This window comes from Somniosus microcephalus, chromosome 16 (genome assembly GCF_052327205.1).
Source record: "Somniosus microcephalus isolate GS21.2 chromosome 16, FLI_Smic_1.0, whole genome shotgun sequence".
NCBI lineage: Eukaryota > Metazoa > Chordata > Chondrichthyes > Squaliformes > Somniosidae > Somniosus > Somniosus microcephalus.
Genome location: NC_141002.1, coordinates 11715159 through 11787247, shown reverse-complemented (window position 1 = coordinate 11787247; position 72089 = coordinate 11715159).

The following is a 72089-nucleotide window of genomic DNA, read 5'->3' as shown; positions in this document are numbered from 1 at the left end:
GCACACAAAACGTCTGATGTCAGAGGAGTTAACGGTCAGCCAACTCCTGCATATGCTGAAGGACAGGACTCTGAAATGGGAAAAACTTGAACACGAACTTCAATATTCAAACGAAAGGGGTTCGGAGCTCTCAAAGGTTATTGGAAGAGCTGAGGTGGCAACACAGACTGAGATGACTGCAACAGAGCAGCCCTTGGATGCCAAAAGTACGCTGACTCACGTCAACGTAGAACAACAGACCGCTGAAACAGCTGCTCCGGTAGAGGGATTGAATAGTCCGATCAATCAATCTCCAAAAGAAGTTGAAGTAGTAAAATCTCAAATGAGGTCATTAGTAAACGACTTGCTGAAAGCCCAGAAAAAGCTGGATGAAGAGGTACGCATGAAGAAGTCTCTTCAGGAAAGATGCCTGGACTTGGAACAAAAGCTGGCTAACGCCCAGCTGGGTATGGAGGAAATAGAAGACCCTCTCGCTGGCCTAGATCAGGACGACACCGAATATTACTATGTCCTGTCCTGCCCAACTTGTAACTTCGACTCCCACCATACAGAAATCATGGAGGAGCACCGAAAGTCTACGGAACATCGGGAGAAGGTGGCTCTACTACGGAAAAAGGAGGAAGAGAAGGAGGAACTGCGCATGCAGCTGGCAGCTGACAGTGGAGCCCAGAGAGTCTCCAAGAAGCAGAAAAGGAAAAGTCGAAACAGAAGATGACCCATCTGAACCATTATTACCTCTACCAGATCACACACGTGGTCCCTCCGAACGGAGCCAATTCAGTTCGGAAGTTCAAACTGTTAAATCCATGGAAGGACTATTGAATGAGTCACTCCAGCAACGTGAACCGACTACACCACAGAGATTGAATCTGTGAACTGTTTTCCGCAGAGACTGAATCTGTGATCTGTTTTGACATGAAGTTATCTATGTATCTATGTTATTCTGTTATGTAAACCTGAAGTTATATATGTATATATGTTATTACATTATGTTAAATGGGGAGATGACTATAAAGCTAAGAAGGGAGGAGTGTTGTGTATGTAACCTGTTCCACCTTAAGAGAGCTTAAGCCTGTTCCACCTTAAGAGATGTACTACTTTCTCAGGCTGCTGTAGACGTAATACCGGGGGTGAACACACCGGTATATAAGCACTGTGCAGTAATCTTGTATTCAGTGTAGTCCCTACCTCCAACCAGTAAAGACCTGTTTTATTGTTACTGATTAAGTCTGAGTATTAATTACTTGAACAACTCACAGACTTAACAACTTCTAGTTGTCTCCAGCAGATTAAAATATCACACTGTGGAAGAGCTGACCTTGGTACACAAGCTCTGTGCTCTTTGTTAATCTCCCGTACCTATTTCCACTGCAATATAAAATGAACATAAACTACAGCAGATTCAACAAAAGTGTGGCCCTCTTTCAAAGATCAGGTCCTTGGCTAAGAAGAGGAGCTGCTAATGATCATCAGCTGTCAGTGGTTGCCATTAATTACCAGCAAAACCACAAATGTGAGAGACTGTAATCCTCAGGAGGGAGGCCAAGGGACTGTGAGATCCCTGAAAAATGTAGGATATTGGGAGGCTTGCTCTTTTCAAAACCATGAATTGATAGTTTCAACTTCTTTTACACGAGATCAGAGATAACACTGATTACTGCTGTCACCGCAGAGATACAGGTGACTATCCATGCCAATCTAGAAAACTAGCAAAAGCTGACCAACAGCTTCAATAAGTTGGCAACCCAAGCCTGATACAAACCCATGTAACTCCCTGTTTTAGTGTAACTTAAACTGCAGTTGTACACATCATTCCTTAGAATGAAAAAGAATAATTAAATGAAAGCCTGGGAGAGATAAACCCAAATGAAGACGCACAATTGGTGGGGTTTCTCAGGAGATCTACAAAATATTGAATTTTTACATTAAAAATTCTGCATTCTGGTTATTCTTAAGCACTCATTTCACAATTAATACATTTTTACTTATTTTCTATAATAAGGATAAACAATGACATTTGGATTTTCAACCAATCACTTACTCAAAAGTAACCTCACAGTCACTATCCCACATTCAGCCTCCCACCGACCTAGTTCCTTACAGCCCTCGAGGCCAGTTCAGAAATGCTGCAACCCATCAAACTCCCCACCCTTTCAGAGACATTAAACTATCCTCCAACTTCCCAATGCATAATGGTACCCTTCCCCAACCCATCTTGCTTCAATCTGGCACTCTCACCCCCTCTTTACCTGGGTAAGCTGGTATTCTTCTACTCCCTGAATTCAAACTGGCACTCTCTCCTCTCTCCAGAGTTCAGGCTCACTCCTCACTCCTCTCTCCAGAGTTCAGGCTCACTCCTCTCTCCTCTCTCCAGAGTTCAGGCTCACTCCTCACTCCTCTCTCCAGAGTTCAGGCTCACTCCTCACTCCTCTCTCCAGAGTTCAGGCTCACTCCTCACTCCTCTCTCCAGAGTTCAGGCTCACTCCTCACTCCTCTCTCCAGAGTTCAGGCTCACTCCTCCTCTCTCCAGAGTTCAGGCTCACTCCTCTCTCCTCTCTCCAGAGTTCAGTCTCACTCCTCTCTCCTCTCTCCAGAGTTCAGGCTCACTCCTCTCTCCTCTCTCCAGAGTTCAGGCTCACTCCTCTCTCCTCTCTCCAGAGTTCAGGCTCACTCCTCTCTCCTCTCTCCAGAGTTCAGGCTCACTCCTCTCTCCTCTCTCCAGAGTTCAGGCTCACTCCTCTCTCCTCTCTCCAGAGTTCAATTGTAAGAAGTCACACAACACCAGGTTATAGTCCAACAGCTTTATTTGAAATCACAAGCTTTCGGAGCGCTGCTCCTTCATCAGGTGAAGTGGAGAGATGCATAAAGACACAGCTTATATCGTCAGAGAATAATGCCAGATGATTACAGGTAATCTTTCTAACTGCCATTTATCACACCTCGGCAGAGAGATAATCACAATGATCAAAGGTGTGAATGGTGTCCAAACAGGTTAGTCAGGAAAACATTACATCAAAGAACAATGAGGTGGGGTCACAAGGGGTCAAATGTTGCAGATGCTGGGGTCTGTATGAAAAACAAAAAACAGACAAAAAAACATTTTTTTTTGCTGGAAGTCACAGCAGGTCTGGCCGCATCTCTGTAGAGAGAACAAGCCAACGACGACTCGAGTCTGGGTGACCCTACGTCAGGTGGGGTTACATGTAGTGTGACATAAACCCAAGATCGCGGTTGAGGCCGTCCTCATGAGTGCGGAACTTGGCTATCAGTTTCTGCTCGCCGATTTTGCGTTGTCGTGTGTCTCGAAGGCCGCCTTGGAGAATGCTTACCCGAAGATCGGAGGCTGAATGTCCTTGACTGCTGAAGTGTTCCCCGACTGGGAGGGAACTCTCTGCCTGGCGATTGTTACGCGGTGTCCGTTCATCCGTTGTCGCAGTGTCTGAATGGTCTCGCCGATGTACCATGCTCCGGGGCATCCTTTCCTGCAATGTATGAGGTAGACAACATTGGCCGAGTCACATGAGTATGTACCATGTACCTGGTGGGTGGTGTCCTCACGTGTGATGATGGTATCTGTGTTGATGATCTGGCATGTCTTGCAGAGGTTGCCGTGGCAGGGTTGTGTGGTGTCGTGGTCGCTGTTCTCCTGAAAGCTGGGAAATTTGCTGCGAACGATGGTCTGTTTGAGGTTAGGCGGCTGTTGGAAGGCGAGTAGTGGAGGCGTGGGGATGGCCTTAGCGAGGTGTTCGTCGTCATTGATGACATGTTGAAGGCTGCGAAGAACATGGCGTAGTTTCTCCGCTCCAGGGAAGTACTGGACGACGAAGGGTACTCTATTGGTTGTCTCCCGTGTTTGTCTTCTGAGGAGGTCTATGCGATTTTTTGCTGTGGCCCGTCGGAACTGTCGATCGATGAGTCGAGCATCATATCCCGTTCTTACGAGGGCGTCTTTCAGCATCTGTAGGTGTCCATCGCGTTGCTCCTCGTCTGAGCAGATCCTGTGTATTCGCAGGGCTTGTCCATAGGGGATGGCTTCTTTAACATGATTAGGGTGGAAGCTGGAGAAGTGCAGCAGTGCTCCGAAAGCTTGTGATTTCAAATAAAACAGCTGGAATATAACCTGGTGTTGTGTGACTTCTTACATTTGTCCACCCCAGTCCAACTCCAGCATCTCCACTCCAGAGTTCAGGCTCACGCTCTCTCCTCTCTCCAGAGTTCAGGCTCACTCCTCTCTACACACTCCAGAGTTCAGGCTCACTCCTCTCTACACACTCCAGAGTTCAGGCTCACTCCTCTCTACACACTCCAGAGTTCAGGCTCACTCCTCTCTCCAGAGTTCAGGCTCACTCCTCTCTCCATTCTCCAGAGTTCAGGCTCACTCCTCTCTCCTCTCTCCAGAGTTCAGGCTCACTCCTCACTCCTCACTCCAGATTTCAGGCTCACTCCTCTCTCCTCTCTCCAGAGTTCAGGCTCACTCCTCTCTCCTCTCCCCAGAGTTCAGGCTCACTCCTCTCTCCTCTCTCCAGAGTTCAGGCTCACTCCTCTCTGCTCTCTCCAGAGTTCAGGCTCACTCCTCACTCGTCTCTCCAGAGTTCAGGCTCACTCCTCTCTTCAGAGTTCAGGCTCACTCCTCTCTTCAGAGTTCAGGCTCACTCCCCTCTCCTCTCTCCAGATTTCAGGCTCACTCCTCTCTCCTCTTTCCAGAGTTCAGGCTCACTCCTCTATCCTCTTTCCAGAGTTCAGGCTCACTCCTCTCTCCAGAGTTCAGGCTCACTCCTAGAACATAAGAACATAAGAAATAGGAGCAGGAGTAGGCCAATCGACCCCTCGAGCCTGCTCCGCCATTCAATAATATCATGGCTGGCCTGATCCTAACCGCCAATCCACTACCACAGAACCATCTCCTGAATCTAACAGAATTAGACACACGAAATAGGAGCAGGATCAGGCTACACGGCCCCTGGGCCCGCTCCGCTACCCACAGGGCCATGACCGATCCGAACCTAGACTCATGTCCAAATTCCTGCCCGCTCCCCGTAACCCTTAATTCTCTTTACTTCTAGGAAACTGTCTATTTCTGTTTTAAATTTATGTAATGATGTAGCTTCTGCAGCTTTTTGGGGCAGCATATTCCATGGACCTACCACCCTCTGAGTGAAGTAGTTCCTCCTCATCTCAGTTTTGAAAGAGCAGCCCCTTATTCTAAGACTATGCCCCCTAGTTCTAGTTTCACCCATCATCGGGAACATCTTCCCCGCATCCACCCGATCCAACCCCTTCACAATCTTATATGTTTCAATAAGATCGCCTCTCATTCTTCTGAACTCCAATGAGTAGAGTCCCAATCTACTCAACCTCTCCTCATATGTCCATCCCCTCATCCCCGGGATTAACCGAGTGAACCTTCTTTGTACTGACTCGAGAGCAAGTATGTCCTTTCTTAAGTATGGACACCAAAACTGTACGCAGTATTCCAGGGGCGGCCTCACCAATACCTTGTACAACTGAAGCAATACCTCCCTATTTTTATATTCTATCCCCCTAGCAATGAAAGCCAACATTCCATTGGCCTTCTTAATCACTTGCTGCACCTGCATACCAACCTTTTGAGTTTCGTGCACCAGTACCCCCAGATCCCTTTGTACTTCAGTACTTTCCAGTTTCTTGCCATTAAGATAATAACTTGCTCTACGACTTTTCCTGCCAAAGTGCATAACCTCACACTTTCCAGTATTGTATTCCATCTGCCAAATCTCTGCCCACTTACTTAGCCTGTCGATGTCCCCTTGCAGGTTTTTTATGTCCTCCTCACTCACTACTTTCCCTCCCATCTTAGTATCATCTGCAAACTTTGATATGTTACACTCGGTCCCCTCCTCCAAATCGTTAATATAGATTGTAAAGAGTTGGGGACCCAGCACTGACCCCTGCGGAACACCACTAGTTACTGATTGCCAGTCTGAGAATGAACCATTTATCCCAACTCTCTGCCTTCTGTTAGATAGCCAATCCTCTATCCATGCCAGAATATTACCCCCAATCCCGTGATTTTTTATCTTAAGCAATAATCTTTTGTGTGGCACCTTGTCAAATGCCTTTTGGAAGTCTAAATACACTACGTCCACTGGTTCCCCTTTATCCACCCTATATGTTACTTCCTCAAAGAACTCCAGCAAATTTGTCAAACATGACTTCCCCTTCATAAAACCATGCTGACTTTGCCCTATTAAATTATGATTATCCAAATGTCCTGTTACTGTCTCCTTAATAATGGACTCCAAAATTTTGCCTACCACAGATGTTAGGCTAACCGGTCTATAGTTTCCAGCCTTCTGTCTACTGCCCTTTTTAAATAAGGGTGTTACATTAGCAGTTTTCCAGTCTGCCGGGACCTTTGCCGAGTCCAGGGAGTTTTGGAAAATTATTACCAATGCATCCACAATCCCTACTGCCACTTCCCTCAAGACCCTAGGATGTAAGCCATCAGGTCCAGGTGATTTATCCGCCTTGAGTCCCATTATTTTACCGAGTACCACTTCCTTAGTGATTTTGATCGTGTTTAGCTCCTCCTCCCCCTTTAGCCCCCTGTTTGTCCAGTGTTGGGATATTCTTAGTGTCTTCTACTGTAAAGACTGATGTAAAATATTCATTCAGTGTTTTTGCCATCTCCATATTTCCCACCATTAATTTCCCGGTCTCATCCTCTAAGGGAACAACATTTACTTTAGCCACCCTTTTTCTTTTTATATAACTATAAAAACTCTTACTATCTGTTTTTATATTTTTTGCTAATTAACTTTCATAATCTATCTTCCCTTTCTTAATCAATCTTTTTGTTATTTTTTGCTGTCTTTTAAAGTTTTCCCAATCCTCTATCCTCCCACTAGATTTGGCTACCTTATATGCCCTTGTTTTTAGTCGAATACTATCCTTAATTTCTTTACTTAGCCACGGATGGCTGTCTTTTCTTTTACACCCTTTTCTTCTCAGTGGAATATATATTTTTTGGAAGTTGTAAAATAACTCCTTGAATGTACACCACTGATCATGTATCGTCTTACCCTTTAATCTATTTTCCCAATCCTCACTCCAGAGTTCAGGCTCACTCCTCTCTCCAGAGTTCAGGCTCACTCCTCACTCCTCTCTCCAGAGTTCAGGCTCACTCCTCTCTCCTCTCTCCAGAATTCAGGCTCACTCCTCTCTCCTCTCTCCAGAGTTCACGCTCACTCCTCTCTCCTCTCTCCAGAGTTCTGGCTCACTCCTCTCTCCAGAGTTCAGGCTCACTCCTCTCTCCAGAGTTCAGGCTCTCTCCTCAATCTTCTCTCCTGAGTTCAGGCTCACTCCTCTCTCCAGAGTTCAGGTTCACTCCTCTCTCCTCTCTCCAGGGTTCAGGCTCACTCCTCTCTCCTCTCTCCAGAGTTCAGTCTCACTCCTCTCTCCTCTCTCCAGAGTTCAGGCTCACTCCTCTCTCCAGAGTTTAGGTTCACTCCTCTCTCCAGAGTTCAGGTTCACTCCTCTCTCCAGAGTTCAGGCTCACTCCTCTCTCCAGAGTCCAGGCTCACTCCTCTCTCCTCTCTCCAGAGTTGAGGCTCACTCCTCTCTCCTCTCTCCAGAGTTCAGGCTGACACTCACTCCTCTCTCCAGAGTTCAGGCTCACTCCTCTCTCCTCTCTCCAGAGTTCAGGCTGACACTCACTCCTCTCTCCAGAGTTCAGGCTCACTCCTCTCTCCTCACTCCAGATTTCAGGCTCACTCCACTCTCCTATCTCCAGAGTTCAGGCTCAAGCTCTCTCCTCTCTCCAGATTTCACGTTCACTCCTCACTCCTCTCTGCAGAGTTCAGGCTCACTCCTCTCTCCTCTCTCCAGTGTTCAGACTCACTCCTCTCTCCTCTCTCCAGAGTTCAGCCTCACTCCTCTCTCCTCTCTCCAGAGTTCAGGCAAATGCTCACTCCTCTCTCCAGAGTTCAGGCTCACTCCTCTCTCCTCACTCCAGAGTTAATGCTCACTCCTCTCTCCTATCTCCAGAGTTCAGGCTCACGTTCTCTCCTCTCTCCAGAATTCAGGCTCCCTCCTCACTCCTTGGAATGATATCAGCAAATAGTGATGTTATTTGCCTGTTCGATTATGATGCCTACCAGCATGATTGCATGTATTGATTGCTTGTGCCTGACCAGCAGAGGTCATGTGACCGAGACAAGCAAGGCAGTCTAGTTTAGTTTCAGTTTCATTCTAGATGCATCACCAGCATAATGGTGTCTCCTGAATGCTGTATAAAGAGTTGAACAGACTTTAGATTAAAACTCATTCTCTTTCATAAATGTCTCATCATTGAACCCACAAAGAAATCAATACACTCCTCTCTCCAGAGTTTGGGGTTGTATTTATCAGCAATCGGAGCTGATGAGAAAAGTAATGAAAATAAATCGTCACTGTTCTTACATGTCGTGGGTGATGAAGCGCTGGAGGTGTATAATAACTTCACATTCGCTGCTAATGGAGACAAAATGAAGCTAGATAAAATAATGGAACAGTTTGAGGCCTACTGCATACCTAAACGTAACGTGACGTTTGAGAGGCACAGATTTTTCACATGTGCACAGAAAATGGGTGATACTATTGATCAGTATGTGACTGAACTGAGAAGCAGAAGCAAATCGTGTGAATTTGGGGGACTGACAGACTCGCTGATAAAAGAAAGACTGGTGTGTGGTATTCCAGATAATGGCCTAAGGGAAAGACTGCTAAGAGAGCAAGATCTAGACCTGGGAAAAGCCATATCACTGTGTAGGGCTACAGAGACTGTGAAGTTGCAGGCAAAGGAGCTGTTCAGTGACAAAAGCTGCAACGTGGATGCAGTGAGAAAGAATGGATACAAACCGTTTAACAAAGAGCGGCAATGTGAAAAAAGAGGCGTGGCCAGCGAACGAAAATGAAAGGGACAATCGAAAGACATGTAGTCGATGCAGTACACAGCATCCACCAAAAGAGTGTCCAGCATATGGTAAAAAATGCAATAGTTGCAACAAAAACAACCATTATGCCCGTTGCTGTAAGAACCAAATGCAACAAAGCAAGGTCCATGCAGTAGATGAAAGCGACATAGAGGAGTTCTATGTAGATGTTGTGTCTGAAAACAAAAAAGAAGAAAGAGACCGGATGTTGACACTAAAAGTGAATGACATATACATTCCATTTAAATTGGATACTGGAGCACAAGTTAATGTGATATCAGAGACTGATTTTAAGAAAATTAGACCCAGACCAAAGATACATGGAATAAAAGTGAAAGTGACAGGATACTCAGGTACTGATATACCAGTGAAAGGAAGATGCATTGTCAAAGTAACACACAAGGACAGAGAGCACACGCTAGTTTTAATCGTGGTGCCAAAGGATGTGCAAACCATACTAGGTTTAAAAGCCTGTGAGAGACTGAACCTGGTAAAGAGAGTCCTCGTTGTGGAAAGCGAAGGAGAGACAGTCTATGATGAACTCATGAAAGAGTACAACGACCTATTTAAGGGTCTAGGCTGCATTCCAGGAGAACACACGATCAGAGTAGATAAAAGTATGACACCGGTCATACATCCATGCAGAAAAGTTCCGTTTGCTCTTCAAAAGCAACTGAAGGCAGAGTTGGACAGGATGGAAAGCCTGAACGTGATTCAGAAGATAGATGAGCCAACTGAGTGGGTGAGTTCCCTCGTCGTAGTGGACAAAAAGAATGGAAAGCTCAGAATTTGCCTGGATCCAAAAGATCTAAACAGAGCAATAAAGAGAGAGCACTTCAAGCTGCCTACAAGTGAGGAAATCATGGCACAGTTTGCAAATGCAAAATATTTCAGCAAGTTAGATGCATCATCAGGATTTTGGCAGATGAAGCTGGACGAAGCAAGTTCAAGACTGTGCACGTTCAGCAGTCCATTTGGCAGATACAGATTCCTAAGGTTACCATTTGGCATTGCCTCAGCTCCTGAAGTGTATCACAAGACTATCCATATGATCTATGAGCACCTGGAGGGAGTTGATACATCAATGGATGACATCATAGTATGGGGAACCACTAGAACTGAGCATGACGAGAGACTGAAAAAAGTGCTGGAAGCAACAAGGAAAACAAACCTGAAGCTGAATAGAGAGAAATGCCAGCTCGGGGTGACAGAACTGACATTCGTGGGAGATATCCTTAGCAGTGAGGGCATCAGACCAGATCCCAGAAAGGTGTCCGCCATTGAGAATATGCCAAAGCCACAATGCAAAAAGGACGTGCAGAGGTTTAATGGAATGATCAACTACATGGGGAAATTCATATCCAACCTCTCAGAAAAGATGGCGCCACTGAGAAGACTAACTGAAAAGAACATAGAATGGGAATGGAATCATGAGCATGAGAAGTCATGGAGCGCTCTAAAGAAACTGCTCACAGAGGAACCAGTTCTGAGGTTTTATGACCCAGCGAGACTCATCAAGATATCATCAGATGCATCACAGAGTGGGCTCGGTGCCGTTCTTCTGCAACAATATGACTACTGGCAACCTATTGCATATGCATCACGCTCAATGACAGACGCGGAGACGCGATATGCTCAAATAGAAAAGGAGCTGCTCAGCATCACATACGCCTGTGAAAGATTTCACCAGTTTGTGGCAGGACAAGCAATCAATGTAGAGACTGACCATAAGCCCTTGATTGCATTGTTCCAAAAGCCACTAAATAGCTGTCCGCTTAGAATACAAAGAATGATGATCAGGCTGCAACGCTATACACTGAATGTTGCGTACACACCGGGTAAGCTGATGTATACAGCAGACACATTGTCCAGAGCTGTAGACCCAAGTGAGCCTGCAAACACCACAATGGATGACAAAGTGAACGCCTACGTGGACATGATCACAAGTGCACTGCCCATAGCAGATGCAAAAATGGAGCTCATAAAGACTGAGACAAACAAAGATGAAACAATGAGATGACTGAGAAAAAGCATCTTGGATGGATGGCCCAACATGAAGCAAGACTGCTCACCTGATATAGCAGAGTACTGGAACTGCAGGGCGGAACTATCAGTGGTCGAAGACATCATCTACAAAGGAAGTAAAATAGTTATCCCAAAGAGTCTGAGAAGAGAGATGCTAAAAAAGATCCATGGAGGACATCTGGGAATCGAAAAGTGTAAGAAAAGAGCACGAGAGGTGATGTACTGGCCACGAATCAACCAAGATGTGACAAATGAGGTGTCAAACTGCACAATATGCCTGAAATATCGAGCAAGCAATCCGGTAGAACCACTAAAGCCACACCCAGCACCAGACAGACCTTACCAGAAGGTAGGCGCTGACCTATTCGTATGTCAAGGGAAGGACTATCTTGTAGTCACAGACTATTACTCCCTGTATCCAGAGGTTTGTAGACTGCACACCACCACTGCAGATGCTGTGATAACATGTATGAAAGCCATATTCTCCAGACATGGCGTGGCAAGCGAGGTTTTCACAGACAACGGACCTTAGTTTTACAATGCAAGTTTCCGACACTTTGCCAAAGAGTGGGACTTTGTCCACACAACGTCAAGTCCTCACTTTCCACAGTCCAATGGATTAGTGGAAAAATCGGTCCAGACAGTGAAAAGACTGATGTACAAGGCAAAAGACAGTGGAACTGACTTCTACCAGAGCATGCTTGTATGCCGCACAACGCCGCTCGAGTGTGGTATGTCACCAGCCCAACTCCTGATGGGACATCGGCTAAGGTCAAACCTACCCATCCTGGAGAACCTCCTAAAAACAAAAGAGGGGGAGAAGGTGAGGAAGTTCAAAGAGCAACAGAAAGAAAAGCAAAAGTACTACTATGACAGAGGAACACAAAACCTACCTGAACTCCACACTGGTGACCAAGTAAGGTTCAAAGACAAAACAAACACATGGATTCAGAAGGGAACTGTCCTGAGTGAAGTTCAACCAAGATCATACACCATTCAGACAGATGAGGGTGCTGTTCTGAGAAGAAATTGTCGAGATCTTCTTATGGGACCAGCCCCAGCAGGTCAAGAGACTGATACTGTTGAACAACCTGATCACACAGCTGAGAAACCATCATCTGAGGCAACAACTCAGATTCAAGGACAATCAATCAGAAAATCCTCAAGACACGTGAAGCCTCCTGAGAGACTCATTGAGCAAATTTAAGGACTATTGTTATAGAAGGAAGTAATGTTATCTTATTCTTTCTTCAAGTTCTAGTGTAGTTACATATTTCATGTGAACACACAAAGCAAGGTTAAAAAACCTTGATCATGACAATGATAATGTAAGTTCATTAAGTGTTACAGTTAAAATGCAGATTAATACAAGGAAAACATGTTGTTAGTTAAAAGTAAAATACTTTTGCTTTAAGAAAAGGAGATGTAATGATATCAGCAAATAGTGATGTTATTTGCCTGTTCGATTATGATGCCTACCAGCATGATTGCATGTATTGATTGCTTGTGCCTGACCAGCAGAGGTCATGTGACCGAGATAAGCAAGGCAGTCTAGTTTAGTTTCAGTTTCGTTCTAGATGCATCACTAGCATAATGGTGTCTCCTGAATGCTGTATAAAGAGTTGAACAGACTTTAGATTAAAACTCATTGGCCTAGAAATTGGGTTTTGGCGCAGCGACGGCTTTAGCGCCGGAAGTTAGTGCCGGAGCTAAGTCGCGCTGGGCGGGCCAAAAATTCACTACTTCTGCGCCCAAACGGCTGCCGGCGCTGCTGAAAGCTGTTAGCGCCTGAAAACTGGCGCTATGCGCTGAATTTCGGCGCTATTCCGGCGCTGCGGTGCCCGCTGCGGTGCGGCAGGTTCGGGAAGTGCAGGCCTCCTCCTTCCCTTAAGGAGGAGCTGCCTGCACCCGGCCGCGGCCGGCGATAATCTTTTTTAAAATGAGCCCGGCACCTCGGACAAGTGCCGGGCTTGCTTCTGTTCCGGGGGGGGGGGGGAAGTCCGGGGAGGGAGCTGCGGCCAGGCGGGCGGCGGGAAAGCGGCCGGCCGCCACGGGGCCGTTAATGCGCTGGCGCAACGTTCTGTAAGGCACCTCTGCCAGAACGTTGCTTGCGGCTGCCACGGGCGAGGCGGCCGCAACTCAATTTCCGAGTTCGGGCGGGTTACCATGGCAACCGGGACGCTGCGCACACCGATGATGTCATCGGTGCCGGCGCAGCGCTACCGGCCTAACGCCGATTTAGGGCCCCTGTCAATTTCAAAACTGGCCATAACTTCGCCGCTAGGCCCTCTGGCGCCTCAAAAGCGGCGCTAAGGCCAGTGAATTTCTAGGCCATTCTCTTTCACAAATGTCTCATCATTGAACCCACAAAGAAATCAATACACTCCTCTCTCCAGAGTTCAGGCTCACTCCTCTCTCCTCTCTCCAGTGATCAGGCTCACTCCTCACTCCTCGCTCCAGAGTTCAGGCTCACTCCTCTCCCTAGAGTTCAGGCTCACTCCTCTATCCAGAGTTCAGGTTCACTCCTCTCTCCTCTTTCCAGTGTTCAGGCTCACTCATCTCTCCAGAGTTCAGGCTCACTCCTCTCTACTCTTCCCAGATTTCAGGCTCACTCCTCTATCCTCTTTCCAGAGTTCAGGCTCACTCCTCACTCCTCACTCCAAAGTTCAGGAACACGCTGTCTCCTCTCTCCAGAGTTCAGGCTCACTCCTCACTCCTCTCTCCTCTCTCCAGAGTTCAGGCTCACTCCTCACTCCTCTCTCCAGAGTTCAGGCTCACTCCTCTCTCCTCTCTCCAGAGTTCAGGCTCACTCCTCTCTCCTCTCTCCAGAGTTCAGGCTCACTCCTCACTCCTCTCTCCAGCGTTCAGGCTCACTCCTCTCTCCTCTCTCCAGAGTTCAGGCTCACTCCTCACTCCTCACTCCTCTCTGCAGAGTTCAGGCTCACTCCACTTTCCAGAGTGCCGCCTCACTCCTCACTCCTCTCTCCAGAGTTCAGGCTCACTCCTCACTCCTCTCTCCAGAGTTCAGGCTCACTCCTCTCTCCTCTCTCCAGAGTTCAGGCTCACTCCTCACTCCTCTCTCCAGAGTTCAGGATCACTCCTCTCTCCTCTCTCCAGAGTCCAGGCTCACTCCTCTCTCCTCTCTCCAGAGTTCAGGCTCACTCCTCTCTCCAGAGTTCAGGCTCACTCCTCTCTCCTCACTCCAGAGTTCAGGCTCACTCCTCTCTCCAGAGTTCAGGCTCACTCCTCTCTCCTCTCTCCAGAGTTCAGGCTCACTCCTCTCTCCTCACTCCAGAGTTCAGGCTCACTCCTCTCTCCTCTCTCCGGAGTTCAGGCTCACTCCTCTCTCCTCTCTCCAGAGTTCAGGCTCACTCCTCTCTCCTCTCTCTGGAGTTCAGGCTCACTCCTCTCTCCTCTCTCCAGAGTTCAGGCTCACTCCTCTCTCCAGAGTTCAGGCTCTCTCCTCTCTCCGGAGTTCAGGCTCACTCCTCTCTCCGGAGTTCAGGCTCACTCCTCTCTCCTCTCTCCGGAGTTCAGGCTCACTGCTCTCTCCTCACTCCAGAGTTCAGGCTCACTCCTCTCTCCTTTCTCCAGAGTTCAGGCTCACGCTCTCTCCTCTCTCCAGAGTTCAGGCTCACTCCACTCTCCAGAGTTCAGGCTCACTCCTCTCTCCATTCTCCAGAATTCAGACTCACACTCTCTTTTCTTCCCCCACTCAGAAGAGCAACTCAGTTTCTCACTTAATTTCCCCCAAAGCACCACTCCCAGCTTCTGCCTCTTTCCCTCTCCCACTTCATTGCTCGGGGCCATAAATATAAGATCGTCATTAATAAACCCAATAGAGTATTCAGGAGAAATCTCTTTATCCAGAATGGTTAGAATGTGGAACTCACTACTACGAAGATTAGTTGAGGTGACTAGCATAGATGCATTTGAGGGGAAGCTCTAGTGAGCTCTAGATAAACACTAGTGAGAAAGGAATAGAAGGATATGCTGATTGGGTTAGATGAAGGAAGGGTGGGAGGAGGCTCGCGTGGAGCATAAACACTGGCATGGACCTATTGGGCCAAATGGCCTGTTTCTGTGCTGTAAATACTAGGTTGTGGCAAAGCCACCAAGAGACTCTTGCTGTAATGTATATAATTGCCTTTAACAGGGGCTTGTTACCTTTAAGTGTTTGCTCTGTATAAACAGCGCGGGTTCGGTAAAATGACGATCCAGCGCGATGACATCATCATGCAGGTCACGTGACGTTCCCAATGGCGGGAAACGTGATGACGTCATGACATCAGAGGGGAGAGGCGTTCCCCCTCTGTCCTCGTGGAACCAATTGGTGTACAGACCTGTATAGAGCTTCTCCTGCGTTTTTGTTTGTAACTTTTACTAGTGCATTAAACCACGTTTGGTTAACTGCTAGTTTCAGTCTCAGTACTTTCGTTAGGAGTTCAAGCACTCCTACATTGGTGACCCCGAATCCTCGCGGACGTTCTTCGCGGCGGAAACGGAACGCAGGGCCCTGATGGAAGCCAACACAGTGGCTTTGAAGCTCCCCCAATTTTGGGAACAACAGGCGGCCTCCTGGTTCATACAAGCAGAGGCACAGTTCGAGCTCCGCAATGTCGTGCAGGATCAGACCCGTTATCTTTACGTGGTCTCCGCACTCGACAGCTCGACGGCGTCGAGGATCATCAGCCTACTGGAGAACCCCCCGGCCACCAACAAGTATGTTGCCATTAAGGCACAGCTAATGCAGGTATTCGGCCTTACGAAGGCAGAGCGCACACGCCGCCTACTCACGCTGCCCGGGTTAGGAGACTCCAAAACTTCGGAGTTGATGAGCCAGATGCTCACACTCCTGGGGTCTGAACCGCAATGTTTCCTGTTCCGCGAACTGTTCCTCAGTCAACTGTCCGAACAGGTGCAGGCGGCCCTCGCCAGATCAGCCGCCGGGGATTGCATAGCGCGCGCCGAAGAGGCGGATAAAATATACGCGGTCCGACAACAACACTGCACCGTCGCGAGACGCCCCGCCCCAAAGGGCCCTGCCTCGACGCCTCCAACAACCGGTTTCTGTTATTACCATGCTCGGTTTGGCGTGAAGGCCAGAAGCTGCCGTCCGCCTTGCAGTTTCGTGCCCAAAACACCGAACAAGCAACTGCGCGTCAAGAACACCGACTGCGGGGTGTGCCCCGTGACCACGATGGCGATCGGCCATTCCGGGAAACTACTTTATTTAACCGACTCCATCTCGGGCCGTCGTTTTTTGTGCGACACAGGGGCGCAGTGCAGCATCCTTCCTGCGTCAGTCCTCGACCTTCGGTCCGGCAGGCGTGGTTCTCCCCTCCAAGCTGCCAACGGGGGTGCGATTCGTACTTGCGGGACACGGCGGGTCCAGGTCTGCTTCAGTGGCCAACGCTTTATATGGGACTTCGTCACCGCCAAAATTTCACAGGCACTCCTAGGCGCCGACTTTTTATGCGCCAAAAAATCGTCGGCTCATTCACGCCGCCACGTTCGACTGTATTCCCTGTGTGCATGGCACGGTCGCACCGCACTCGGTTTCCTGCGCTCGGCCACCCCCCGACGTTTTCACCCGCCTCCTCGGGGACTTTCCAGAGCTGACTAAGCCCACCTTCTCGGCTTCGACCGCCAAACATAGGGTAGAGCACCATATAACAACGACCGGCTCTCCCGTCTATGCCAGGGCACGGCGGCGAGAGCCCAGCAAGCTCACGGCTGCTGAGACAGAGTTCGCCGCCATGGAAAAGTTGGGGATTATTCGCCAGTCGAATAGTCCCTGGTCCTCGCCTCTCCACATCGTCCCTAAGCCCGGGGGTGGATGGCGGCCCTGCGGTGACTACCGCCGCCTCAATGATGTCACGACCCCCGACCGGTACCCCATACCGCACATACAGGATTTCTCTGCACATTTGGCGGGGAATTCGATCATCTCCATGGTCGACCTCGTCCGTGGGTACCATCCGGTGCATCCCCAGGACGTCCAAAAGACAGCGCTCATCACCCCTTTTGGCCTGTTTGAGTTCCTCCGCATGCCTTTCGGACTTAAAAACGCGGCACAGGCATTCCAACGCCTAATGGATTCGGTGCTGCGGGATCTCAAATTTTTGTTCGTCTATCTGGATGACATACTGATCGCTAGCGCCACAAAGGAGGACCATCTCAAGCATCTGCGCATTCTCTTTCATCACCTTCAGCAGCACGGCCTCATTGTCAACCCAGCCAAATACCAGTTCGGCCTGCAGCAAATCGATTTCTTAGGCCACCGCATCACTTCAGAGGGGGCAATGCCGCTTCGGGCTAAGGTGGAGGTGATCGCTGCATTCCCGTGGCCGCAGTCTGTGAAGGCACTCCAGGAGTTCCTGGGTATGGTTTTTACCATCTTTTTGTTCCCAGGGCTGTACAGCTCATGCGGCCGCTCTACGAGGCCCTCAGAGGGAAGCCAGGAAAGGAACCCATAGTTTGGACGCCGGAAATGGACCACGCTTTCGGGGACACGAAGACCGCCCTCACGAATGCGACAATGTTGGCACACCCCCTGCCAGGAGCCACCATCGCTCTCACGACTGACGCATCGGACTACGCCATAGGGGCCGTCCAACAGCAATGGGTCGACGGCACGTGGCAACCACTGGCGTTTTTTAGCCACCAGCTGCGACGGCACGAACGCCAGTACAGTACCTTTGACAGGGAGCTGTTGGCGTTGTTTTTGGCCATTCGCCATTTTCGTTTTCTGCTCGAAGGGCGCCACTTCACTGTGTTTGTCGACCACAAACCGCTGACATTCGCGATGGCCAAGACTGCCGAACCGTGGTCTGCTCGACAGCATCGACAGCAGCGACAGCTTACATTTATTTCTGAATTTACCACCGACATCCGGCACATGGCCGGCAAGGACAACGTGGTAGCGGATTGCCTTTCCCATGCCACCGTCCAAGCCGTGCAGTTGGGGATCGATTATGCGAGAATGGCGGCCAACCAAGCTGCCGACCCGGACACTCAAGCCTTTCGTTCTGACTCCACCAGCCTTCAACCGAAGGATGCGCCGTTCCATTCGGCGGGCACCACTTTACTCTGTGACATCTCCTTGGGAGACCCCCGTCCGATTGTTCCGTCCACCTGGCGTCGGAAAGTTTTCGACGCCATACACGGGCTTTCACATCCTGGTGTGAGGGCATCGCAGAAGTTGCTAGCATCCAAATTCGTCTGGAGAGGGATGCGCAAGGACATCCGCGACTGGGCGAACACATGTGTGGTTTGTCAACGAGCCAAAGTACAACGACACGTCAGGGCCCCCTTGGCCACCTTCGCGGTACCGGAACGTCGGTTCGACCACGTCCACGTCGACCTTGTGGGGCCACTCCCGCCATCGCGGCATTTCACACACCTTCTGACGATGGTAGATCGCACCACGAGATGGCCAGAAGTGGTTCCCCTGATGTCTACCACCTCTGCGGATGTCGCTCGAGCCTTTATCTCGTCATGGGTAGCACGCTTTGGGGTTCCGATGGATATTTCGTCCAACCGCGGTCCACAATTCTCATCTGAGCTTTGGAACACGGTGGCCTCAGCCTTAGGCACCAAACTCCATCGCACCACGGCCTACCACCCGCAGGCGAATGGGCTGTGTGAGCGTTTTCATCGTTCATTGAAGGCGTCGCTCAGGGCCAGCCTCCTGGACGCGGCATGGGTCGATAAACTGCCTTGGGTTATGCTGGGGTTGCACATGGCGCCAAAGGAGGACCTGCAGGCTTCGGCCGCGTAAATGGTTTACGGCCAGCCGCTTCGGGTACCTGGCGAATTCCTGCCGTCCCCTACACAGCCGTGGTCCGCAGCCACTCAGCGGGAAGCCCACCGGGAAGCGGCCCAGTGCTTCCGGCCAATTCCGACATCGCAACACAGTTTTCCTGCCTCCCACATTCCAGTGGAGTTGATGAAGGCCAAATTTGTGTTCGTTCGTCAAGACGCCCATCGCAGCCTGCTCCAGCCTCCGTATACGGGTCCTTTCTGGGTTTTACAGGCAGGGGCTAAGACTTTTTTGGTCGACTTCGGGGGCAGGCCGGACCACATCTCCATCGATCGCCTCAAGCCCGCGCACTTGGACCTTAAACAGCCAGTCGAGCCCGCTCAGCCACCGCATAGGGGTCAACCGTCGGCTGCTGCCGCACCTGACCAGGCTGCTATCCCCTCCAGCTCACCAGCTGCTCAGCGTCTTCCTCTCCGGGTATTTAGGAGTCATTCAAACAGGCTTGTCCGACCTCCTCTGCGATTGACTTTCCCCACAGAAACCCACAGAAACCCCACAGTGCAGATAGAGGCCATTTCGGCCCATCGAGCCTGCACCGACACATATCCCACCCGATCCCCGTAACCCCTGCACCAACACATATCCCACCCTATCCCCATAACCCCACGTATTTAATCCCCCTAGCACTAAGGGTCAATTTATCATAGCCAATCAACCTAACCCGCACATCTTTGGACTGTGGGAGGAAACCGGAGCACCCGGAGGAAACCCACGCAAACATGGGGAGAATGTGCAAACTCCACACAGACAGTCACCCGAGGCCGGATTCGAACCCGGGTCCCTGGCGCTGTGAGGCAACAGTGCTAACCACTATGCCACTTTCCTTATTAAAGACAATTCTGGGGGGGCGTATGTGGCAAAGCCACCAAGAGACTCTTGCAGTAATGTATATAATTGCCTTTAACAGGGGCTTGTTACCTTTAAGTGTTTGCTCTGTATAAACAGCGCGGGTTCGGTAAAATGGCGATCCAGCGCGATGATGTCATCACGCAGGTCACGTGACGTTCCCAACGGTGGGAAACGTGATGACATCATGACGTCAGAGGGGAGAGGCATTCCCCCTCTGTCCTCGTGGAACCAATGGGTGTACAGACCTGTATAAAGTTTCTCCTGCGTTTTTGTTTGTAACTTTTACTAGTGCATTAAACCACGTTTGGTTAACTGTTAGTTTCAGTCTCAGTACTTTCGTTAGGAGTTCAAGCACACCTACAAGGTAATATTATGTAAAGGAAAATCAGATGGGGCGATCTGATATTACCCTTTTATGCCACTGCCAAAAGCTACAATTATCCCTGCCCTCAATCATGTTGTCTGCAGAGGTCAATGTGTATTTAGTAAACTTCATTCCATGTGTTGTGAAAGACACGTCCATTCCATTGTCTTCAGTGATGTTTGAGGCAGATCTGACAGTTTAGCCAAGGTCTCGAATTGGCTGCTCTTTTTTTGTTATTGAAACAATCATCTGACAGGATACCAACAAGATTGAAAAATGTAGAAGAGAAGGCAAGGTAAACCAGGGTGTAATGATCAAGTGATGCCAAGCCTGGGTTGAAGTGGCACCAACATGTCCTATTAACACCAGCTCACAACCCTATATAATGAGCTTCCTTAGTCTTTAAAAAAATCCATACCACAAATGCTGTTGCTATGAGGAATCTCCTCAAATCCGATTTGCCTTCATTGTATACAGGCGACATCACGCGCATACACCACAGGCGACATCATGTGCTTTTCAATTATACACTTGGATCCAGACAATCAACGCAATTGGGTGAAGAGTGTGGAATTTTCACTGTTACCTAGTAACTGACAAAAGCAAAGAATAGCCTTAGTCAGGGGCATTGTGAGCAAAGAGGGCATCTGGCTTGGCTTTAACAGCTGTTGTGGTCACATAGCCTGCTGACACTCACTGCTTTGGCACACAAATGAAGAATGATTACTTAAGTGACAAAACAAGAGGGCTGCCGGTACCTGTGGAATTGTACCCCAGCCAGGAAGAAAAAGCGACATCAGCAATTGAATCACTTCACGCTGATATTGACAAACACCACACGGGTCATACTCTGCGCCAAAAGGGATAAAGCATTTAACCACCACCCGCCCCCCCGACCCCCCCAAGCCCATTTATAAACAAAACTCCACTTAAGAGTACAATCAAAAATGCCCAACAGCCCAGGTGCCACTGTGGCAGTAAGTTATACAGACGAGAAGGTCGCAGGTTCCATTGCCAGTCTGTGCTGGCTTCACTGAATACAACGAGTAGGTGCTATAGTTGGACTCAATACCTCCGGATTACATGGGGTGGGGGAAGGAATTCATTGTCCCCTGAAGGAAAATGTCTGTGTGTGGATCTCTGATGAAAACAGGATTATGTAAGATTAGCAAAATTTGTGCATTTCCCCAAAGGTTATCTATATATATAAAGCGGGTTGTCTCTCTGTTTGTCTGTCTGTTTGTTTGTCTGTCTGTCTGTCTGTCTGTCCGCTATACACTCAAAAGTTATAGAGCGCACCTACACGCATGTTATATCAAAAGAAAGCTTATCATTAGGGGAGTCTAATAGGCATATTTACTTTTTGATCAGACAAAAATTGTTCGAACAGTATACAAAAAAGATTCAAAAAATGGCAACATTCTGCTCATTAGCATTGAGTGACGTGATGGTTGACCAATCATACAGGGGATTAACCTGATGGTTGAGTAATCGGTGCATCACGGGGGGGCATTTCATTGCGTGTGTGGGCGGGCCTAATCCTTCTGAGCTGAGGTGAGTGGCCGCCATCTTGATTCCTAACTATTGATTTATTTTTCCCACTTTCTGTGTGTTTATTTTTCCCACTTTCTGTGTGTACCCCATTAGGTTCTTTTCTGCAGTTGTCTTCTTAGCTATGGGGTGCTTAAAAACCTGAAGTTTAATATTTAGGAATCTCTCTTTATTGTAGTGGATGCGTGGAGCAGCGGCCTAGCAGTGCGGGAAGTCTGGGCCTCGAGTTCAGCAGATTCCCGACGCGACGCAACCTGTCGAACCTGCTCAAGGCCGTTCGTTTCCGCGACCAGGGAAGGGGGGAAGAGGGAGGAGGGGAGGGGGGAAGAGGGAGGAGGGGGAGGGGGGAAGAGGGAGGAGGGGGAGGAGGGAAGAGGGAGTATGGGGAGGGGGAGGAGGGGAGAGGAGAGGGGGAGGGAGGGGGGAACGGAGAGGAGGGGAGAGGAGAGGGGGAGGGAGAGAGGGGAGACGGGGAGGGAGGGGGAGGAGAGGGGCAGGGAGGGAGAGGAGAGGGGAGGGAGGGACAGAGAGTAAAGCAGGGAGAGACAGGGGGAGGGAGAGAGAGAGGGTGAGGGAGGGAAAGAGTGAGGGGGTGGGAGAGGGAGGGAGAGCTCGCCTTCTTCCTTCCTTCCTTCGCAGGGGTCCATCGGGCCAGGTCTGAGGCGCTCCTTCGCCCCCTCTCTCTCCAGGCTAATCCCGAACTAAATCCAGCAGTCTCTCTCTCTCTCTTCCCCCTGTCTCTCTCTTCTCCCCCCAGTCTCTCTCTCTCTCTCTCTCCCCCCCAGTCTCTCTCTCTCTCTCTCTGTCTCCCCCCCCCCGTCTCTCTCTACTCTCCCCAGTCTCTCTCTCTCTCTCTTCCAACAACATCCCCTCAAAAAACCCTCGGCACCGCCGGGCACTCCAGCTAGTTATCGATAAAAGGGACCCTGCGTGGACATTTCTTTTGAAATTAAAAAGGGTACCCAAGATGGCGTCCGTGCCTCGTGGCAGAAAGCCTGCAGGTCTCCAAAATGGATTCTGCAGTCCAGGCAGTTTGCGGGAAATCGAAACTAAGGCTGCAGGTTTCCTGTGAAAAGAACTTTGTGAATTGGGACCCAGACAAACTGTGAATTATGTATTAGGCCGAATTAGAGGCAGGTCTGAATTCAATGAGGCCTACAGTTAAAGCCATCAAACAGTCTGCATACATAATCGGAAACAGATTAAACACATCCATCGCGGCCGGACAAGCCCATCAAGGACTTTCAGGACAATACGAGTCAATTATCGGGCCAGTAGATGCAATTACCGGCCATCTAAAAACCCGTCAGTATAGATTGCTACCATTATTTTAACTAGCCTGCCAAAAATAAAACAAAGAACTAACCTGATTTGGTGGGCAGATAAGGTTCTTCGACGAAGGTATAATTGAAGGCCCCCAGGTAGCAATCGGGGGGGTAGGGGTAGTCGTTGGAAGAAGAAGAAGAAGACTGCTGCTCGGCTGCTGTCGGTATTGCCGCTCCCTGGTCCTTCTGCCCCTCGCCCTCGTGGCTGCCGCTCTTTCCCCCGTCCCGCGCTTACCCCCTGGCCTTTGCCCATGCCCTCTCCAACTCCATCTGGCCTCGCCCCGACACCGGGTTGGGCGAACACGGGCAATTCAGGCCAGGTGAAGTGGGACGCGACGAGGGGAGGAGGAAGAGCACCCGGGGAAGGCCAACTGAGGGTAGGCTTCGAATTATCGGGTCTTCAGCCTCAGCCGACCTGCGAGTATCTTCATGCAAACTCAAGCTGTCGGCGAAGAATCATCCCTGCAAGGTGAAGTACCCAAGCAGAGACTGTAACTTTGGGGTACTCGAACCTGGGCAATGCCCTTGCAGCACCCGGAGCCCACGTGATGACGGCAGGCTCCAGAGAGCACCAAGAGCGAACCCCGAACCCAACCGCTGTTTTGAGTCTAACAAACCCTTTTGATTGGTGAGCATGAATTCTGACCCCTCATAGATTAACCTCGTTAGGTATAGGGGGTGGGTTAAGGATAAGGGGATTGTTAAGGTAGTTGTTTTCCCTCGCTGTGCCGTGTGTTCCCCATTCCCTGTATAAGTATAAGTATTATTATGACTCTCTTGTAATCTTTGCCTGTAGAAGTGGACACTAATAATTTTCCATAAGATTGTATCAAGTTTTTCCTCTTCAATAAAATCTTCGTTTTGTTTGCATCCAACCACCTGTCTACTCGAGTTTTCTCTATATCGCTGCCTCTATCTAAGTCCGGTGTCCAGAACCCAGGGGGCGAGCGATTCGAACCGCTCAAAAGAAGTTAGTCAGAGGTAAAGCTGACTGACCCGAACACGCCTGTGCAAAAACCCCCTACAATTAGGCTTTTCTGTAATACAAAAGCAAAATACTGCAGAAGCAGTTCTGATGAACGGTCATCGACCTGAAACGTTAACTCTGTTTCTCTCTCCACAGATGCTGCCTGGCCTGCTGATGTGTTTCCAGCATTGTCTGTTTTTATTTTAGTCTTTTCTGTTTGCCCTCTATGGTTGTACAGCCTGCCAACAGTCACTGCCCTAGGTCACATGTGAAGAATTGCCATTTAGGTATGGTGCTGGAGGGCAGGAATTGTGTCTGGAGCTGTACCCCTGCAAGAGTCAGCACCTTCAGGAGAGGAAGGCCAAACATTAAATAGAGAGAGAATAAAGTAAAATGAAAACACCTTCCGATGGCAGGGTGCAGTAGGTAAACGATCTCCTGCTGGCCGAAGCAGTGACCTCCAGTGTACTAAAGTCTCAGGAGCTTCGGTAACCCTTTGGTCAATAGCTTCCACAACCCTGAACTGCAGTTAATATTCCTAGAATAAAAGACAGAGAGAAATCATTTTCAAAGATGTATCACACTCCTTACTGAAGCTACTGGAGCAGCCTGCATGTAATTTATAGACAGGGACAAATAAAGATAGAAGCAAAATTCTCCATGGGAAGCAGCGGGATATCAGAAATAACTCAGAATAATGTAGGTAAAGCAAAGATCATATTCCAGTATCCTGCTGCTCCTGACTCAGTTATTCTATTTATACCGCCCATCTGTGTGCTAAGTGTTGCAAGACAGATTATTTAAAAAATGTTTAATTGCTGATAATAGTGATGAAACAAAGATCGTGTGAGATAATTCACCCCACCCCCAATTTTTCTCCCCATTACTCGAAGGCATGGACTCCTCACTGGGGTACGGCCCCATTGGTGCCAGCCAGCAGCCCTCTGGTAGCTTGCTTAAATGGGCATTCTTCATCAAAGAGCCTGAACAGTGAGCGTCAATGTTGGAGGGCATCACAACTGAGCCAGACTCGGTTCCCTACCAATGTCCACACACTCACTTTCCAACAGAGAGAGAAAGAAAGAAAGAAAGAGAGAGAAAGAAAAAGAGAGAAAGAAAGAAAGAAAAGAGAGAAAGAGAGAGAGAGAAAGAGAAAGAAAGGACAGACTTGCATTTCTATTGCGCTTTTCATGACCACTGGACATCCCAAAGCACTTCAGAGTCAATGAAATACTTTGTTGTAATGTGATCACCAGATCAGCAGCAGGAATCAAAGCCGATATTTATACTACTTGGGACAAATGACAAGTGCAGTGATTGCCCCAATTAATACACCGAACACGGTCAATAATACTCCAATTTTACAAAATAACAAAACCACTACATCTCAAGCCACAGGCCTGTGATGAACCCTTGTGTGGCACATTCACTGTCAAATCAAAAATGCTATCTCGAGTGAAAAATTGAATGTCAAGTCTTAACGTTGCCCCTCATGCTCTCCCAGACTCAGTGAGTTTATCCAATATGTAGCTAACGCATGCAAACCAGCAACCTTCCAGATTTGATCTCCCATCTGTACTGGACTGACTGATTTTAGTCAGCGTAGCAACAGGGGTAATAATACGGGCGCGAGTAGCCCTGGTTTAGAGAGAGGGCAGATTATCCCGGGCTCTCATTCCCAATTGTTATCCAATATCCATTGCTGGAAAATCCAGAAGTGTGAATCTTAGGTGAGGATGGGTGCAAGTTCAGCAAGTTCACCCCATGGTCAAATAACCCATCAACAGTCACGGTCTTTTTTTAAAATTTGTTTATGGGATGTGGGCGTCGCTGGCAAGGCCAGCATTTATTGCCCATCCCTAATTACCCTTGAGAAGGTGGTGGTGAACCGCCTTCTTGAACCGCTGCAGTCCGTGTGGTGAAGGTACTCCGACAGTGCTGTTAGGTAGGGAGTTCCAGGATTTTGAACCAGCGACGATGAAGTTTTTCAAAGCAAGACCGGTACCATATGCAATTCGCCCAGCCGTCGAGGCAGAGCTGGAGAATCTGGAGAAGGCGGGCGTGTTGTCTAAGGTCGACTGGAGTGAGTGGGCGACACCCATCGTTCCTGTCATGAAGAAAACGTTAAGCAATAAGTCTGAGGAGCCAAGGAAGGTTCGCATCTGTGGGGATTTCAAGGTGACGGTGAACCCAGTCCCTCACACAGTACAATATCCTCTTCCAAGGATAGAAGACATCTTCGCCTCACTGTCTGGAGGGAAGCGTTTTACAAAAATTGACCTCGCACAAGCATATTTGCAAATGGAGGTTGAAGAATCCTCTAGGAAGTATCTCACGAAAACACTCACAAAGGTCTTTACCAGTATCATCGATTGGTATTCGGAGTAGCATCGGCTCCGGCGATATGGCAAAGAGCGATGGAACAAGTCCTGCAAGGGATTCCGGGGACTCAGTGTTACTTGGACGACATCCTTGTGACAGGTGAAGATGACAGTGAACACCTTAACAACCTAGAACAGGTGCTCACTAGACTACGGGAACATGGGCTACGAGCCAACCGCCCCAAGTGCGAGTTTTTTAAGAAACAGATATCGTATTGTGGCCACGTGATTGATGAAGAGGGGTTACATAAGTCCCCTGACAAAATTGAAGCGGTTGTTAAGGCCCCAGCGCCTGAAAATGTGTCGCAACTGAGGTCATTCCTCGGATTGGTGAATTACTACCATAAGTTTTTGCCGAATTTGTTGACAATCCTGCACCCACTGAACGGCCTGCTACGAACGGGAGTAGCATGGAAATGGAGCAATGACTGTAAGCGGGCCTTTCAGAAGAGTAAGGACTTAATCACTTCAAGAGAAGTATTGGCTCACTACAACCCAGCACTGCCGATCAGATTGGCGTGTGATGCATCTCCCTACGGCATTGGGGCGGTACTGTCACATAAATTCCTTGATGGTTTAGAGAGGCCGATAGCTTTTGCGTCACGCTCGTTAACTTCTGCCGAGCGTAACTACGCCCAGATTGACAGAGAGGCCCTCAGCCTAGTGTGGGGGGTGAAGAAGTTCAATCACTACCTGCACGGTCAAAAATTTAGTCTACTAACCGATCATCAACCTCTTGTCTCCATTTTCAACCCTCAGAAGGCCGTACCGATAATGACAGCGCAACGGCTGCAGAGGTGGTCCCTTTTCCTAGGGGCACACCAATATGACATCGAGAACAAAGGAACTAAACAGCATGGGAATGCTGATGGATTGTCACGCCTACCGTTGCCGACGGTGGAAGAAGAAGACCTTGCAGTGGATCCAATGGAGTTATTCCACTCGACCATAGTCGAATGTCTCCCTGTGACGAATGCAAACATAGAAAAGGAAACGCGGAATGACCCGACACTATCACGGGTCTATGATTTAACGGTGAAGGGATGGCCAGCACATGGCGAACCACTGCTGCCAGCGTTCTTGCCGAGAAGAGAACAGCTGTCAGTGTGCAGAGGAACCTTGATGTGTGGATCCAGAGTAGTAATTCCACCTAAGTTGACGGATAGAGTGCTCAATGAGCTTCATGAGGGTCATCTGGGTGGGGTAAAAATGAAGAACTTAGCCAGAGCGTTTGTGTGGTGGCCGGGAATCGATAGAGAAATCGAAGAGATGACCAAGAGCTGTGCAGGATGCCAGAAGGTCCAAAACGCCCCACCACAAGCTCCTCTACATCCATGGGAGTGGCCCTCATCTCCATGGCAAAGGGTGCACATTGATTTTGCTGGTCCCTTCATGGACTCGATGTTTTTAATTGCGGTGGATGCACATTCAAAGTGGCCAGAGGTAATAAAAATGTCCTCAGCCACCACGGAAAAAACTATCACAGTTTTACAAACCATATTCGCCAGGAATGGGCTGCCTGAACAGATTTGCTCGGACAATGGACCACAGTTTGTGTCTGAAGAGTTCCGGAGGTTCTTAAAGAACAATGGTGTTAAGCATTACACATCTGCCCCATATCATCCAGCCACTAATGGATTGGCCGAGAGGTTTGTTCAAACATTCAAGAAGGCTATCAAGGCAATGTGTAATGAAGATATACCCCTACAACACAAGGTGGACAACTTCTTGTTTGCCTACCGGAATGCGACACATGCAGTTACCAACCAAACTCCAGCCATGATGTTCTTCAATCGAAGACTACGATGCCACTTGGATTTGGTTAAGCCAAACGTCCGAAGAGATGTGGAGAACAGGCAGTTTCAGAATATGAATGAAAGGCCGACCAGGAGTTTTAAGATAGGTCAACCAGTTTTGGCCCGGGACTACCGCACTGAGAAATGGCAGCCAGGAACGATTTGTACACGGCAAGGACCTCTCATGTATACCGTGGACGTTGGAGAGAGCATTGTAAGACGCCATGCTGACCAGATTCTAGAGTCACTGGAAAACGTCAACTGCACACCACGATCTGATACACCTGGTAATGAAATCGACGTACCAATTGCAGCTACCGCAGAATCGGTGATATTGGAAGCAGATGAACCAAACAACGACATTGATCCCGACTCAACCTTGCCAGAGGAACCTGATACCTCAAAGAGGCGTTATCCAGACAGAATCAGGAAGCCTCCTCAAAGACTGAACTTATAATTGCTTAAACTTAACCAATGTATCTAGCAGCCGTAATTGTGATTGTAATTAGTTATCATTTAGTTGTTAAATGAATGTTATGTGCTGTTTATCTAAAAGGGGAGGAATTGTTGTGTATGTACCTTTAAGAGAATAACTGGTCTCAGACTGCAGTACCGGCAGTGACCACCCCTGTATAAAAGGCGCTAGTAAGCCTCTGTGTTTTCAGCTTCCCGATTGACTCCTTTCAGTAAAGACTTGTTTTGTTCAACTCCTGCTGTCCGTGTCTCAATTATACACGGACATAATAGTACACACTGCAGACACGGTACGCCGGTGGTGGAGGGAGTGAATGATTAAGGTGGTGGATGGGGTGCCAATCAAGCGGGCTGCTTTGTCCTAGATGGCGTCGAGCTTCTTGAGTGTTGTTGGAGCTGCACTCATCCAGGCAAGTGGAGAGTATTCCATCACAATCCTTACTTGTGCCTTGTAGATGGTAGAAAGGGTTTGGGGAGTCAGGAGATGAGACACTTGCCGCAGAATACCTAGGGGGGAATTTTCCCAGCCCTGGGGAGGTGGGTATGGAGGTGGGACTCTCGGGAGGCGGGTCCCCGATCGCGCAGCGACCAGTCTCTGAGGCGGGAAGGGGATTAGAGCCAATTAACTGCCTGTTAACAGGTAGTTAACAGGCAGTTTTGAGGCTTTTCTCTATTTTACGCCTGCAATTGCGGGTTTCCCGACGGCTGCAAACCTCGCCAGGGTCAGCGAGGCGAGCAGTGGGACTGCTGGCGCGAGAGGGGTTGAACTGTCAGCTGTAGAGGTGAGTGATGGGCGCAAGTGTGGACAGGTAAGTATGAGAGGTGAGTGTAAAGTGTTGGAAACAGTTTCCTTATCTTTGCTTCTTTCTGCAGGCTTCAACCTCTGAGGATCCGGAGGTGCCTCATCTCAACGGCAGAGATGACAGAATGGCTGCTGCTTTCTCAGATGCAGCAGCCACCTGCTTTCTGCTGAGGAGAGGGGCCTTGGTGAGCCTGTGTGCAAGGACTCACCTTAGAACAGAGATTATCATTGTTTGACAGCTTTTCAAAGCTATCAAACGCTGACATTTCATCCATCAACAAATTTGACAGATGAAGCGTCATACGCTGATGTCATCTGCCACCGGCTTTCCCTTAATTGGCCGGTAAGCCCGCAGGACGGGCTTAACAAAGCCAATCAAGGCAAAATAGCGTGGGTTGTTCAGACGTCACTGGGGGCGGGACTGAAACCCAGAAACCATAAGTCCCGCCTCCAGCACGTCTCCATTGAGAAAATCCAGCCCCTAGCCTCTGAGCTGCTCTTGTTGTCACAGTATTTATGTGTAAGTTTCTGGTCAATGGTAATCCCCAGGATGTTGATGGTGGGGGATTTGGCAATGGTAATGCCATTGAATGTCAAGGGGCGGTAGTTAAACTCTCACTTGTTGGAGAGAGTCATTGCCTGGCACTTCTGTGGTGCGAATGTTACCTGCCACTTATCAGCCCAAGCCTGAACGTCGTCCAGGTCTTGTTGCATGCGGGCATGGACTGCTTCATTATCTGTGGAGTTGTGAATGGCGCTGAACACTGTGCAGTCATCAGCGAACATCCCCATTTCTGACCTTATGTTGGAAGGAAGGTCATTGATGAAGCAGCTGAAGATGGTTGGGCCACAAATTAATACAATTAATACTGGAAATCTGAATTATAAACAGAAAATGCTGGAAATACTCAGCAGGTCAGGCAGTATCTGTGGAGAGAGAAACAAAGTTAACGGTTCTGACCAAAGGTCACAGACCTGAAACGTTCAGCTGGATTTTAAGTTCGCAACACGCTGGGAGCAGGGTGGTGGACGGGGGCGGGGGGGGGGTGGGCGGGCGGTTCGGTAGCGTGCGGGAAACACAGAAGTCAGTGCAGCATGTCTGTCAGTGGCTTTTTAACCCAGCCACTGAATTACCATATAATTTCCGGGTTTCCTGACCAATTAGCGTCTGCGGGCATGATGAGGGCCTGCATGACACAATTTCAACTCCTCTATTTAAAGGGGCACGCCAGACATATAATTTGAAGGAGTTTGAAGCCAAAGAGAAGGAAGAGGGCGAATGGAGTCAAGAAAGTCAAAAGCTGCGCCTCAGTTCAGTGACGCCTCCCTCGATGTGCTAGGGGTTGTGAGGACCTGGACGAAGATACTATTCCCTAGCGATGGGAGGAAGAGTCCAGCTGGGGACACCAAGAAAGCATGGTTGGAGGTGGCACAAGAGGTCAGCAGCAGGAGTGTGATGCCACGCTCATGGATACAATGCAGGAAGCGGTTCAATGACCTAAGCGAGGCAGGAAAGGTGAGAGGAATGGTACATTCACCTACATCTTGATATGCATATGACCCCAACCCTCTGCCTCTGCTTTCTCAAGCCTACTCCAGCAGACCACTCCTCACACCCACTTACCTTGTAGTTACACCCATCCCTCTCTGTATATGCACGTCCTCACAAACCTGTCTATCCACCACTGATGCTCACCATCATCCTTATGCAATGTGATGCCTCTCCTTCATAGTCACCCTCAAGAAATGCTCTCCATCCATCAGTTCAACATATGCCATTACTCTTACTCATGGGTATCTTCTTTCCCTCCTTGCAGGAGAAGTGAACACAGAACACGAGGGAGAGGCAAAGAACCGGAGGTGGCCCTCCAGCCATCTCACAACTAACAAATGCAGAGGGCCACTTTCCCGTCTTGCTCATTTTTGGTTGCTGGCTGGCAAGTGGCCTTTTCAGTTACGCAATGATGAATTGAAGACATGAATTGACGCCAAGCATTGAGGGGCTGTGAAAGGGAGGCTTGGTTGGTTGCAGAACTGCTTTTTGTGTTAGTGGCATTGGCTGGGGTGGGGAGGGGGGCAAAAGTAGCTTTTGCATGTGGTTGTTAGATGGATGCACTAATGGAACCTAAGTGAACCTCGCAATAATGATGGTATCCCGGACAGCAATGTGCGCCACTGGTGGTGCAATGCCCGCATCACCTTTTGTTTCCTCCTCCCCCTCTTCCTCAGAATCATTCAAAGAGGCTCTGTGCCTTGTTCCTCCTGCAGGTCCAAACCTCGCTGCAGTGCAATGTCGTGCAGAACACCACAACCATTCTGGAGACCCTGGCTGGTGTGTACTGAAGGGTGCCTCCAGATCTCTTCAGGCACCTGAAGCGCATCGTCAGCATGCCAATGGCTTGATCGATGACACATCTGGTGGTAATATAGCAGTCATTGCTTGATGACACATCTGGTGGCGATATGGCAGTCATTGCATCACTCCTGGGCCTCATTCCTTGGGTTTCTGAGAGGTGTGATCAGCTATGTTTTGCAGCCAGACAGTAACTCTACTTCGAGGTGTGAAGAGATCAGGGAGGGTGGACTGCCGCAGTACAAAAGCATCATGGCAGCTGCCCGTGAATATTGTGCATACCCTCATAACGATTTTGTTGTGGTTGCACACCAGCTGCACATTGACTAAGTGGAAGCCTTGCAGTTGATGAACACTCCTGTGTGATCTACAAGTGCCTTAATTGCCACATGTGTGCAGTTGATGACGCCCGGCACCTGTGGTAAGCCAGCCAGAGCAATAAATCAGAGTGCCCGCTCATTCTGACTGGTATCATCGCAGGTGAAGTTCACATAATTGCCGGCCCTGGCAAAGAAGCAATTAGTCACCTGTCTTATGCATTCGTGTACCACTGACTGCAAGATCCTACAAATTTCGCCAGCAGAGCCCTGGAAGGGTCCAGAGGCAAAAAAGTTGAGGGCAGTGGTGACTTTGACAGCAGGTCTTGTTCTAGTAGACTGCAAATGTCTGCCACCACCTGACACGGCACCCTGAGCCTCAACAACAACTTGTATTTATATAGCACCTTTAACGTAGTAAAACGTCCCAAGGCGCTGCACAGGAGTATTATAAAACAAAATTTGACACCGAGCCACATAAGGAGAAATTAGGGTAGGTGACCAAAAGCTTGGTCAAAGAGGTAGGTTTTAAGGAGCGTCTTAAAGGAAGAAAGAGAGGTAGCGAGGCGGAGAGGTTTAGGGAGGGAATTCCAGAGCTTAGGGCCGAGGCAACAGAAGGCACGGCCACCAATTGTTGAGCGATTATAATCAGGGATGCTCAAGAGGGTGGAATTAGAGGAGCACAGATATCTCTGGAGGGTTGTGGGGCTGAAGGAGATTACAGAGATAGGGATGGGTGAGACCATGGAGGAATTTGAAAACAAGGATGAGAATTTTAAAATTCTCAGACACTGGTGTTACGACAGGTCGAGGAAGCTTATCCCCTGCCTGTAGACCTTCTGTGCTGGGTATGGCCTCCCGTGAGCTGCACCTCTCTGCTGATTCCCTCTCTCCTGCGGAGCTGCAGGTCTCCGAGCAGCAGCTCCTGCTGCTGCTGGTGGTCACCTTGGTCCTCATAGAGTCATAGGGGGAAAAATTTGGTTGCTTTGCGCCTCCTGTTAGTGCCCTCCGCGTTAACGGGGCGCAAAGCAACTAGTGCCCAGGCGATGTTTGTGCCGCTCATGAAATTGACCAGACATTTTGCGGCGGTGCTAAACACGACCGCCATGATCTCCTTTGCCGGCAGATCGTGACGTCAGTCGAGCATGCAATGCCCCAGTAGTGCCCAGGACTGGATATTGAGTGGCGCCCCCTGCTTTTCCGCCTGCCGCTAGCAATGACAGGTAGAGAGGAACGTTTTGCAGTCGGGAAGCGACTGGGGAACGCTATTTAAAGGTGGCCGCTTCTGCCTTTTTTTGTCGGCGACATTTTTGCACCACGCGTTCTGAGAGAGAGAGAGAGAGGCTTCTGGAGAGATTCAACGCTGTCTGAAGGAATTTTGGGTACTGAGCAGCACTTTGCAAGTTCATTTTAATTTGATCTTCCTTGCATCGATTTAGAAGAGACTGTGGGGGCTGCACTCTGAGCTCTTTCCCTGGGCTCTCTCCATTGTTCTTTCCAGCAGATTTGATGTACAGATCTCTCCAGGCCGAGATTCAAGGCTGCAATGAGCAGGGTGTGAACGGAGAGCAAGATCGACCCTCCCCTTTAAGAACTGGCCGGCGCCAGTGTGTCTGTGTTCCATTGCTGACTAACATCACATGAGCTTCGCCAGCGCTCTGAGGTAGCGCCTCGCTCCTTGGCATTAGCATCTTAAGAGGTGTGCAGCACCAGATTTAGTGCTCCAATCACCTCCAGGGGAGATAGAAGCCAAGTTTGCAGTCGGAGGCGATAATTAGCGCCAGGCTCTAAACTTTGCTCCCGGCCGACAATTGCGCCCCAAACGGGGCGATACTGAATTTCTCCCCCTATAGCTCTTGCATATCTCTGCGATTTCCCTGCAGATTTGATCCTCTACCTGCCTCTCACTATTTGGAGGCCTGTAGAATACCTCCAATAGTATGATCATACCTTTTTTGCTCCTCAACTCTAACCAAATGGATTCTGTCCTTGTCCCCTCAAGAACATCCTCCCTTTCCAACACTATAACGTCTTCTTTAATCAGCACTGCCACCCCACCTCTCATTTTTCCTTCCCTATCTTTTCTGAATAACTTGTACCCTTGAATATTAAGTGCCCAGTCCTCACCGTTTTTAAGCCACGTTTCCGTCATTGCCACAACATCATATTGCCACACTGCTAATTGTGCTTGTAGCTCACCAACCTTATTCACCACACTTTGTGCATTTACGTACATGCATTCTAAACCCAGTTTTGAATTTTTCGTAGTCTTTCTTAGTCTGCTCCTATCTAATATGGTGCTACTTCCACCTCTAGTACTTTCTTCTCTAGTACTATCCAACACACTCACTCTTTTATGCACCTTACTCCTCTTTTCTACTCCTATATGCTGGTGCCCATCCCCCTGCCAAACTAGTTCAAACCCTCCCCAACAGCACTAGCAAACCTCCCCGCTATATTTTTGGTTCCAACTCTGTTGAGGTGAAACCTGTCCAGCTTGTACAGGTCCCACCTTCCCCAGAAATGGTCCCAATGCCTCAGGAATCTAAAGCCCTCCCTCCTGCACCATCTCTCCAGCCACGCATTCATCTGTTCTATCCTCCTATTCCTGTACTCACTAGCACATGGCACCGGGAGTAATCTGGAGATTACTACCTTTGAGGTCCTGCTTTTTAATCTCTCTCCTAGCTCCCTATAGTCTGCCTGCAGGACCTCATCTCTCTTTCTGCCTATGTCATTGGTACCGATATGGACAATGACTTCTGGCTGTTTACCCTCCCCTCTCAGTTGTCCTGCAGCCGCTCAGTGACATCCTTGACCCTGGCACCAGGGAGGCAATATACCATCCTGGAGTCACGTCTGCGTCCACAGAAACGCCTATCTGTTCCCCTAGCCAATGAATCCCCTATCACTATTGCTCTTCCACTCTTCCTCCTCCCCCCTGTGCAGCTGAGCCACCCGTGGTGCCGTGGCCTTGGCTCTGGCTACTCTCCCCAGAGGAGCCATCACCCTCACCAATTTCCAGAACTGTGAACCGGTTAGCGAGCGAGATGCACTCTGGGGATTCCTGCCCTACCTGCCTGGTCCTCCTTCTCTGTCTGGCGGTCACCCATTCCCCTCTCTGCCTGCACATTCTGAGGCTGTGGGGTGACCACTTCTAGAAATGTGCTTTCCAAGTATTTCTCAGCCTCGCAGATGCACTGTAGTGACTCCAGCTGCCGCTCAAGCTCCGAAACCCGGAGCTTGAGTTGCTGCAGTTGGCGACATTTCCTGCACACATGGTCGTCCAACCACAAGAAGTGTCCAGGATATCCCACATTGCACAAGATGTGCAAATTACATGACTGAGCTGCCCTGCCATGCCTCTATTTACCAGGCTATGGAGGTAATTTAACAGAAGTAAACTTAACAAGAAACACTCAACAGCACCTCCCTCTATTAGATAGGCTATGAACTACTTAGCAGAAATATACTGAAAACAAAACAAAAAAAAACCTTACCACAAATACTCACCCGAGACTCACCTCTGAGCTCCCTTGTGCCAGCGACACCTTTGAATTCTGACGTCACTCCTTCGTTGTGTCACTTGCTGACTGTCTCCTTCGCAGGTAGTCTGCTCGCTCAGACTCCCAGGTCTCTGCTTTGCGCTGCCTTTATCCCCGGTTTCTGACTCCGTTCCTCCCACAGGTCCGCTCGCTCAGACTCCCAGGTCTCTGATCCGCGCTACCTTTATCCCTCGTCTCCGACTCCATTCCTCCCGCAGGTCCGCTCACTCAGACTGAGGTCCAAAGTAACACAGCGTAAGCGGCACCCATGCTGATCTGACAGCTCAGAGCTCCGAAGTGCAGATCAGACCTCTGACCTCCAAAGTGTGTAAAGTCACCTCTCAGCATAAGTGCTTTGAACAAACCCTTACACACAAGCAGGTAAGAAAGCAGCTGTGAGTACTGAATTCTTATTGCATATTTCCCTGTCATGGCTTCAGCCCCCTCAATTACTGCTATCTTCTCACCTTGCTTTCACTGGCGAGTTCCAGGAAGCCCAGGGAACCCATTGAGCCAAAGTTAAACTGTAAAACCCATGTTAATATTGCTCCAATCGAGCGATTAAAATATTGAAATTGACAACCTGCGTCTTCTGAAGGGGTGGCTCGCATGCAGCCTAACATGCTGGAGTGAAATGCAGAAGTTGAGATGATAGCAAAATACTGCAGATGTTGGAAATCCGAATAACAACAGAAAACACTGGAAAAACTCAGCAGGCCAGGCAACATCCGTGGAGAGAGAAACAGAGTCAACGAGCAGGATTTTCATTGGGCCGTGGAGGTGGGATTGGAGGCGTGTGGGGGGTTAAAATCGCGAAATCGGGGGGCACGAACCCATCCCGCCTCCATGCCAGTTTCAAAGGAGGCGGATAACTGACCTGTGCTGGGAGCCGCTTCCCCGAGGCAGGAAGGGGATTAGTGCCAATTAACTGCCTGTTAACAGGTAGTTAACAGGCAGTTTTTAGCCTAATCCCTATTTTTACTCCTGAAGTGTGGGATTCCTGACGGCTCCAAACCATGCCAAGTTAGCGAGGCGGACCGTCGGTCTGAAGGGCTAGGAGGGTTCGAAAGGTTCGGTGTTCAGGTGAGTGATGGGTGCATGAGTGCAGAGGTAAGTGTGTTTGGTGTGTGTAAAGTGTTTAAAGAAGTTTTACTTACCTTTACAGCCTTCCTTCCTTCAGGTCTCGGGAGTCCCTCATCTCACCGGCACAGAAAGCAGAATGGCCGCGAGCTGTCAAAAGTTGCAGCATTCAGCTTTCTGTTCTGGAGAGATCTTTAAATCAGCCTGAGAGGAAGGAATTAACTTAGTGTACAGATTGTCAGTGTTTGACAGCTTCAAAGAGCTGTCAAACGCTGATATTTCATCTGTCAAAAGCTCTTGACAGATGAAATGTCAGTCTGTGACGTCACCTGTTGCCGGGTGGCCTTTAATTGGCCTGCTGAGCCCGCTGGGGAATGCAGAAAGGGGAGGGGAGGGGAAGATGCGTTTGGTGGTGGGATCACATTGGAGGTGGCGGAAATGGCGGAGGATGATCCGTTGAATGTGGAGGCAGCATTCCGTAGGGACCGCTCCCTCTGAGACACCCTAGTCCACTCCTCTATCACCCCCAGCACCCCTTCCCCTTCGCCCGGCACCATCCAGTGCAAGCGCAGGTGATGCAACACCTGCCCTTATATCCTCCCCTGTCCCACTGCCCTGGGCCCCAAACACCCCTTCCAGGTGAAACAACGATTTACTTGTACTTCTTGCAATCTAGTATACTGTATTCGCTGCTCACGATGTGGTCTCCTCTACATTTGGGAGACTAAACGCAGATCGGATGACCGCTTTACGGAACACCTCCGTTCAGTCCGTAAGGGTGACCCCGAGCTTCCGGTCGCCTGTCATTTCAATTCACTGTTCCATTCCCACTCGGACCTCACCGTCCGCGGCCTCTTGCATTGTTCCACGGAAGCTCAGTGTAAGCTCGAGGAACAGCACCTCATCTTCCAATTAGGCACTTTACATCCTTCCGGACTCAATATCGAGTTCAACAATTTCAGATCATAACTTCGGTCCCTATTATATTTTTATAAATTTTTTATCCACACTTTTGGTTTGTGCTTTTTCCTTTTTTTTTCTCTCTCCCACATGGCAGCTGTCTCTCATTCTGTCAGCGCATTTCACACTTCATCTAGAGCCATCCTTTGTCTCTTTACTTGTCCCATTACCATCTCGTCCCGCCTTGAATATTTTTTAATGTCTCCTCACCTCTCACAGACCTTCCCTTTTGTTCTTTCATCCCCTCCCCCATTTCCCAGCCCCCAAACTTGCTTTTTAATCTGTTTCATTTCCTGCTTTTTTCCAGTTCTGATGAAGGGTCTTCGACCTGAAACGTTGACTCTGTTTCTCTCTCCACGGATGTTGCCTGGCCTGCTGAGTTTTTCCAGCGTTTTCTGTTGTTATTGCAGAAGTTGAGGGGTTGGAGCTGGCTTCCCGACAAGCTCACATTTTTCCTGGATTTCACCCCCCACCCGCACCCAAATCCACCCGCTCATCCTCATTAAAATACCTCCAGTTAACTCTGTTTCTCTCTTCACAGATACTGCCTGACCTGCTGAGTATTTCCAGCATTTTTCTGTTTATATATGTCATAAATTAATAGTTACATGATGAAGAGTCACAGAACAATCTCCTGGTAAGAGTCTTCAGGAGAATAAAAGAAAATTGCGACGAAGAAGAAAGAGGCAAAAAGAATTTGTCCCTCACTTTTTAAGTTATGGTAGAGCTGTCCTATCACATGCAAACCAGTCAGGTTACATAAACTTTTTATGGTGTGGGTGTTTGAAAGGATTCCATTGTGTATCTATACCTATATTTTACTCACAAAAGCACATGTTCACAAAGAGAACAACAGATTTTACAATTAATAAAGTTTATCTCAGTAAATGCTCCATACAAGACCTTTAAATGCCAGTCAGCCTCCTACCTTCCTGTGGGTACCCTAGTCAAAGCTTTCAATCCAATATCACCCTTAATCTTTTCTCCCATCCAGAGAATAAAGGACCAGTTTTAAAACAGTAACCAGAAGGCAGACAATGTAAAGCTCTTTAGTCCCCAAAGCTCAAACCAACACCAGCCATCAAGCAACATTACTGCAACTTAACCCAGCTGAGCTGGCTGAGGAAAGAGACTTGGTCACAACCATGGCAAAGTAAGGGGGATATACACAGTCAAATCAAACACTTTGCCACATCTAGAATGCAACCAGTTGCAGTAAAGCTGATTGGAATCACCTTTCCCAACATTAAATTACACAGATTTAGGATAACTTTAAAAAACTCAATGCTATAAGATGAGCTATGAGCAGCCTGCATACTACACACCCCTGTTATGGATAGTGAACTAACATGTTACCCTAGAACGAAAACAGTATTTTAAAAGGGACTGTGCCCCTCACACTAACTTCTGGAGCATTTCACAAATTCACAAACTTGTCAATTTCACAATTTTCAAAAACTTGCCATGCTCTTGCTGAAATTAGATACAACTTTGAGGTCAGTTGAAGCTATTTATATGTATTTTTTTTTTTTTAAATCAACAATTCCAATTTTGGGAGTGTGGCATGAAGAATGACATTTGGTAAACAAGTTTCAGAGCGAGTTTGAGTCAATGAGTAGCATTCCATTTCATTCATTCAGTTACAACAAAACATGCTTTTATGTCTGCTTTCACAGGTCTGCAATAGATATTCCCTCACGTTCAGTATCACTAGTTACACACGGAAGTGAACTTACATGTCAGCATGTCAGCTGTGGCTCAGTGGATAGCACACTCACCTGAGTCAGAAGGTTGTGGGTTCAAGTCCCAAATCTATGCTGACACTCCAGTGCAGTGTAAGGTGCCGTCTTTCAGATGAGACGTTAAACCGTAAGCCCCCATCTGCTCTCTCAGGTGAACATAAAAGATCCCAAAACATTATTTCAGAGGAGTTACCTCTGGTGTCCTGGCCAATATTTATTCCTCAATCAACATAACAAAAACAGATTATCTGGTCATTGCTGTTTGTGGGAGCTTGCTGTGTGCAAATTGGCTGCCATGTTTCCAACATTACAACACTGACTGCACTTTGAGACGTCCAGTGGTTGTGAAAGGAGCTATATAAATGCAAGTCTTCCTTTTACATCCCTTACAATCAGGAGAACACCTAATACTGCCCAATATCTAGCTAAATGGTTGTGTGAGTCAGTAGCTTGTAGGTTCAAGCCCCACTCCAGATACCTGAGCACATATTCTAAGCTTATGTCCCAGTGCAGTACTGAGAGAGTGTTACATTGTGGAGATGACATCTTTTGGATGAGACATTAAACTAAGGCCCTGACTACCTGCTCAGGTAGACATCAAAAATACAATGGGGTCTTTTAAGAGCAGGAGACTCCTCCTGGTGTCCTAGGGACTAAATGTAACATTTCCAAATTTGCTGATGATACAAAGCTAGGAGGCAGTATCAGTTGTGAAAAGGATGTGAAGAGGTTTCAAAGGGATCTCGACAGGCTCAGTGAGTGGGCGAGAACATGGCAGATGGAATATAATGTGGATAAATGTGAAGTTATCCACTTTGGTAGAAAAAACAGAAAGGCAGAGTATTTCCTAAATGGTGAAAGATTGGGGAATGCAGATGCTCAAAGGGACTTGGGTGTCCTTGTACATGAGACACTGAAAGTGAATGTGCAGGTGCAGCAAGCCATTAGGAAGGCAAATGGTATGCTGGCCTTCATTACAAGAGGATTTGAGTACAGGAGTAAAGAAGTCTTACTCCAATTATATAGGGCCTTGGTGAGACCACACCTGGAGTACTGTGTACAATTTTGGTCTCCTTACCTAAGGAAGGATATACTTGCCATAGAGGGAGTGCAATGAAGGTTCACGAGATTGATTCCTAGGATGGCGGGACTGTCGTATGAGAAGAGATTGAGTAAACTAGGCCTGTATTCTCTTGAATTCAGAAGAATGAGAGGGGATCTCATTGAAGCATACAAAATTATTACAGGGCTTGATAGGATGGATGCTGGGAGAATGTTTCCCTTGGCTGGGAAGTCTAGAACCAGGGGCCACAGCCTCAAGATAAAGTGCAGACCATTCAGGACTGAGATGAGAAGAAATTTCTTCACACAGAGGGTGGTAAATCTTTGGAATTCTCTACCCGAGGGCTGTGGAGGCTCAGTCATTGGGTATATTGAAAACAGAAGTCGATAGATTTCTGACTAGTAAGGGCATCAAGGGATATGGTGATAGGGCCGGTGAATGGAGTTGAGGCAGAAGGTCAGCCATGATCTCATTGAATGGAGGAGCAGGCTCGAAGGGCCAAATGGCCTCCTCCTGCTCCTATTTCTTACGTTCTAATGTAACTTTTTTCCTTCAACCAACACCACCAAAAACAAATTATCTGATCATTATCATGTTTGTGGGACCTTGCTGTGCGCAAATTGGCTGCCACGTGTGCCCATATTACAACAGTGACAACACTTCCAAAGTACTTAATTGGCTGTGAAATGCTTTGGGACATCCTGACTCATGAAAGGCACTATATAAATTCAAGTTCTTTCTTTTCTTCACCCAACAGAGAAGGGATACTTTCATCCTTTCAGTCTGATCTAGGTGTTAGCCAAATTGCAGAGATTCGCAGTGCTCTAAGTGCCATGTTATGCAGTTCCACTGGCATTCATTGATTGAGAGATGTTAACTCTCACAGTAGGAGGGCTGATGTCAAACCCTAGCCTGCATGACTTGCCAGAGTCACAATGGCATAAGAACAAAGTCAAGGCCAAAAGCATAATTCCCACAATGAAGCTCGTTCCTCCAGTTCTTCAACTCACCCTAACTAGCAGCAAGTCCATTTTGAATACTCCAAATGTCTTTGACTCTGCTGTCTTTCACAAGATAGTTAGTGAAAGCCATTCAGCCCATCTTAATTTATCCATTCAGAAAGAAAGAAGACTTGCATTTCTATAGCGCCTTTCACAACCTCAGGACATCACTAAGCGCTTTACAGCCAATTAAGTACTTTTGAAATGTAGTCATTGTTGTAATGTAAGAAACACGGCAGCCAATTGCGCACAGCAAGCTCCCACAAACAGCAACGTGGCAATGACCAGTTAATCTGTTTTTGTTATGTTAATTGAAGGATAAATATTGGCCAGGACACCGGGGATAACTCCCCTGCTCTTCTTCAAAATAGTGCCATGGGATCTTTTACGTCCACCTGAGAGAGCAGATATGGCCTTGGTTTAACGTCTCATCCGAAAGACCCTACAGCCTGTAAGATTCTCAAAATTCACAGATCCCCCAAAACTCGGAGAAAAACCCTAAGGAAAAGGACTTTGGACACTTTTCTAACCACTTCAGGGTGATAAAATGTATTGGGCCTAATAGAGGGAGATTCAAGGTCGAAAACCAAGATTTGGTATTTTAAAAAGGCATGTTTGGGCTTGTAAAGGAAAAGACGCAACAGGAGTTGGGATCAACCTCTGTAATAGACAGTTTGAGTATTGGAGGTAATCAAACTGCCTGGGGAACTGTCTAACGTCACTCAGCCCCTATCAGACAATTTACATTCTAACAATAGACCCACCCAAATTACAGGACCCATCCAAAACATGCATAAAACAAATCACCTCACCCAACTCCATAGAAATCTCAGGCCCAGTCAGGAAACTCGAAACCTGAGCACAATGACTACAATCAAGTAAGAGCTCAACAGCTCATGGAACCATCCCAAAACCACTTCACACATTCATAAACAAGTTACTATTAACGAGCCCGCCAAAATCTTACAATAAACCGGGACTCATTTGGCACGCAGGTTAGGAGGCCCCAATTAGTATAATTGAAGGCCTGTTTTCTCAAGAAGACAGTTCAGCAGTTACACCGTTACAACAAGTTCTCTACAGGCTCTACAGCTCTCGGCAGTTCTCAGGATTTCATCGAGTTCGAAGAAGTTCACAGTTCTGGAAGCAGGTCAACACACAAGAAGAAACCAGAGCAACAGTTCCAGTGACCATCAGCCACCTCGCGGCAATAAGGGCCTTACGAAACAACCAACCGAATATTACCACCAACCAACCGGGTAATATTGGGCCACCGCAACCAAAGAAAACCAACTCGGGAGAAAACCGAAGATTCGCAAGTTTTCCACTCTGCAATCTATTCCTGACTTACCCCTGGGTAAGATTTTTACTTAAAAAACTCTAAACCCTGTCTCTAACAGAAGAAAAGTGGGTACTCACCCGATAAATCCAATACGCACCCTACCGCATCAGCGGACTCGTGAAGACTGACCAGACACGCAGTCGAAGTCTTCTACCGCGTCCGGGGTATGGCAGGCACCAACCAACACATCCAGCGAACCCCAAAACCGCGAACAAGCTCAACTGTCAAGGATTCGTTTGGTGAGCATTATCCCTGGTCCTCTAGAGCCCAACTTAGCTATTAAAGTGGGATTGGGAGGGGTGATGTATTTTCTACTGTAATTTCCCTCTTGTGTATCGAAGTGTTCCCCATTTTATTAGAGTATTAAGATTGCTGTGTTGTATTTTCTCTCTTGAATAAAGATCAAAGATTCTTGCACCAAAACCAGTTGTCTGCTGCACTTTTGACACAACCCCCAAATAAGTCCAAAGTCTAGAACCAAGGGAGTGGGAGCGATTCGAACTGCTCATAAGTCAGAGGTGAAGCTGACACACACCAGCACCCCCTACATAATGGCAACCGCGGCAGGACGTTGGCAAAAGGAATGTGATGCAGTGGACACTGTTTTTGAAGAAAGAACCAAGATGGAAGAGAGGATTTCCTCTTACGTGTTCGAGAAAGTAAATATAAGAAAGAAATGGGTGCTCAGTCTGTTGCGCGCTGAGCGTCCAATGGACGCTGCAGCCAAGTGGACTGAGAGCAAGGACCACCAGAAATCTGTGGAGAAAGCCATCTGGTTGGTATGCTCCCAGCGACAGATCCAGCTTTTAGACTAATGTGTTGAGGCACTGGCAGAAGAGCTGCGGGAATCAGCTCAACTGTCTCACGCAAGGGCTCTAGCAGGGAAAAATTATTGGCAGAACTAACCGCCCAAAATCAGGAAAAAATGCAGATAGTAGAGAAACATAGAAACAGACAGGAATACTTTCGGTGTCAGGTCACCGAAGCTAAAAACAGTGAACTGGTGTTACTGGAAGAGAACACCCGCCTTGCCAAGCAAGTAGGAGAGCAGGAGGAGAGATTGAGAGACGTACAGGCAGCTTACAAGATAGCAAGCACTAGGGGGTATGAGACGGGAGATCACGGCCCCTGCCAGAAACAAATTGAGAGTTTGAACCTTGCTCTGTCCAGGGCCAAAGGCATGGTATGCCTAATAAGCCCGGCTGCGACCCGGGTGGACCAGGAAGTGCAAGGGGAAACTGTTCGGATGCCACCTGTGGCGCCGGGGAATGACCCGGTTTGGCAGCAGGAGGGACGGATGATTTGTGAGGCCGGCAGGGAGTGCACACCACCACCACCTGTGGCGCCGGGTTTTAACTCGGTTTGGCAGCAGGGAGGGGTGGGTGAACCAATGCAGGAAAGGTCGGAGCCGGGGCCGATGTACCCGGTCCGGCAGCAAAAGTTTGGCCCGCCCAGCGGTGGGGGGGGGGCGGTCAGGGACCCCTTGAAAGCCAATTCGTGGCTCCACATGGCACCCAACAGCTTAGGGCTATGATAAGCCACCTGAACAAGCTCACCCAAAAGGGGGACCCCTCGGTCCACTTCACGGAAGTGGAACAGGCAGCGGGCATCAACAACTGCGATGACTCAAAGATCGCAAAAATGCTCCTTTTCTCCCTGGATGGCAAACTCTACTAGTCCCTCTCTGCGGAGAGTAAAATAGGGCAGGGCGGGTACGCTGCTCTCCGGGAGGAAGTTCTGGAGGCCATGGGTGTGAATGATGGTAGTCCCTTCTCCCGGGTGGAGAGGACAACACAACTAGCAGGGGAGACCGCACAGGCTTTCGCAGACTGACTATTCTTATGTTCATTAATAAATAGACATTCTTATTATGAACACAGCTAGCTTTTGCTAGTTACTTTATTGAGCACAAGTGGACTAGGTACAGTATCTGTAGAGGCTTCCATCTTGACTGTTGCCTTGTGGGTAGCCTAGTGCCTCATGGGTAATGTAGTCTTAATATATATACAGCTGGGTAGTGTAGTCTTATACATACAGCTATATACAGCTCTACACAGCTCTACGACTACACCTAGTGTCCACTATAGAATGACATGTTATTGATCATTACATCCCCCTTTCTTTGAGGTTTAACAAAATCAATATCAATCAACTTTCAAGAAAACAATAAAGATAATATCAATAACACTTTTGTTAGTGCTCTATAAACATAAACATTTTCAAAACAGTCAACACATTTTCAAAGCTTTACATTGTACTCAAAGATTAAGTCTATCAGGCTCTTTTACTTCACGTGTGGATCTTCTCAACACGGGTAAGTCTGATGTGTCTTCATGAGATTGTTCTGGCGGTGAATGACAAGATGCAGTTGCGGCATTGTCATCAATCTGGTCTTGAATAGTCTCTTGTGCTTTTAGGAGGGAACGGCGGTTCCTCCTGAGAATCTGTCCTTCCTCAGTTCTAACAGTGTATGACCTTGGTCCTACTTCCTCAAGAACTGTAGCTTTCCTGTTCCATGCATCTGGATCCTCAATCCTGACAACATCATCCCTTGTCAATGGTTTTAGAGTTTTGGATGACTTGTCATAGTATGATTTCTGTTTCAGCTTTAACAGTTGAAGTCTCTGTCTCAGTTCCTCACTTTGTTGTTCTTTTGCACAGCAGGGTAGCGTGGTGCGCAACTTGCGACCCATTAGTAGTTCAGCAGGTGAAGAACCACAGTCTAAAGGTGAGGCTCGGTAGCTCAGCAGGGCGAGATAAGGATCAGACTTGCTTTCTGTCGTTTTCTTCAGTAGCTGCTTGAGAACTTGAACACCTTTCTCTGCCTTACCATTTGACTGAGCATACAAAGGACTGGATGTGATGTGCTGAAAGTCATAATGTGCTGCAAACTGTTGCCACTCCTTACAGTTGAAGCATGGACCATTGTCGCTAACGGCAATCCTGGGAATTCCATGTCTGGCGAAGATGGATTTCACATTCATTATGACATTGCTTGCTGTGGTGCTTGAGAGCAGCGCCATCTCAGGATAGTTAGAATAGTAGTCAATCACTATTAGATAGCCTTTACCATTTAAATGAAAAAAGTCCATACCAACTTTTTGCCATGCTGCTGTTGGTATGTCAGCTACTATCATTGGTTCCTTTGCTTGTTTGTTTTGGTGTTTCTGACATGTCTCACATTTGCCTATCATGTTCTCAATGTCCTTATTTATGCCAGGCCAATAAACAGTGTCTCTTGCTCTCCTTTTGCATTTTTCAATTCCGAGGTGTCCCTCATGAATCCTTTGGAGCATGGCTTGATGTAGAGCCTGTGGAATGACTATTCTGTTCTGTTTTAGTAATAGTCCACTTGCGACACTCAATTCTGACCTTATGTGAAAATATTTTGGACAGGAACCTTTTGGCCAACCATGATGAATGTTCTCTATTACTGTTTGTAATACTGTATCTTTGACTGTTTCTTCTGCTATTTGCTTTGCTTTTGTGTCTGACACGGGCAGCGCAGCAGTGATTATACTCACATGAACATCCACGTCTTCTTCAGTAGAGCTCACATGACTCATTGTGGGTGCTCGGGATAGTGCATCTGCTAACACTATGTATTTGCCTGGTGTGTAGATTAGTTCAAAGTCATATCTTTGCAGCTTCATCATGAGTCGTTGAATCCTTGGAGGCATCTCATTCAGGTTCTTTTTTATGATGGCAACCAGAGGGCTGTGGTATGTCTCAACTGTGAAGGTGGGAAGTCCATATATGTAGCCATGAAACTTTTCTAGTCCAACTACCAAGCCTAGACATTCCTTTTCAATCTGGGCGTATCGACACTCTGTATCAGTCATAGACCTGGAGGTATAGGCAACAGGCTTCCAATCTTTACCCTCTGCTTGCAGCAAGACCGCACCTAGGCCATCTTTTGATGCATCCGTTGACACTTTGATTCTTTTTGTTGGTTCAAAGAAGGTGAGTACAGGTGTGGTTGTCAGCACAGTTTTGAGGTTTATCCACTCTTGTTCATGTCTTTCTGTCCATGCGAACTCATTTGTTTTATGTAGCAGGTCTCGCAGACAGGCTGTCTTGGCTGACAAGTTAGGAATGAACTTTCCAATGAAGTTTATCATCCCCATGATGTGTAGCACTCCTTTTTTGTCAGTGGGTCGGGGCATTTTGAGTATGGCATTTACTTTTTCCATATCTGGCTCTATTCCTTTACCAGCTAGATTATCTCCTAGGAAAGTGACTTCCTGGATCCCAAACTGACACTTGGCTTTGTTGAGCTTCAGTCCATTCCGGCGTATGCTCTGTAGCACTTTAGTCAGTCTCTCATTGTGTTCTTTCAGTGTGGAGCCCCAGATGATGATGTCATCAACATAGACCCGAACTCCTTCCAGACCTTCAATTATGTGTTCCATCGCTCTATGAAAGATTTCAGATGCAGATATTATCCCGAAAGGCATTCTGAGGGAACAATACCTGCCAAATAGTGTGTTGAAGGTACAGTATTTGGTGCTCTCTTCATCCAGTTTTAGTTGCCAAAATCCTTGTGAGGCATCGAGCTTTGTAAAGTATCTGGCACCTGACATTTCACTGGTGATCTCTTCTCGCTTGGGAATCTGGTAGTGTTCACGTTTTATGTTTGCATTTAAGTCCTTTGGATCCATGAATATTCTTAGATCATTGTTCTTTTTCTTTACACATACCATGGAGTTAACCCAGTCTGTTGGCTCTTCAACTTTCCTGATGACTCCTAGTGTGGTCATTCTGTCCAGTTCATTCTTGAGCCGGTCACGCAGGGGTGCTGGAACTCTTCGTGGAGCATGTACCACTGGCTGAGCATCCTCCTTTAGCTGGATCTTGTAAGTGAATGGTAGAACTCCAAATCCTTTGAACACATCCTGGAAATTATTCACTACAGAATCCACCGAGTCATCTGGTCTGCTTATGGCACAGTTTATACGGTAGACTCTTTTGACCAGTTCTAAGTCCTCACAAGCTTTGTCACCCAGTAGTGAATCAAGCCTTTCAGCCACAACAGAAAACATGAGATGATGCACTTTGTCTTTGACTGTCACTTTAAGTCTGCATACACCTAAGCTATCTATTTTCTGTCCATTATAGTCCTTCAGTAGTACTGACTTTTTCTGTATTTTTGGCTTTTCTTTCATATTGTTAATGTCACTCATACTGATTAAGTTTGCTTTTGCCCCAGTGTCTAGTTTCAAGGTAACTAATGCTCCATTTACCTGCAGTGGGATCATCCATTTGTCCTCTTTTACTGAATTAACTTTATGTTCAGCATTGTCCATTTCTGAGGGCTGCACATTTTCTGTATCCTTTTTGATATTGTCACATGACACCATTCCTACAAAAAATGTCTCACTTAAATCAATGTCCTCAATTACATTAACTCGTTGCCCTTTCTTAGTTTGTACTTTTGAAAAGCATTGTTTGGCAAAGGGATTCTTTCCATTACACTTTGTGCACATTTTTCCAAACGCTGGGCATTGTCTTAACTGGTGTTTGTAACCACAGCGTTTACAATTAAAAATGTCATCCTCCGATTGCTTTTCATTTCTGTTCTGCCCATGTTTCTTCCCCTTATAGGACACAGCACCGACAGCAGCATTATCACTCATTACAATCGCATCATTATTGATTTCACTGAAAGTCTTCGCGTGCTTTCGAGCTAGCCCGCTGGCTTGGCATATTTTCACCGCATTTTCCAAATTTAGTTCGTTTTCTCTCAACAGACGTTCCCTGACTTTTTTATCATGAATACCAAACACAATCTGGTCACGAATCATGGATGCTTTGAGCTCAGAGAAATTACATGTCTGTGCTTTCAGTTTCAGATCAGTTATAAAGCTATCAAAAGTCTCATTTTGCTGCTGTGTCCGAGAACAGAAGATGTATCTTTCATAGGTCTCATTCTTTTTGGGAGAGCAATGTGCATCAAATTTTTTTAGCACATCTTCTAATTTTTCTCTGCTCTTCTCTGGATTAAATACAAATGTATTAAATACCTCTATCGCCTGTGGGCCTGCAACCGTAAGCAGCAACGCTATCTTCCTTGCGTCTGGCTTTGTACCAAATCCGATGGCTGCAATGTAGAGTTCGAATTGTTGTTTAAAAGTCTGCCAGTTGTAGTCAATTTTTTCTGTGAGTTTCAAATGCTCTGGTGGCTTCAAATTCTCCATGTCGCTTTTCACAATTTTTAGCAGACCTTCACCATCCTGGTACCATCTTATGTTCATTAATAAATAGACATTCTTATTATGAACACAGCTAGCTTTTGCTAGTTACTTTATTGAGCACATGTGGACTAGGTACAGTATCTGTAGAGGCTTCCATCTTGACTGTTGTCTTGTGGGTAGCCTAGTGCCTCATGGGTAATGTAGTCTTAATATATATACAGCTGGGTAGTGTAGTCTTATACCTACAGCTATATACAGCTCTACACAGCTCTACGGCTCCACCTAGTGTCCACTATAGAATGACATGTTATTGATTATTACAACTATGACCTGTGTACAAGAGTGCCTGGAATGGGGTTCTCGACCGTGCTCACCTGGATCAGGACGGGCTGACCCACTGACTCCGAAGCCTGGTGGCAAACAGCTTGCCACGGATCAGAGCCAAGGCTGAACTGTGGTTTGACCCGAAAGACCCCCGGGTCACCGAGGAGACAGTTGTCAGACAACTGACCCTGGCTCACCAGAATGGTAGAGGGACAGAAGAGCACCCACCAAAAGGAAAAGTACATGAAATGAAACCTAGTAATAAGAAAGAGTGGTACCAGGAAGGGGGTAACCCTTCCGACACGAAGTGTAACTGCTTCGGGTACGGGAAGAATGGGCATTGGAGAAGGGACTCTAGGAATCCGTGGAAGGATAACATAGGAAAGAACTCCCCAGCTCCTGCCCCAAGAACCGAAACACCGACCTCTCCCCCCACGTTAGACTCAGTCGTAGCTGCGATCTGAGCTTTATTAGATGGCCCAGTGAAGGTAGCTACCGTCACTGGTGCTTTAACCCCATCTGCCCCACTCAACACAGACCTATGACTAGAACCAGTGCAGCCTGTCTACCTGTGTCCCCTGGAATACGATGCATGGAAGAGACCGTATGTTAAGATGGAGGTGGAGAAGGTGAAAGGGACTTATCTGTTAGATACTGGAGCATCGAGCACCATCGTCTATTCAGCTAACCCCGCCACCTCACCTCTGTCTAACGGGGTCCCGTACAGCTTAGTGGGGTTTACAGGTAACGAGCAGGCTGGCTCATTCTCCATCCCGCTGTCCATTCATTTAGGAGCACTCCACACCAAGTGAACCTGTGTCTTAATGAAATGGGAGCAGGAAGAGAAGGGGATCCTGGGGGCCGATTTTATCATAGGCCACAGGATTCTAGTGGATCTTAGGAACCACTTTCTGTGGGGAGCATGTACCGGCAAAGAAAATGAAGTGGCAGTCATCCCAGAGAAACAGGGCAAGGGGACCTTGTGCACCCTGAAACCAAAGGAGGGTTACGACCTCGAACAAATGGTCAGTAACACTCTGGTGGCATGCCAGGCATTTGTGCGAGCACACCTCGCCGCATTTGCCACTCACAAACACGATTGTGGGAGGGTAAACGGGGTTGAGGTTAGTGTGAGTGGGGACCCCATGACTCGACCACAGAAGCAACACAATTTCCCCAGGGAGGCGGAGGCAGACATGGAAACGGCCATGGCTTCTTTAGTAAAACAGGGGCTATTGAGACCAATAGCCACCCACGTAAACTCTCCACTGTGTCCGACCTCCTGGAGGGCCAGAGTGGACTATCGGGTACTCAACCATAACATCCCCACCTGTGCACCCACGGTCGCAGCCGTCGCCGACCTCATTGGAAGTATCCCAGCATCTGCGACCACCTTCACAGTGCTGGACATTTCCAACGGGTTTTGGTCCATCCCTTTACGGAGAGAGGACCAGTACAAGTTCGCCTTCACTTTTAAAGGCCAACAATACACCTGGAACTGCCTACCTCAGGGCTTCCACAACAGCCCTAGCATTTTCCATCAATGCATGGCTAATTATTTGAAGGGCTTCAGCCGGCCCCGGCAGTTAGTACAGTATGTGGATGACCTGCTCCTATTCACCGATGAAGGAGAGGAACACGGTCCACTACTGGCTGAACTGCTGGAGCTGCTCAGGCAAGAAGGCTTCAAAGTAAACCCGAAGAAGGTACAGGTCGGCCAACAGAAAGTAAAATTCCTGGGGCTGACTGTGCGCGCTGGGGAAAGGGCCACCGATAAAGCTAGGAGGGAAGCAGTGCAGGAGTTAGCAGCCCCCAAAACAGTCACAGGAGTGAGATCTTTTCTAGGGCTAACCTAGTACTGCAGAGATTTCATTGAAGATTACGCAGCCACAGCAGCCCCTCTGCTCCGACTCCGACACAAGGGTATGGAGTGGGTATGGGATGAGGGCTGCGAGGCAGCAATTGTAAAATTAAAGAAAGATCTGCAGACCGCGACGGCTCTAGGGGCTATTGATGGGGGAAATGAGCTTTTCCTGGAGGTGGCAGCCAGCGGGGACAATCTGAGTGTCGTGCTGCTCCGAGTGGCACGGCCAGCTGAGACCGGTGATTTACTCCTCCAGGATACTCACCGATCTGGAGAAGGGCTATTCCAACTGTGAGAGGCACCTCCTCGCCACTCACTGGGTCATGAAAAGATCATTGACCTTCACAGGCACATCTCCCATTGTAATGCATATATACCTTAAGGGAGAGAACTACTTTTTACAGCTCCTGTATACTGTAGTAGCGGCAGTGACCACACCTGTATATAAACCCTGAGTAGTGATCTGTACAGTTAGTTCTAGAGTAACCCTCATTCAGTAAACACCTGTTGAATCGTTCCCTGCAGTCTGTTGTCTGATTATTGAAGGACACAACATTAAGATACACGGATCTAACATTGGCGACGAGGCAGATTCGAACCTACCTGCAACTCTGCATCACCTCCCAGGGATTCGCTCCTGGAGAACAGTGGAAGAAGGTCGAGTCCAGAAGCACGGGCGTCGACCACGGGCAACCGCCCTGTCATCCAGCGGAGATTTGAGCATCGCAGGGGAGGCTGTCGGGAGCCAGGCTTGGCTTTCCAGTCATGGTGGTCCAGCGAAACGGGCTGGCAACAGGTTCTGCGCAGACCCTTCCCGGACAGCTGCGGGCTAGAGCCCGACCGAGCGGCACAGAAAAAGGCCGAGCAGCGTCGACGGGGGAGAGAGAGAGGGCAGAGCGCACAGGGCGCAGCCGGTGTTCAGGACCGAGCGGCGTCAACGGGGGAGAGAGACGAGAGAGAGCAGAGCGCAACCGGTGTTCAAGAGCCGAGCAGCGTCGACGGGGGAGAGAGGCGCGCAGGAAAACGTGAGGCGCTGCCATTGCCACAAGGACCGCAGAGAGTGGCATTGGCAGCAGCGCAGGAGCAGCGCACGAAACCCACAGGGCGTCGCCATTTGCCACGAGGACCGCCGAGAGCGGTGTTGGCAGCAGTGCGGGAGACGCCATTTTAAGCCGCAGCGGGGAAGAAAGGAAAGCGCGGGAGACGCCATTTTAAGCCAGTCTAACCACACCCAAAAATGCCGAAGAGTGGCAGTATCACAGCGTTCGACAATGAAGTCGAAGATTGGACGACATATGTCGAACGCATAGAAGTATACTGCAAGGCGAATGAAGTGCCAGATGACAAGAAAGCGCTGGTATGGTTGAATTCAATGGGTGCAAAAACGTATGGCTTACTACGAAACCTAGTAACCCCAGAGAAGCCAGTAGAAAAGGATTTTGAAAACATAGTGTCGATCCTACAGGACCACTTAAACCCCACACCGCTGCTGATAGCAGAAAGATTTAAGTTTCACAAAAGGAACCAGCATAAAGATGAAAGTAATGCTGAGTATTTAACGGAACTGTGCAAGCTATCGAAACACTGCCAGTTTGGAACGGGACTAGCAGATACTTTAAGGGACAAGTTTGTGTGTGGGCTTCAAAGTGAAGGAACCCAGAAATGGCTTCTATCAGAAAAGGATCTTACGCTGGACAAGGCTTTCAGCATTGCAGTATCACATGAAGCAGCAGCATGGGGCGCTGCAGAGATACAATGGAGACCGCAAGAATATGGCACAAATGAAATGTCATACGGAACAGTGAAGTGCTATCGCTGCGGCAGAACAACACACGACCATAATGATTGCTGGTTCAAGGACAAATTGTGAAGACAGTGTGGAAAAGTAGGACACATAGCAAGAGTCTGCAGGTCGGGAAAGAAAACCAGCAGCAAGAAATCTCCACAGGAGAAGTACAAGAAGGTACATAAGGTGACGGTGAGCAGTTCAGACGAACAGAAGAGTGATACAGACTCCGGAAGCAAGGAGCTGGGTTGTCTGAAACTACATAATGTGACCAAAACGGAGGATCACCAAACTATCTGGGTCACGCTCAAGATAGCAGGAGTCCAAGTGAAAATGGAATTGGACACAAGATCAGCCCTAACAGTCATAAACCGAAGGGACTACAAGCGGCTATTCTCACATATACCCTTGAGAGATACAAAGATTGTCTTGAAGACGTACACGGGGCAAAAAGTCTACCCCAAAGGAAAAATAAGGGTGAACGTTATATATAACGGCAAGGAAACACCAAAAATGGACCTATATGTATTGCCAGATGGAGGACCACCACTACTAGGACGTGAATGGATCCGGAAGACACAGCTAGATTGGCATTCCATACAGGCACTGACTGTGGCTGACAAAAAGGATGACGACATCACACCTGGGCGACTGTCAAAGATCCTAACTGACGCGAAAGAAGTGTTCCAGCAAGGACTCGGAACACTAAAAGGCATGACAGCGATGATTAAAATTGAAGAAAACGCAAGCCCAACATTTTTTAAGGCCAGACCGGTACCTTATGCGATCCGCCCAGCTGTCGAAGCAGAGCTGGAGAGTCTGGAACGTTCAGGTGTACTGTCCAAAGTAGACTGGAGCGAGTGGGCTACACCCATCGTCCCTGCGATGAAAAAGTCGTTGAGCAGCACGCCTGGGGAACCAAGGAAGGTTCGCATCTGTGGGGACTTTAAGGTAACAGTGAACCCGGTCCTTCACACCGTACAATATCTCCTTCCGCAGATTGAAGATATTTTCGCTTCACTAAGATTGATCTGGCCCAGGCGTATCTGCAAATGGAGGTAGAAGAAGCATCAAAAATATACCTCACAATCAACACCCATAAAGGCCTCTACCAATACAACCGGCTGGTATTCGGGGTAGCATCAGCTCCGGCTATTTGGCAGAGGGCAATGGAACAAGTCCTGCAAGGGATCCCAGGGACCCAGTGTTATTTGGACGACATCCTGGTCACGGGCGAAAATGACAGTGATCACCTTGCCAACCTGGAGCAGGTGCTCACTAGATTGCAGGAATATGGGCTCCGAGCTAACCGCCCCAAATGCGAGTTTTTTAGAAAACAGATCTCGTATTGTGGCCACGTTATCGATAAAGAGGGGTTACATAAGTCCCCAGAGAAGATTGAAGCAGTAGTCAAGGCTCCAGTACTGGAAAATGTGTCACAACTGAGGTCGTTCCTCGGGCTGGTAAACTACTACCATAAGTTCTTGCCAAATTTGTCTACAATACTACACCCACTGAACACCCTACTGCAAACTGGGGTGCCATGAAAGTGGAGTGACGAATGTAGACGAGCTTTCCAGAAGAGCAAAACACTAATCACTTCGAAAGAGGTATTGGCCCATTACAACCCGGCATTATCAATTCGGTTGGCATGTGATGCGTCACCTTACGGCATTGGAGCGGTGCTGTCGCACAAATTCTCGGACGGCTCAGAGAGGCCAATAGCCTTTGCGTCACGATCACTAACCTCAGCCGAGCATAACTACGCCCAGATTGACAGGGAGGCCCTCAGCCTAGTGTGGGGAGTGAAAAAGTTCAATCACTATCTGCACGGGCAGAAGTTCACCTTGCTGACTGACCACCAACCACTTGTCTCCATCTTTAATCCAAAGAAGGGCGTTCCGGTGATGAATGCGCAACGGCTACAAAGATGGTTCCTTTTTCTAGGGGCGCACCAATATGAAATCGAGTATAAGGGCACGAAACAGCATGGAAACGCTGATGGGCTATCACGCCTGCCACTGCCTACCGCGGAGGAAGCACCAGCAGTGGATCCTGTCGAAATATTTCATTTGACTATAATTGAATGCTTGTCAGTGTAGGGGTTTTTTTTCTGCTCTCTTGCCCGTTCTGGTCCCCTGCCAGGCTTCGTGCAAGAATTACCCTTGAGTGGTTCGACCCACCCCCCCCCTACGGTTCTAGACCTTGGACTTAGATGCAGAGAACAGTAATGCAGAGACGAGGACTCAATAGACCAGGCTGAATAGCACGAAATGGATGCTTTTATTTTTGAACAGTTGGAAGCATTACAAAATACATGTCATAGGCACAGATTAAAGTAACTACAATCATGCACAAATTTATGAACTTGACTCTATGGAAATGGGGAACACACGGCACATCGAAAAAGGGGAAACACATTACGATTTCCCTTAACTCCCTCCCCTATACCTAAACTAAGTTTCGACCTGGGGAACTTGGGATCATGCTCACCACTCTCAAAATCGCGAAAAGGGGTTCGCAGCCTTTTTGACACCGCTTCCCGTCGTCACGTGGATTGGAAGCTTCTGGCGCAGTCGATATTCTCTCCTCCCTCGAGGCGGTGGGGTAGACCCAGCCTCGATGAGCGCTCGTCAAGGTTGAGATCCACTAGGCCTGTCGTGGATTTTTGTTCGTGGAGTAGACCTAGATGCAGGTTATGCACATGGGAGAATCTTGTGGCATCGATCGCCGGTTCTCCAGAGGGTTTCTTCTCCGTCAGCCTGGGTCGTCGATGATCTCCCGACCCCAGTACCCGGGCCACCCTTGTCGTCTTCTCGTCGTGGCCGAGCCTTGTTTGGCTGAACACCGGCCACGTTGTCCTTTTTCCGAAACCGTCCGTCTTTAAAAAGACGAAAACGTTTTCATCGATCTGCCGAAGTGGAAGAGGCGCCGATCCGGGCACCGTCCGCCCTTCGTTCGTTCCTCGTAGAAGAAAGTTCTTGAAGAAATGGAAGCCTGAAGTCGCCCAACAAGAAGCCGTAGCAGTGAAGAAGTAACTTAGATGGACTTTCAATCCATAGTTATACTCTTTTGGGACAGTCTTATCTCCCGCCAAATCATAGTCCTGTCTTTGTATTAATTTTGGCGGGCAGAGATCTCTGCAGGGGCGCTTTGTCTTGTAACGGAGCCGGTGATAACTTGAACTGGCCTTCCTGGCCGATAATGTCTGTTAATGTCCTTTGCATTGTCACCGCGGCTCGGTTCGCATATTGATCGGTCCGGACATTTTCCTTGATGGCTGCTAAACGGTTTTTCCTTTGTACAATAAATGGGTGTAAGTGTTTTTACATTGTCCGCCCATATCTTGATGGGCCCCATCCTGTACTTATAATCCATTGAATATGTATGCTGTTGCTCTGAGTTTCGGTTCCCAGATACTGGCTTTCGCGGGTTTACTGTTTTCAATCCACAAGCCTGTCTAGCTTGCAGTAACAGAAATAAACTGGTTCAGAAACTGATCACGGGGCCTGGCGGCCATTTTGTATGCCCTTTTATCAAAGGTTTTTCTGTGCAAGCTTACTTTGGTCAATAAACAGTCTTATTTTATCCAGTTTTCTTGCTTGATTTTTGCTGAAAATTTTCGAATCTTACACCAGTAACTAACGCTTGTATAGAGAAGGAGACCCGAAATGACCCGACACTGTCTCGGGTATATGATTTGACGGTGAAGGGATGGCCAGCACATGACGACTCACTGTTGCCAGCATTCTCATCCAGAAGAGAACAGCTGTCAGTACGCCAGGGGACCTTGATGTGTGGATCCCGAGTGGTAATTCCACCCAAGTTAAGGGAGAGAATGCTCAATGAGCTTCACGAAGGTCATCTGGGAGGGGTGAAAATGAAAAGCCTTGCTAGGGCTTATGTGTGGTGGCCGGAGATCGATCAGCAAATCGAGGACCTGAAAAAGAGCTGCTCAGGATGCCAGAAGGTCCAAAATGCACCACCACATGCCCCTCTACACCCATGGGAGTGGCCCTCATCTCCATGGCAACGGGTGCATATTGATTTTGCTGGTCCATTCATGGACTCAATGTTTTTAATAGCCGTGGATGCGCACTCGAAATTGCCTGAGGTGATCAAAATGTCCTCCACCACCACGGAGAAAACTATTGCAGTCCTACGGACCATATTTGTCAGGAACGGCTTGCCAGAGCAGATTTGCTCTGATAACGGACCACAGTTTGTGTCCGAAGAGTTTCGAAGATTTATGAAAAGGAATGGGGTAAGGCATTACACATCCACCCCGTATCATCCAGCCACAAATAGATTGGCTGAGAGGTTCGTACAAACCTTTAAAAAAGCAGTAAGGGCCATGTGCGATGACGACATTCCACTGCAGCATAAGGTGGACAATTTCCTGTTAGCCTACAGAAATGCGACACATGCAGTCACCAACCAGGCCCCGGCCATGATGTTCTTTAACCGAAGGTTGAGATCTCGTCTGGATTTGCTCAGACCAAATGTACGAAGAGATGTTGAGAGTAAGCAATTCCAGCACATCAATGAGAAGCCGACAAGGAGCTTCAATGTAGGGCAACCAGTCTTGGCCCGCGACTACCGAACAGAGAAATGGCAACCAGGAATGATATGCACACGGCAGGGGCCACTAATGTACACAGTGGATGTTGGGGAGAACATTGTGAGGCGCCATGCTGACCAGATCCTAGAGTCACAGGAACGAGTCAACCCCATGTCTCGGCCATACGTACCTGGTGAGGAACCCGACGTACAGGTCGCATCTACCTCAGAAACAATAGCATTGGAAGCTGATGAATCAACTGACGACAGGGTGCTAGAATCGCCTCTGCACCAAGAGCGAGACACTCGGGAAAGGCGTTATCCAGAAAGAATCAGGAAGCCTCCCCAGAGACTGAATATATGAATGGACTATTTTCATATAACATTGTATATTAAAAATGTTAATTGTTAAATGAGTATTATGGTACTGTTAATCTAAAAGGGGAGGAACTGTAATGTATGTAATGTATATATACCTTAAGGGAGAGAACTACTTTTTACAGCTCCTGTATACTGTAGTACCGGCAGTGACCCCACCTGTCTATAAACCCTGAGTAGGGATCTGTACACTTAGTTCTAGAGTAACCCTCATTCAGTAAACACCTGTTGAATCGTTCCCTGCAGTCTGTTGTCTGATTATTGAAGGACACAACATTAAGATACACGGATCTAACACCCATCACCCTCCTCACCCATCACACACCCACCCAGATGCTCCTGGATGGGACAGTGAGCAGTGCCCGCATTGCTCGCTGGACCCTACTTCTCTCCCAGATGGACCTAAAGGTGAAAGGTCTCTGGGAGCCAAAGCTCGCAGCCAACGTGATTTACCCAGGGATGGCCCACCGGTGTTCTATTGAAGGGGTATGGGAAGTCAACATAGGTTTTCAGGCCAGGATACACCCCACAGGCCGCGAAATCTATGTGGACGGTTCGAGCACAGTATCTGCTGGCGAGCGACTTACCGGGTGTGGAGTTTATGACCCAGAGGCGGACATTGCCATGGCAATTAAACTCCCCAGCACCATGAGCGCCCAGCATGCTGAACTGCCCGCGGTGTTGTACGTGGTCACACACCCCGAGAAATTCCCTACCCTGCACACGATTTGCTCGGACAGTATGTTCACATGCAATTCGTGTACGGAATACCTGGCCATCTGGTCCCGTCGCAGATATACCTCCGCTGACGGGAGACCCCTCACAATTAAGCCTCTGCTGGAGAAAATCATGGTGGCCGTGGGGGAGGAAGGGAAGGTCTAAATCCATAAAGTCAAAGCCCATTCAAAGACAGAGCCCAAGTGGGAGAGCAACCAAAAGGCAGACGAGCTGGCCAAACAGGGGGCCAGGGAAGGGGTATTCTGGGATCCGTACCAAGCAGGTTCGGTAGCCGCAATCCGGGACAAGGGAGGCACACAGGGGGTAGCTTTGGCCCCGGATCTAAAGCAGGCCCAAGCCCAGGATACCGTCCTCAAGACCGTCCTGAACGCGCTTACGAAAGGGGAAAAGGTAGAGGGCCCGTACAGCACAGCAGCCTTCACCGTTAAGGAAGGCATGCTGTTCAGGGAGGAGCAGTGGGTAGTGCCACAGCAGCACCAAAGGGAATTCCTCCAACTGGCCCATTAGGGTCCAGGAGCGGGGCATCCCGGACCTGAGACCACCTGGCAACGGGTGGAACAGACAGGATGGTGGCCAGGACTCAGGGAAGATGTCCGCGAGTTTTGTGCCGGCTGTTTGGTGTGTGCTGCTAACAACCCTGACCCCCGGAAAAGGAAGGTATCTATGGGACACATCAGGAGGGTAGAGGGACCATGGCAGTCGATCCAGGTCAATTACATCGGGCCCCTACCCACCGCCCAGGGAGGCTACAAGTATTGCCTAGTCCTGGTGGATGTGTTCTCAAAGTGGGTGGAAGCTTTTCCCTGCCAAACTGCTACCACGTTGGGTACAGCCAAGATCCTGGTCAGGGAAGTGTTCTCACGATGGGGACTCCCACAGTATGTGGAGTCTGATCAAGGGAGTCATTTTATCGGGCAGGTCATGCAAGAGACCCTCATGGTACTTGGCATTGAAGGGAAATGGCACGTCGCCTACAACCCACAGTCATCGGGTCCTGTGGAGCGTTTAAACCACACCATCAAAGAAAGGCTGCGTAAGGAGATGGGAGACTCACCCAAGAAGTGGGTAGAAGTCTTACCATTGGTCCTAATAGGGATCCGAGCCAGCCAATCAAAAAGCACGGGGTATTCCCCACACGAGCTCATGACTGGTAGGATTATGCGGACCCCCACCCACGTGCTAGCCCTGGTGCTCATGGAGGGTCAGCTCAGAGAGGTGAACCGGAACAGCTTTGTCAGGAATCTGTTTGAACACCTTAAACAGGTTCACTGGCAGGCTGCTAGCAACATGGGAAAACAGCATCGGAGTAACCGACTGCTGCTAGAACCCTGCAAGCACCACAAGTGGGAGATAGGAAATCAGGTCATGGTTAGGAATTTTGCCCGGGTAGGGAGTTTTGAACCACTGTATATGGGGCCATACAACATTGTCGACAAGGCAAGCCTCATGGTCTACGCCATAAAGATGCCCCGCCGCACAAAGTGGTTCCACATTAACCAGTGTAAACTGTACAAACCCGAGAAAGGGGAACGGTCAGCAAGGGTGAACTGCCCTAAAGACAGGGATCCTCAGCCAGCAGCTGTGGCAGACTCACAGGCCGCATCGGTGGGGGCAGTGGCTTGTGTCACTGGAGGGGCCATCCCACCAATTATTTGGGACTCGGACACACCCCCGGTAGCCGGAGCCTTAAGAAGGTCTCCTTGCATGCCACAGCCTAAACTACCGTGGTCACCAGCATATCACTTTAAATGGTTCAGCCTCGGCGGGGCTGCAACCCGAAAAAGAATGCCCAAGGTCAGGGATCAGTCTAGAGATAGGGATCCCCAGCCTGCAGCCTCCAACGGTGAGAGACTCAAAGGAGAGGTAGTGGTGGGCAAAGAGAACGAGAGGGGTCCCCAGCCTGCGGCCTCAGGCTGCACGGAACCCACAGGACAGGATAGGGACTCAGCAGCCCCACAGAAGGGGGTAGCGTGCTGTAGTACAGGAAGGGACACTCCCCCGATCATCTGGGATTCAGGGAAACTCCCAGTTGATTTAAGAAGGACTCTCCGGGCCCGGCAGTACAGGCCACCTTACGTCCAAGTGTACAAGCTGTCCAGAAGCCGCCCAAGACAGAGGCCAAACAGGAATTAGCCTGGCCGTCCGGAGATGGGCGGCGGATGTACATAGCTTTTCTGATGAATGTTAGGTGTTTTTTTTACAGTTTTGGTAGTTTTAGGTTTATTATTATTTAATTATTTTACAATAAGTAAGTTTACATTTCGAGACTCGATCACTTGTCCAGCCAGAGAACCTTCTGGGGACATGGCTATCTGTTTTGTATGTCCCTACAGAGAGGAAATCGGCATGAGGAGGGTTCTGCTCCTGCTCGCCCTGGTAGGGGTGAGCATCGGTGACCGAGGTGACGTGGAGGACTCCCACATTTATGGATGCTTGGGAGAGAGAGCGCCGATCGTTACCGCTGGGGGTGGTGAACCAGGTGTGGAGGAGCTCGCTATTTACTTGCATGAGGGAAGGTGGCTAGGGTGGCTGGGGTCTAACTCTACACAATACGCCAGCCAGACCAGGTTCACCTACGGGGAGGCCTCCATCCCGTGCCACAGGGTACAGGTCGTTGCTACAAAGGTCAGTGTCACTGAGGGGAAACGTGTGTGTCTTACATGCAAGGGATGGATTCCCCTGGATAGGTGGTGGTGGCTCAGGAAGCTGAGCAGGGACATAGGGGACCGTACAGCTGACTCGGAATGATTGGGGAACAACACCCACCGGACGATCACAGGGACAAGTGGTGGGAGTCGGAACAGGGAATCTATATCTGCATGTGGGGATCAGAGAGAGCCTGCCCCACAGGCATATCCAGCATCTTCTCCAGACAATGGCAAGATACCGGGAAGGGGATGGGGTGGGATTCTAGCCTGCATGCGTGCGCGCTCCCACACTCCCCGATTCCAGTCAACGCCACCGAACTCGTAGCATGCACCTGAAAGCCCTTGCCACGACCCCGACATCACGGACAGTAATAGAGAGGTGTCCTACCACCACCAAGGGACCAGGGAATGGGTTAGTGCTAGTGCCAACCGAAAAGGTACTATACCAGGGGGTATACTATGCAGTAGCTTCAGTTATCCTAAACCTTACCGAAGTACACTTACCTGAATGGTGCCCTAAGGAGACAGAACAGCTATACCAGGCCCTACTAAAAGAAATGTTTTGGAAATTCTACGAATTCGACTTTGCCAACATAGACAAAGCAGAGCTGTACACATTACATGCTGAGCACACTATGGGCGCAGGGAGACAAAGAAGGGGAACTGGAACGATATTTTCACAACCTACAATACAGGATCCTTGGTAATAAATAGCCTGGACGATATCGAACTGCAAACACAAATAAATGGTCTAAAAACCCAACTACGAAAGATCCTAACAGAAGAAAACACAGTGGTAGGCTCAGAGCTACACGAGGACCAAGCTTTAATGGTCCATTTAAAGGAGATCATTGCTGAGCTAGAAAGACATGCAAAAACAATAAATGCATTCATACGGGAGGATAGGAATGCTTCGGATCAGGCTGCACAGAATGAGGTGTGTGTGCTATATGGGCCTACCCTGTCCCAGTAGATTGCGGGCGTTCCAATCACACTATCATGGGGATAGTAATGAGGATGCTGGTCATGGGTGGGACAGCCCGACCCGCACCGGTATACAGGGTGGAGAACATTGGGATCATTCAAGGGGGTGCACACATCCGTATTGCAGTGGTCCCACCTTATGTCATAAAGTGGGAGCACGCTATGACAGGTACTGACCTCTCCAGGTGCCGGAGCCGGGGAGCACACATAATACTGTGTCCCCAGCACTTGAACGCCTATTCTAGACCACAGTGCAGGTTTAAAGCTGCTGGCGCATGACCTATTAACTGTACCATGGAGGTAATGGCACAAGGCCATGTTCCCCCACAGGTAGCATTCATAGGGGGTGGGACACATTGTGTCACCGCAAGTGCGTCCCACTACCAGCATGGACTACCATCTGGTGTCCGGTGAGTGACAGCAGTTTCTGCTTTGAACCCAAGGCAGAAGTTCAAGTGGCCCAGGAACGGATTGTCCCCATTCCTGAACCCTCCACTGTTCACCTCACTGTCAGGGAAAACATAACCAACCTGCAAGACTATGTCACATTCTTCAGCTATAAAATTCCCCCTCTACCCGAACATCTTGCTGCCCTACTCAAAGCTGTAGAAGTATCACAAAAACATTTCTATACTCTGGAACAAAAGACAGTCGAGATAGGGGCCGAGATTTCGGATATCATAGTTCCACCCTGGTGGGATATTTTTGAAAATTTGGAGGTCCCTTCCTGGATCAGAATGGCTTCTCATATTTTAGTGGTCTGCCAGCTCGGTATAGTCTTCTACTTACTGTGCACAAAGTGCAAGGGGAGGGACAGAATGCTCTGATCCCGACATGAGAGAGCATGGGATGAGGATTACAATAAAGTCTATGACCAGATATGGGACGAGCCTTAATCGTTATTAAGATATAGTTTTGTGACCGTGTATTATTTTTCTATGTATGTACCATATTTTCCAAGTGGTGCAGGGGTGTTGGACCCCTTCCATGCTTGGATATGAATGTAACTGAATTCTTACCTGTGTATGCATCTGAAAACTACATCTAAAGGGGAATGTATGTTTTGGGTCTTAGATAGGTAAACTACAGGGGAAGGTTGACTCTCGAGGATCAAGAATTTAGCTCACCCAGTATGATATTCTAGCAAGTAAAGTATCACAGGGTGGACTGTAAGATTCTCAAAATTCACAGATCCCCCAAAACTCAGAGAAAAACCCTAAAGAAAAGGACTTTGGACTCTTTTCTAACCACTTCAGGGTGATAAAATGTATTGAGCCAACAGAGGGAGATTCAAGGTCAAAAACCAAGATTTGGTACTTTAAAAAGGCATGTTTGGGCTTGTAAAGGAAAAGGCTGCAACAGGAGATGGGATCAACCTCTGTAATAGACAGTTTGAGTATTGGAGTTAATCAAACTGTCTGGGGAACTGTCTAACATCACTCAGCCCCTATCAGACAATTTACATTCTAACAATAGACCCACCCAAATTACAGGACCCATCCAAAACATGCATTAAACAAATCACCTCGCCCAACTTCATAGAAATCTCAGGCCCAGTCAGGAAACTCGAAACCTGAGCACAATGACTACAATCAAGTAAGAGCTCAACAGCTCATGGAACCATCCTGAAACCACTTCACACATTCATAAACAAGTTACAATTAACGAGCTCGCCAAAATCTTACAATAAACCGGGACTGATTTGGCGCGCAGATTAGGAGGCCCCAATTCGTATAATTGAAGGCCTGTTTTCTCAAGAAGACAGTTCAGCAGTTATACAGTTACAACAAGTTCTCTACAAGCTCTACAGTTCTCGGCACTTCTCAGGAGTTCATCGAGTTCGAAGAAGTTCACAGTTCTGGAAGCAGGTCAACACACAAGAAGAAACCAGAGCAACAGTTCCAGTGACCATCAGACACCTCGCAGCAACAAGGGCCTTACGAAACAACCAACCGAATATTACCACCAACCAACCGGGTAATATTGGGCCACCGCAACCAAAGAAAACCAACTCGGGAGAAAACCAAGGATTCACAAGTTTTCCACTCTGCAATCTATTCCTGACTTACCCCTGGGTAAGATTTTTACTTAAAAAGACTCTAAACCCTATCTCTAACAGAAGAAAAGTGGGTACTCACCCGATAAATCCAATACACACTCTACCGCATCAGCGGACTCGCGAAGACTGACCTGATACGCAGTCGAAGTCCTCTACCACGTCTGGGGTACGGCAGGCACCAACCAACACATCCAGCGAACCCCGAAACTGCAAACAAGCTCAACTGTCAAGGATTCGTTTGGTGAGCATTATCCCTGGTCCTCTAGAGCCCAACTTAGCTAGTAAAGTGGGATTGGGAGGGGCGAGGTATTTTCTACTGTAATTTCCCTCGTGTGTATCGAAGTGTTCCCCATTTTATTAGAGTGTTAAGATTGTTGTGTTATATTTTCTCTCTTGATAAAAGATCAAAGTTTCTTGCACCAAAACCAGTTGTCAGCTGCACTTTTGTCACAACCCCCAAATAAGTCCAAGGTCTAGAACCAAGGGAGTGGGAGCGATTCGAACTGTTCATAAGTCAGAGGTGTTTCAGGCGCCATATTTTTGAGCGACGTTAAACCAAGATCCCATCTTCTCTCTCATTGTAAAAGATCCAATGGCACTATTTGAAAACGAGTAGGAGAGTTCTCCTGGTGGCCAGACCAACATTTGTCCTTCAAACAGAACCGCCAAAAGCTGAATATCTGATCATGTTTCTCAATGCTGTTTGCGGTACCTTGCTGTGCACAAATTAGCTGCCACGTTTCCCGGGATTACGACAGTGACTACACTTCAAACTTCATCATTGACTGTGAAGTGCTTTGGGATATCCTGAGCTTGTGAAAAGTGCTTTATAAATGCCAGTTCTTCCTTTATCATTCATTATTTTACATACCCTGATGAAGTCCTCATTTAGCCTTCTTTTTAGACTGTATAGCTTAAACTTCTCTCATCTTTTGTTATAGTTGATCTACTCTAATGTTGGTGTGGAGATGCCGGAGTTGGACTGGGGTGGACAAATGTAAGAAGTCACACAACACCAGGTTATAGTCCAACAGCTTTATTTGAAATCACAAGCTTTCGGAGCGTTGCTCCTTCTTCAGGTGAAGTGGAGAAATGCATAAAGACACAGCTTATATAGTCAGAGAATCATGTCAGATGTTTACAGGTAACCTTTCCAACTGCCATTTATCACACCTCGGCAGAGAGATAATCACAGCAGTCAAAGGTGTGAATGGTGTCCAAACAGGTCAGTCAGGGAAACATTACATCAAAGAACAATGAGGTGGGGTCACAAGGGGTCAAATATTGCAGATGCTGGGGTCTGTATGAAAAACAAAAAAACAGACAAAAAACATTTTTTTTGTCTGTTTTTTTGTTTTTCATACAGACCCCAGCATCTGCAATATTTGACCCCTTGTGACCCCACCTCATTGTTCTTTAATGTAATGTTTCCCTGACTGACCTGTTTGGACACCATTCACACCTTTGACTGCTGTGATTATCTCTCTGCCGAGGTGTGATAAATGGCAGTTGGAAAGGTTACCTGTAAACATCTGACATGATTCTCTGACTATATAAGCTGTGTCTTTATGCATTTCTCCACTTCACCTGAAGAAGGAGCAGCACTCCGAAAGCTTGTGATTTCAAATAAAGCTGTTGGACTATAACCTGGTGTTGTGTGACTTCTTACATTTTTCCACCCCAGTCCAACTCCGGCATCTCCACACCATGGCTATTATCGACACCACAAACTGCCGGCTCAAAGTGGAGAGGATCTCCAAGAAGATCGCGCATATCGACACAGACATCAAGTTTCTACAGAGATGCAAGAAAGCAGACAAGATCCCGAAAGGACTACAGATCACTAACCCACTCAAGTCGACCTACAACACAGACTACGCTGAGAGACTCTGCCGTCGTACCTCTCGCACACTCCTCAACCATCTCGTACACCAGCTCTACAGCAGACGCCGCAACCTCGAAGCCGAGATGGAGTCCATGTTCTCAGCCTGTGCTCAGGACGCAGCAGACCAGCTACGAGACACCGCCAAACAAACAAGGCAACGGAACTACGCTACCTACATGCACACCAAGAACAGGAAGCTTGAGAAACTTGGCATCACCAGCAGCAGCAACCAAGCCTCCCCCGGTACCACGGTTGAAACCACAGGGAAATCCATCATCAACCTGTCCGACCACACCCTTCAACCAGACGAAATTGAAGTTCTCAGCCGAGGGCTCAATTTCTGCCCCACCACCAAAATGGACCCCATCGGTCTCGCGGCAGACACAGAGGAATTCATCAGGAGAATGAGGCTCCGGGAATTCTTCCACAAATCCCAAGATGTCAGCAGCGAACCCAATGAGACAATCAATGATCCGGAACAGCAGACAGAGGGATCCGCAGTGCAGCAACCGAAGAAGAAAGAGTCAAATTGGACCCCTCCGGAGGGTCGCTGCCCTAAGCTTGACATGTATGCTCAAGCTGTCAGGAGATGCATCAACGCCAGATTCATCAGCCGCACTCACAAGACAGTCCAGAATGTCACCCGAGCACAACGCAACGCCATCCACGCTCTCAAGACCAACCGCAACATCGTCATCAAACCAGCAGACAAAGGAGGTGCCATCGTCATACAGAACAGAACGGACTATTGCAAAGAAGTATACCGACAACTGGACAACCAGGAACACTACAGACAGTTACCCGCAGATCCGACCAAAGAACACACCCGCCAACTCAACAGACTGATCAAAACCTTCGATCCAGACCTTCAAAGCATCCTACATGCTCTCATCCCACGTACTCCCTGCATGGGAGACTTCTACTGCCTCCCAAAGATACACAAAGCCAACACACCTGGACGTCCTATCGCATCAGGCAACGGAACCCTGTGTGAGAACCTCTCTGGATATGTCGAGGGCATCCTGAAATCCATCGTACAGGGAACCCCCAGCTTCTGCCGCGACACTACAGACTTCTTACAGAAGCTCAGCACCCACGGACCAGTTGAACCAGGAACACTCCTCGCCACGATGGACGTCTCGGCATTCTACACCAGTATCCCCCACGATGACGGCATCGCTGCGACAGCCTCAGTACTCAACACCAACAACAGCCAATCTCCAGACGCCATCCTACAACTCATCTGCTTCATCCTTGACCACAATGTCTTCACCTTCGACAACCAGTTCTTTACCCAAACACATGGAACAGCCATGGGGACCAAATTCGCACCCCAATACACAAACATCTTCATGCACAAGTTCGAGCAAGACTTCTTCGCTGCACAGGATCTCCAACCAATGCTATACACCAGATACATCGACGACATTTTCTTCCTATGGACCCACGGCGAAGAATCACTGAAAAGACTACACGATAACATCAACAAGTTCCATCCCACCATCAAACTCACCATGGGCTACTCCTCAGAATCAGTCTCATTCCTGGACACACGAATCTCCATCAAAGACGGACACCTCAGCACTTCACTCTACCGCAAGCCCACGGACAACCTCACGATGCTTCACTTCTCCAGCTTCCACCCTAACCACGTTAAAGAAGCCATCCCCTATGGAAAAGCCCTGCGAATACACAGGATCTGCTCAGACGAGGAGGAACGCGATGGACACCTACAGACACTGAAAGACGCCCTTGTAAGAACGGGATATGATGCTCGACTCGTCGATCGACAGTTCCGACGGGCCACAGCGAAAAATCGCATAGACCTCCTCAGAAGACAAACACGGGACACAACCAACAGAGTACCCTTCGTCGTCCAGCACTTCCCCGGAGCGGAGAAACTATGCCATGTTCTTTGCAGCCTTCAACATGTCATCGATGACGACGAACACCTCACTAAGGTCATCCCCACGCCTCCACTACTCGCTTTCAAACAGCCGCCTAACCTCAAACAGACCATCGTTCGCAGCAAATTACCCAGCTTTCAGGAGAACAGCGACCACGACACCACACAACCCTGCCACAGCAACCTCTGCAAGACATGCCAGATCATCAACACAGATACCATCATCACACGTGAGGACACCACCCACCAGGTACATGGTACATACTCATGTGACTCGGCCAACGTTGTCTACCTCATACGTTGCAGGAAAGGATGCCCCGGAGCATGGTACATCGGCGAGACCATGCAGACACTGCGACGACGGATGAACGGACACCGCACAACAATCACCAGGCAGGAGTGTTCCCTCCCAGTCGGGGAACACTTCAGCAGTCAAGGACATTCAGCCTCCGATCTTCGGGTAAGCATTCTCCAAGGTGGCCTTCGAGACACACAACAACGCAAAATCGTCGAGCAGAAACTGATAGCCAAGTTCCGCACCCATGAGGACGGCCTCAACCGAGATCTTGGGTTCATGTCATGCTATATGTAACCCCACCTGATGCAGGGTCATCCAGACTCGAGTCGACATTGGCTTGTTCTCTCTACACAGATGCGGCCGCACCTGCTGTGATTTCCAGCCAAAAAAAATGTTTTTTGTCTGTTTTTTTGTTTTTCATACAGACCCCAGCATCTGCAATATTTGACCCCTTGTGACCCCACCTCATTGTTCTTTGATGTAATGTTTCCCTGACTGACCTGTTTGGACACCATTCACACCTTTGACTGCTGTGATTATCTCTCTGCCGAGGTGTGATAAATGGCAGTTGGAAAGGTTACCTGTAAACATCTGACATGATTCTCTGACTATATAAGCTGTGTCTTTATGCATTTCTCCACTTCACCTGAAGAAGGAGCAGCGCTCCGAAAGCTTGTGATTTCAAATAAAGCTGTTGGACTATAACCTGGTGTTGTGTGACTTCTTACTCTAATGTTATACTATTGTTTTCACATCACTGCAAAATGGCAGTATAACGTGGAAGTCAAGTCAGCAATCTGATCCCCAGTCGCATTAAAGCCTAAGTGGATCTGTCTCCAGGTGGCTCACTGGATCTCCTAGGAACTATTTAAACTTAATCATGACATGCTTTAATTGGCAGAGAGCCTGGGGTGCTGCTTGTCCTCTCCTAACACTGAAACTTAACTGGTTGGTGAGCGGAGCTCATACCTGTTCAAAGCTCTATGGTTCGACAGAGTATGAGGTGCAACCAACAGTATAACTAATTGTGCTTTACAGGTTCTGAGGCCTATATAATAGCAGCTTATGTACACCAACTGATCCATGCATGCTGGTCTGATGCTTTAAAAGTTGGGTTTGCTGCTTGGATGTGTCAGTGACTTATCATGCGTGAGCAGCTCTGGTGGTATAGTCGGCTTTTTTTGGCATCCTTGAGGTGCTACTCGCTACCTTGCATTGCGCAAGACACGCACTAGTGCCCCATTCCTGGAAGCCCCAGCTGTGCCTGCTGCAAGCCCAATGTAAAACTGCTGGGACCTGTGGCCCACAGGGATTGAGCTAAAGGTCAAAGGATTGGGGATTGGCAATTCTGGCTGGCAGGGTCAAAGTCCAGATTTAGACGACTACGCACCCAGAGGCAAAGATTTAAGTAAGGGATCTGGGGGCCAGAGAGGGTACGTATGGAGTATAAACACGAGCATAGACCATTTGGGCCAAATGGCCTGTTTATGAGCTGTAAATTCTATGGGGGAAAAATTCAGTTGCTTTGCGCCTCCCGTTAGCGCCCTAAGAGGGCGCTAATGTAGCGCAAAGCACCTAGCGCCCGGGCACGGCGATGTTTGCGCCGCTCGCGAAATTGACCAGACATTTTGCAGTGGCACTAAACCCTACCGCCACGATCTCCTGCACCCGCAAATCGTGACGTCAGTCGAGCGTGCAACGCCCCAGTAGTGCCCGGGACCAGATATTGAGTGGCGCCTCCTGCCTTTCCGCCTGCCGCTAGCAATGCCAGGTAGAGGGGAACGTTTTGCAGTCGGGAAGGGACTGGGGGAGCGCTATTTAAAGGCGGCCACTTCCTGCCTTTTTTTGTCGGCGACATTTTTGCACCATGCATGCTGAGAGAAAGAGAGAGACTTCTGGAGAGATTCAACGCTGTCTGAAGGAGTTTTGGGTACTGAGCTGCACTTTGCAGGTTCATTTTGATTTGATCTTCCTTGCATCGATTTAGAAGAGACTGTGGGGGCTGCACTCTGAGCGCTTTCCCTGGGCTTCTCCATTGTTCTTTCCAGCAGAATTGATGTACAGGTCTCTCCAGGCCGAGATTCAAGGCTGCAATGTGCAGGGTGTGGATGGAGAGCAAGATCGACCCTCCCCTTTAACACCTGGCCGTGCCAGTGTGTCTGTGTTCCATTGCTGACTAACATCACATGAGCTTTGCCAGCGCTCTGAGGTAGCGCCTCGCTCCTCGGCGTAGGCGCCTTCAGAGAGGTGTGTAGCTCCAATCACCTCCAGGGGTGATAGAATCCCAGTTTGCAGTCGGAGGCGATAATTAGCGGCAGGTGCTAAACTTTGCGCCCAGTCGATAATTGCGCCCCAAATGGGACGATATGGAATTTCTCTCCCGTTGTCATTCTATGTGGAGCTCAGTGTTTACAAATAATGGTGCACTGTCCGTAGACTGCATAGCGCAACTTATTTTATTTCAAAATCCCTCAATGGCAATAAGCACCAGCTGGGGCAACTGAATAATCATATTGATAGGGCTCCAGACAAATTAAAAGACAAGACAGGATCAGCCCGAACTGTTCAGTAAGTGGGCTGCACAGAGTGGTCCAAAATGGAGTGCTTCCAGACAGAGTGCTAAATTGGGGATTTGGAGAGAGTGGGAATTTGGAGCAGACGGAGAAAGAAGAGAGAGCGAGAGGAGCGGTCAGAGATAAAGGTAGGCCAGATGGCCTGGAGGGAGTGCAAGCGACAGGGAGCAAGGTAAGTGACGTCAGCTCAAGGGAACGAGTTGAAGAGAAAAGAAGTTATGGATAGCATTAGATTGAAAGGAGAAGCTTCTAATGTTGCAAAGAATAATAGTAACCCTGAGGGTTGGGAGAGTTTCAGAAACCAGCAAAGGATGACCAAAAATTTGCTAAAAAGGGAAAAAATAGAATGAGAGAAAACTAGCAAGAAATATAAAAGCAGATTGTAACATTTTCTACAAGCATGCAAAAAGGAAAAGAGTAGCAAAAGTAAACGTTGGTCCCTTAGAGGCTGAGACAGGAGAAATTATTATGGGGAATAAGGAAATGGCAGAAATGTTAAACAAATATTTTGTATCTGTCTTCACAGTAGAAGACACAAAAAGCATACCATAAATGGTGGAGAACCAAGGGTCTAATGAGGCTGAGGAACTTAACGTAATTAATATAAATAGAGAAAAAGTACTAGAGAAACTAATGGGACTAAAAGCTAACAAATCCTCCGGACCTGATGGCCTACATCCTAGCGTTCTAAAGAGGTGGCTGAAGAGATAGTGGATGCCTTGGTTTTGATCTTCCAAAACTCTCTAGATTCTGGAATGGTCCCAGCGGACTGGAAGGTCGCAAATGTAACACTGCTATTCAAGAAAGGAGGGGGAGAAAATACAGGGAACTACAGGTTAGTTAGCCTGACATCAGTCATCGAGAAAATGAGGAATCCATTGTTCAGGAAGTGAAATCAAGTCACTTAGAAAATCATAACATGATTAGACAGAGTCAACATGGTTTTATGAAAGGAAAATCATGTTTGACAAATTTATTAGTTTTTTGAGGATGTAACTAGCGGGGTAAATAAAGGGGAACCAGTGGATGTAGTATATTTGGATTTCCAAAAGGCATTCGATAAGGTGCCACATAAAAGGTTATTACACAAGATTAGGGCTCATGGGGTTGGGGGTAATATAGTAACATGAATAGAGGATTGGTTAACGGACAGAAAACAGAGAGTAGGGATAAACGGAT